Source organism: Triticum urartu, chromosome 7A, assembly GCF_056163025.1.
Source record: "Triticum urartu cultivar PI428250 chromosome 7A, HENAU_Tu73, whole genome shotgun sequence".
NCBI classification, from domain to species: Eukaryota; Viridiplantae; Streptophyta; class Magnoliopsida; order Poales; family Poaceae; genus Triticum; species Triticum urartu.
Genome location: NC_141879.1, coordinates 663,111,203 through 663,183,291, shown reverse-complemented (window position 1 = coordinate 663,183,291; position 72,089 = coordinate 663,111,203). Strand labels below are relative to the sequence as shown.

Here is a 72,089-nt window from a genome sequence, read left to right as displayed (position 1 = left end):
GAGAGAAGGGATCTCTCAAAAATGCTGAGGACATGGCGGATGTGCCAGGCCCCCAGCGGTACTACTGCTGTGGAGCCACAGCGGTACTACCGCTGCGAAGCGGTACTGCCGCTTGTGGCTTCTCAGCGGTACTACCGCTGGGTGCGCGGTACTGCCACTTAGACCCAGACAGAACAAGGAAGAGAGGAGAGATCTCTTCAATGGACAGGAAAAGCTCGGAGGGTGAGAAGCTGATGTGTACGTGATGATTCCACCCATGCAAAACCCCAGCGGACCCCCTCTTGATAGTACGGTGCCCTCTACGCAACTAGTCCATCGAGAAAGAAATGAAAGAGCTACACCGTCTTGAAATACACTCTGAGGGGAAGAAAGCGTCTCGTGCCAGGGGAGAATCTGTGAATAATTCAACGCATAAGATTAGTCCGCAAACATGTTGTCATCAATCACCAAAACTACCATGAGAGAGATATGTCGTAACATTGATGATGATGATGGCGACGAATTCCCCTCTCCGGAGCCCCGAATGGACTCCAGATCAGCCTTCCTGAGAGAGATTAGGGCTTGCCAGCGGCTCCGTATCATAAAACGTGATGAATCCTTCTCTCTGATTTTTTTCTCCCCGAACATGAATATATAGAGTTGGAGTTGAGGTCGGTGGAGCCTCAGGAGGCCCACGAGACAGGGGGGCGCACCCTAGGGCGTGGGCGCGTCCCCCACCCTCGTCGATAGGGTGTGGGCCCCTTGGTGTTGATTCTTTCACTAGTATTTTTTATAAATCCAAAAATATTCTCTGTGAAGTTTCAGGTCATTCCGAGAACTTCTATTTTTGCACAAAAATAACACCATGGCAATTTTGCTGAAAACAGTGTCAGTCCGGGTTAGTTCCATTCAAATCATGCAAGTTAGAGTCCAAAACAAGGTCAAAAGTGTTTGGGAAAAGTAGATACGATGGAGACGTATCACTCGTTACAAATTATCATGCTATCAAACTACTCTGCTACTTACAATTTCAGCACTTGCACACATTACCTTACTGGAAACTACTTATCATTTCCTTCTGTTCCTCGTTGGGTTCGACACTCTTACTTATCGAAAAGAGCTACAATTGATCCCCTATACTTGTGGGTAATCAAGGCTACTTTCTGGCGCCGTTGCCGGGGAGTAGGGGTGGAATTCGAGCCGAGTCGAGCCAGCTTGACTCGACTCGCTAAGCCTCGTTTCATTAACGAGCTAGCTCAATTCGACTCATTACAATAACAAGCTCAAATCCAAGATTGGCTCGACTCATATAACTCGCGAGCTGGCTCGTTTAGCTTGTTAAGCTCGTTAAAGATATGAACATAAAACCAAACAAATAAGATAAGAAGATTAATTAGAAATTTAACATGTACATATATGGTCATGTACGTGTCAGTCTCCTAGGGTGAGCGGCTGGGCCTTGTGTTGGGACGCAAGGTGCTTAGTGGCTGTTTTTTACTACCTCTAAAAAATATTGATTTTTGTACCGAGCCTAATGAGTTACACGAGTACTTGTGATCTTGGCTTGTTTAACTCGGTCTGTAAATGATCTTAAACTAAAGCTCGGCTCGACTCGTTATTGTTCGAGTTCGAGTCGATTCGAGCCGAGTCACGAGCTACTCGTTTAGCTCGCGAGCTTCAAGCTTTTTTTCCAGCCCTACCGAGGAGTGAAGCGCCTTTGGTAAGTGGAATTTGGTAAGGAAACATTTATATAGTGTGCTAAAATTTATTGTGACTTGTTACTATGGAAAACAATCCTTTGAGGGGTTTGTTCAGGGTATCTTCACCTCGTCTGAAACCACAACTAGATACCCCTCAATCTACTACACCTACTGAAAATATTGAATATGAAATTGCTTCGGGTATGATAGAACAACTGCTAGCTAATACTTATGCAGGAGATGGAACCAAACATCCTGATATGCACTTGATATATGTAGAACAAATTTGTGGATTGTTTAAGCTTGCAAGTTTACCTGGAGATAAAGTTACGAAGAAGGTTTTCCCTTTATCTTTGAAGGGAAAAGCATTGGCATGGTATAGGCTATGCGATGATATTGGATCATGGAATTTGAATCGTTTGAAATTGGAGTTCCACCAAAAAAATTATCCTATGCATCTAGTTCATCGTGATTGGAATTATATATATAATTTTTGGCCTCGTGAAGGAGAAAGTATCGCTCTAGCTTGGGGGAGGCTTAAGTCAATGTTATATTCATGCCCCAATCATGAGCTCTCAAGAGAAATTATTATCCAGAATTTTTATGCTCGGCTTTCTCGTAATGATCAAACCATGCTTGATACTTCTTGTGCTGGTTCTTTTATAAAGAAGACTATTGAATTCCAGTGGGATCTTTTGGAAAGAATTAAATGCAACTCTGAAGATTGGGAACTCGACAAAGGTAAAGAGAAAGGTATTAAACTTGAGTATGATTGTGTTAAATCTTTTATGGATACCGATGCTTTACAAAAGTTTAGCACTAAATATGGACTTGACTCTAAGATAGTAGCCTCCTTTTGTGAATCATTTGCTACTCATGTTGAACTCCCTAAAGAGAAGTGGTTTAAATATCACTCACCTATTAAAGAAGAAATTAAAGAACCGGTACCAGTTAAAGAAGAAACTATACTTTATAATGTTGATCCAGTTGTTCCTTCTACTTATATTGAGAAACTACCTTTCCCTGTTAGGATAAAGGAACATGCTAAAGTTTCAACTGTGGTTGACAAAAGCTATATTAGACCACCTAAACCTGATGAACAAATTAAAGTTGAACCTAGTATTGCTATGGTTAAAGATCTCTTAGAAGAAAATATGGATGGGCATGTTATTTACTTCTCTGAAGAATCTGCTAGAATTGCCAAACCTGATAAGAAAGATAAACATAGACCCATAGTTGGCATGCCTGTCATCTCAGTTAAAATAGGAGATCACTGTTATGATGGTTTATGTGATATGGGTGTTAGTGTGAGTGCTATTCCTTACACCTTATATCAAGAAGTTATGAAAGACATAGCACCTGCAGAGTTAGAAGACATAGATGCTACTATTAAACTGGCTAACAGAGACACCATATCACCATTTGGGATTGATAGAGATGTTGAAGTCTTGTGTGGGAAAATAAAATACCCTACTGATTTTCTTGCTCTTGGTTCCCCATAAGATGACTTTTTCCCTATTATATTTGATAGACCTTTCCTGAATATAGTTAATGTGAAGATAGACTGTAAGAAACAAACTGTGTGTGATAGCTTTGGTGATGAGTCTCATGAGTTTAATTTTTCCAATTTTAGTAGAAATCTTCATGAAAAAGAATTGCCTAGTAAGGATGAATTAATTGGTCTTGCTTCTATTGTTGTACCACCTACTGATACTTTGGAACAATATTTGCTAGACCATGAGAACGATTTTCATATGCATGAAAGAAATGAAATAGACAAAAAAATTCTATGAACAACATCCTCTACTTAAACACAATTTGCCTATTGAAACTCTGGGAGGTCCTCCTCCACCTAAAGGTGATCCTGTGTTTGAATTAAAACAATTGCCAAACACTTTGAAATATGCTTATCTTGATGAAAAGAAGATATATCCTGTTATTATTAGAGCTAACCGTTCGGAACATGAAGAAGAGAGATTATTGAAAGTTCTAAGGAAGCACCGAGCTGCTATTGGATATACTCTTGATGATTTAAAGGGCATTAGTCCCACTCTGTGTCAGCACAAAATTAATATGGAACCTGATGCTAAACCCGTTGTTGATCACCAACGTTGGTTAAATCCCAAGATGAAAGAAGTGATAAGAACTGAAATATTAAAGCTTCTGGAAGCAGGTATAATCTATCCTATAGTAGATAGTAGATGGGTAAGTCCTGTTTATTATGTTCCTAAGAAAGGAGGTATAACTGTTGTTCCTAATGATAGGAATGAACTTATTCCACAAAGAATTGTCACAGGCTATAGAATGGTAATTGATTTTAGAAAATTAAACAAAGCAACTAGAAAAGATCATTACCCTTTGCCTTTTATTGGTCAAATGATTGAAAGATTATCTAAGCACACACACTTTTGCTTCCTTGATGGATATTCTGGCTTTTCACAAATACCTGTTTCTCAACCTGATCAAGAAAAGACCACTTTTACTTATCCCTTTGGAACCTATGCTTATAGACGTATGCCTTTTGGTTTATGTAATGCACCTGCTACATTTCAAAGATGTATGACTGCTATATTCTCTGACTTTTGTGAAAAGGTTGTTGAGGTTTTCATGGATGAATTTTCTGTTTATGGTAAGTCTTTGGATGATTGTTTAAGCAATCTTAATCGAGTTTTGCAGAGATGTTAACAAACAAATCTTGTCTTGAATTGGGAGAAGTGCCACTTTATGGTTAATGAAGGCATTGTCTTGGGTCATAAAATTTCTGAAAGAGGTATTGAAGTGGACAAAGCTATGGTTGATGCAATTGAGAAAATGCCATGTCCTAAAGATATAAAAGGTATTCGTAGTTTCTTAGGTCATGCTGGTTTCTATAGGAGATTTATCAAAGACTTTTCAAAAATTTCTAGGCCTCTTACTAGTCTCTTGCAGAAGGACATTCCTTTTGGTTTTGATGATGATTGTTTAGAAGCCTTTAAAACACTTAAGAAGGCCTTAATTTCTGCACCTATTGTTCAACCACCTGATTGGAACTTGCCTTTTGAAATTATGTGTGATGCTAGTGATTATGCTGTTGGTGTTGTTCTAGGACAAAGAGTTGATAAGAAACTCAATGTTATTCATTATGCTAGTAAAACTCTAGACAGTGCTCAAAGAAATTATGCTACTACTAAAAAGGAATTCTTAGCAGCTGTGTTTGCTTGTGATAAATTTAGACCTTATATTGTTGATTCCAAAGTAACTGTTCACATAGACCATGCTGCTATTAAATACCTTATGGAAAAGAAAGATGCTAAACCTAGACTTATTCGATGGGTTCTCTTGTTACAAGAATTTGATTTACATGTCATTGATAGAAAAGGAGCTCAGAACCCAGTTGCTGATAATTTGTCTAGGCTTGAAAATGTGCTTGATGACCTACTACCTATTGATGATAGTTTAGAACCCAGTTGCTGATAATTTTGTCTAGGCTTGAAAATGTGCTTGATTACCCACTACCTATTGATGATAGTTTTCTTGATGCACATTTAGCTGCAATAAATGTTTCTCATAGTACTCCTTGGTATGCTGATTATGCTAATTACATTGTTGCTAAATATTTACCACCTAACTTTACATACCAACAAAAGAAAAAAATCTTCTATGATTTAAGACACTACTTTTGGGATGACTCACATCTTTATAAAAAAGGAGTAGATGGTATTATTAGACGTTGTGTACCTGAGCATGAATAGGGACAAATACTACGGAAATGTCACTCCGATGCTTATGGAGGGCATCATGCTGGAGATAGAACTGCTCACAAGGTATTGCAATCTGGATTTTATTGGCCTACTCTCTTCAAGGATGCCCGTAAGTTCGTCTTATCTTGTGATGAATGTCAAAGAATAGGTAATATCAGTAAGCGTCAAGAAATGCCTACGAATTATTCACTTGCTGTTGAACCATTTGATGTTTGGGGATTTGATTACATCGGACCTTTTCCTTCCTCTAATGGGTATACACATAATTTGGTTGCTGTTAATTATGTTACTAAATGGGTAGAAGCTATTCCAACTAGTAGTGTTGATCACAATACCTCTATTAAAATGCTTAAGGAAGTTATTTTCCCAAGGTTTGGAGTCCCTACATATTTAATGACTGATGGTGGTTCACACTTTATTCATGGTGCTTTCCGTAAAATGCTTGCCAAGTATGATGTTAACCATAGAATTGCATCACCTTATCATCCTCAGTCTAGTGGTCAAGTTGAACATAGCAATAGAGAAATAAAATTAATTTTACAAAAGACTGTCAATAGGTCCAGGAAGAATTGGTCTAAGAAATTAGATGATGCACTTTGGGCTTTTAGAACAGCTTTTAAAAATCTTATGGGTATGTCTCCTTATAAAATGGTTTATGGAAAAGCATGTCATTTGCCTCTTGAGTTAGAACATAAAGCATATTGGGCAATCAAAGAACTCAATTATGATTTCAAACTTGCTGATGAAAAGAGGTTATTTGATATTAGCTCATTAGATGAATGGAGAACCCAAGCTTATGAAAATGCAAAATTATTTAAAGAAAAAGTAAAAATATGGCATGACAAAAGAATTCAAAAGCGTGAGTTTAAAGTCGGAGAATGTGTTCTTTTGTACTACTCTCATTTCAGATTCTTTGCAGGAAAACTCCTCTCAAAATGGGAAGGCCCATGCGTCATCGAGGAGGTTTACCGGTCTGGAGCCATCAAAATAAATAATTCCAAAGGTACTAACCCGAAGGTTGTCAATGGGCAACGAATAAAGCATTATATCTCATGTACGCCTATTAATATTGAAAGTAATATTATCCAAACCATGACACCGGAAGAACACATAAAAGAGTCCTTCCGGAACACTCCAGAATCGTGAAAATAAGGAGGTATGTGATACGGTAAGTAAACGAACTCCCAAAAATCCGCAAAAATATTTTTTATCAGTTTTGGAATATTTTAGAATTTTGGGAATAAAGAAACTTCCAGGAAGCGTCCCCTGGTGGACACAAGACACCAGGGTGCGGCGCGCCCAGGTGGGTTGTGCCCACCTGGGACACCTCCCGTACTCCGTTTTTCTACCGTATACTTGTCCTCCAAGATAAAAGATCTATATATACTTCCCAAACCCGTTGATCACCGTATCGCGAAGAAATCTTCTGTTCTCTTTTCTTGCTGTTTCCTGCACAGTTTTGAAAATATGCCTTCCCAAGACTCTGAGGGTGAGAGCTACGTTGCTGATCTCATCGCGAACCCCAAGGCCTATGGGGATGAGGGGCATTATAGCTGGACCTCCGAAGAAGAAGAAGATGAATCGGTTCCTCCCCAGTTCAAAAATGAGATGGAGGCGTTATGCAAGAGGATAATAAAAATCAAGATAGATAATTGCGAGTTGATGATGGAAAATTTTATTCTCCACCAGAAGCTGGAGGAAGCGAAGGGAAAACCTTCTACCTTCTCACCACCACCATCATCTTCTTCACCACCAAAGGAGAATTGAGTATCGGGTATGGGCACTCTCCTTGGCTTCCGCCAAGCTTGGGGGAGGTGCCCCGGTATCGTATCATCCCACTATATTTTTACTTTCACTTATTTTAGTTCGATCCTTTTGCTTTAGATGAATAAAAGTTTAGTTCGATCTTTTCTTCTTTGAGAGTTTGCTTAGTGATCTATCCTTCTAATCGTGTGCGAGTTATATATACAATAAAGTTTAGTACGAGTTTTGCTTTCTTTACTTTCATGTTGCAAATAAAGAAAAGAAATAAAGAAAGGAAAAGAGAAAGGAAATAAATAAAGAAAAGATTATATACTAATCCTATGGTAGGTGATGGCACCATATAAGGAAAAGTATAAGTAGAAAATTTTATTAGAGATTGACAAACATAGCATTAGTCAATGATGCAACTCATGAAAGAATTAATAAGGGAAGAGAAGATTCACATATAAATATACTATCCTATAAATCTTTTGCGATTGTGAGACCTCATCAAAATATTATATGCCAAAATTGTTGACATTGGACAGGGAAGACAACCTAATGATTTATGTTTGTTCATATTCACATAGAAGTCATATTGTCATAGATCCTTTAACATGTGGTGCTTACCCCCTATCTTTGCTAGCCAAAAATTCTGCACTAAGTAGAGATAATACTTGTGCATCCAAAAACCCTTAAACCCAAATCTTATTTTTCAAGTGTCCACCATACCTACCAAGGGATTGAGCATGATCCCTCAAGTAAGTTGTCATCGATGCAAAAATGCAATAAAAATTGCTTCTAAAAGTGTGAGATCATTTAGTGTAAGAGAAAATTGAGCATTTCACGAACTTGTGATGGTGAAGAATAAAAGCGACAGACTGCATAATAAAGGTCGCTATCACAAGGGGCAATATAACATGACATTCTTTTGCACTAAGGGATTGAGCATACAAACGAATAAGCGCATGACAACCTCTAATTCCCTCTATGAAGGGTCTATCTTTTACTTTTATGCAAAGAGTCAAAAGTTTTTCTCTCCATTCCTTTTATTTTTCTCTTTTGGCAAGCATCATGTGGTGAGGAAAGATCTAGGCACATATGTCCAGTTGAATATGAGTGGCATGAGTTATTATTGTTGACATCACCCTTGAGGTGAGTATGTTGGGAGGCAAAATCATAAGCCTATGTCTTTCTATGTGTCCGGTTGAAACGTTTTGCTCATGGGTATGAGGTGAGTGTTAACAATCATAGAAGACTATATGATGGTTGAGTATGTGGACTTGCCTAAAGGCTCCGACACGTGACTCTTCCTGAAAAGATGATGAATTGTAGTTGCAAAGTTGACTGAGAGCATAGTTTGTTGTTTTCTAATAGAGTTTTTCCTTTATACTTCGATTGTGTGATGAACTATTACTTATTCATGAGAAGTATATGATAAAAGTCATATGTTTAATTTTATTGCTGTTATAATAATCAACATGATGCTTCTATGTCTATATTTTGTTTTCATCGACACCTCTCTCTCAAAGCATGTGGACATGTGTTTTGATTTTGGTTTTCGCTTGAGGACAAGCAAGGTCTAAGCTTGGGGGAGTTGATACGTCCATTTTGCATCATGTTTTCTTACTATTATTTATAATGTTTTTATCCATAATAATTCTTTTTGGAGTAATTATAATGCCTTTCTCTCATAATTTGTAAGGTACACACCAAGAGGGAGAATTCCGGCGGCTGGAAATTTGGACCTGAAAAAGCTACGTCAGGCTACCTATTCTGCACAACTCCAAACAAGCTGAAACTTCACGGGGAATTTTTATGGAATATATAAGAATTATTGGAGCAAATAACTACCAGAGGGGGGCCACCAGCTGGGCACAACCCACCTGGGCGCGCCCTGGGGGTTGTGGCCTCCTCGGCCCACCTCCGGTGCCCATCTTTTTGTATATAAGTCATTTTGACCTAGAAAAAAAATAAGAGGAGGACTTTCGGGACGAAGCTCCGCCGCCTAGAGGCGGAACTTGGGCAGGAGAACTTTTGCCCTCCGGCGGAGCGATTCCACCGGGGGAACTTCCCTCCCGGAGGGGGAAATCATCGTCATCATCATCACCAACAACTCTCCCATCTTGGGGAGGGAAATCTCCATCAACATCTCCAACAGCACCATCTCCTGTCAAACCCTAGTTCATCTCTTGTGTTCAATCCTTTTACCGGAACTATAGATTGGTACTTGTGGGTGACTAGTAGTGTTGATTACATCTTGTAGTTGATTACTATATGGTTTATTTGGTGGAATATTATATGTTCAGATCCAATATGCTATTTAATACCCCTTTGATCTTGAGCATGATTATTATTTGTGAGTAGTTACCTTTGTTCTTGAGGTCACGAGAGAAATCATGTTGCAAGTAATCATGTGAATTTGATATGTGTTCGATATTTTGATAGTATGTATGTTGTGATTCCCTTAGTGGTGTCATGTGAACGTTGACTACATGACACTTCACCATATTTGGGACTAAGGGAATGCATTGTGGAGTAGCAATTATATGATGGGTTGCGAGAGTGACAGAAGCTTAAACCCCAGTTTATGCGCTATTCCGTAAGGGACCGAATGGATCCAAAAGTTTAATTCTATGGTTAGAATTCATTCTTAATAATTTTCTCATAGTTGCGGATGCTTGCGGGAGGGTTAATCATAAGTCGGAGGTTTGTTCAAGTAAGAACAGCACCTAAGCACCGGTCCACCCACATATCAAATTATCAAAGTAGCGAACACGAATTAAACCAACATGATGAAAGTGACTAGATGAAATTCCCGTGTACCCTCAAGAACGCTTTGCTTATCAGAAGAGACCATTTTGGCCTGTCCTTTGCCTCAAAAGGATTGGGCTCCCTTGCTGCACTTTTGTTACTACTATCGTTACTTGCTCGTTACAAATTATCTTGCTATCAAACTACTCTACTACTTACAATTTCAACACTTGCAGACATTACCTTACTGAAAACTACTTGTCATTTCCTTCTGCTCCTCGTTGGGTTTGACACTCTTACTTATCGAAAAGAGCTACAATTGATCCCCTATACTTGTGGGTCATCATGTCATCGAGCTGAATGTGTACTGAACACGGAGGTGTCGTGCGTTCGGTACTTGGATCGGTTGGATCATGAAGACGTTCGACTACATTAACCGCATTAACCTAACACTTCCGCTTTCGGTCTACGAGGGTACGTGGACACACTCTCCCCATTTCGTTGCTATACATCTCCTAGATAGATCTTGCGTGATTGTAGGATTTTTTTTTTGAAATTGCATGCTACGTTCCCCAACACTGGCATCCAAGCTAGGTCTATGCTTAGATGATATGCACGAGTAGAACACAAAGAGTTGTGGACATTAATAGTCATACTGCTTACCACCAACGTCTTACTTTGACTCGGCGGTATTGTTGGATGAAGCGGCCCGGACCGACATTACATGACCGCGTTCATGAGGCTGGTTCTACCGACGTGCTTCGCACATAGGTGGCTAGCGGGTGTCTGTTTCTCCAACTTTAGTTGAATCGAGTTTGACTACGGCCGGTCCTTGTTGAAGGTTAAAACAACACACTTGACAAAAAATCGTTGTGGTTTTGATGCGTAGGTAAGAACGGTTCTTGCTAGAAGCCCGTAGCAGCCACGTAAAACTTGCAACAACAAAGTAGAGGACGTCTAACTTGTTTTTGCAGGGCATGTTATGATGTGATATGGTCAAGACGTGATGAGATATAAATTGTTGTATGAGATGATCATGTTTTGTAAAAGTTATCGGCAACTGGCAGGAGCCTAGCTTATGGTTGTCGCTTTATTGTATGAAATGCAATCGCCATGTAATTGCTTTACTTTATCACTAAGCAATAGCGATAGTCGTAGAAGCAATAGTTGGCGAGACGACAACGACGCTGCGATGAAGATCAAGGTGTCAAGTCGGTGACGATGGAGATCATGATGGTGCTTTGGAGATGGAGATCAAAGGCACAAAATGATGATGACCATATCATGTCACATATTTTCATTGCATGTGATGTTTATCCTTTATGCATCTTATTTTTCTTAGTACATCAGTAGCATTATAAGATGATCCCTCACTAAATTTCAAGGTATAAGTGTTCTCCCTGAGTATGCACAATTGCTACAATTCGTCGTGCCGAGACACCACGTGATGATCGGGTGTGATAAGCTCTACGTTCACATACAACGGGTGCAAGCCAGTTTTGCACGTGCAGAATACTCGGGTTAAACTTGACGAGCCTAGAATATGCAGATATGGCCTCGGAACACTAAGACCGAAAGGTCGAACGTGAATCATATAGTAGATATGATCAACATAGTGATGTTCACCATTGAAAACTACTCCATCTCACGTGATGATCGGACATGGTTTAGTTGATCTGGATCACGTGATCATTTAGCTGACTAGAGGGATGTCTATCTAAGTGGGAGTTCTTAAGTAATATGATTAATTGAACTTTAATTTATCATGAACTTAGTACCTGATAGTTTTTTGCATATCTATGTTGTTGTAGATCAATGGCCCGTGCTACCGTTCCCTTAAATTTTAATGCATTCCTAGAGAAAGCTAAGTTGAAAGATGATGGTAGCAACTACATGGACTGGGTCCGTAACTTGAGGATTATCCTCATTGCTGCATAGAAGAATTACTTCCTGGAAGCACCTCTAGGTGCAAGACCCGCTGCAGGAGCAACTCTGGATGTCATGAACGTCTGGCAGAGCAAAGTTGATGACTACTTGATAGTTCAGTGTGACATGCTTTACAGCTTAGAATCGGGACTTCAAAGACGTTTTGAACATAATGGAGCATATGAGATGTTCCAGGAGTTGAAGTTAATATTTCAAGCAAATGCTAGTTGAGAGATATGAAGTCTCCAACAAGTTCTATAGCTGCAAGATGGAGGAGAATAGTTCTGTCAATGAACACATACTCAAAATGTCTGGGTACCATAACCACTTGACTCAACTGGGAGTTACTCTTCTTGATGATAGTGTCATTGACAGAGTTCTTCAATCACTGCCACCAAGCTATAAAGGCTCAATGATGAACTATAATATGCAAGGGATGGAAAAGAGAATCCATGAGCTCTTCGCAATGCTAAAGGCTGCGGAGGTAGAAATCAAGAAGGAGCATCGAGTGTTGATGGTGAACAAGACCACTAGTTTCAAGAAAAAGGGAAAAGGGAAGAAGGGGAACTTCAAGAAGAACATCATGCCAGTTGCTGCTCAAGGGAAGAAGGCCAAGTCTAGACCTAAGCCTGAAACTGAGTGCTTCTATTGCAAAGGGACTGGTCACTGGAAGCGGAACTGCCCAAAGTATTTGGCGGATAAGAAGGATGGCAAAGTGGAAGGTATATTTGATATACATGTTATTGATGTGTACCTTACTAATGCTCGTAGTAGCGCCTGGGTATTTGATACTGGTTCTGTTGCTCATATTTGCAACTCGAAACAGGGGCTACGGATTAAACGAAGATTGGCTAAGGACGAGGTGACGATGCGCGTGGGAAATGGTTCCAAAGTCGATGTGATTGCCGTCGGATACATCTACCGTCGGGATTAGTTTTATACCTCAATAATTGTTATTTGGTGCCAGCGTTGAGCATGAACATTATATCTGGATCTTGTTGATGCGAGACGGTTATTCATTTAAATCAGAGAATAATGGTTGTTCTATTTATATGAGTAATATCTTTTATGGTCATGCACCCATGATGAGTGGTCTATTCTTGTTGAATCTCGATTATAGTGATACACATATTCATAATATTGAAGCCAAAAGATGCAAAGTTAATAATGATAGTGCAACTTATTTGTGGCACTGTCGTTTAGGTCATATTGATGTAAAGCGCATGAAGAAACTCCATGCTGATGGACTTTTGGAATCACTTGATTATTTATCACTTTATTATGAATCACTTGATGCTTGCGAACCATGCCCCATGGGCAAGATGACTAAGACTCAGTTCTCCGAAACAATGGAGCGAGCCACTGACTTATTGGAAATAATACATACTAATATATGCGGTTCGATGAGTGTTGAGGCTCGTGGCAGGTATCGTTATTTTCTAACCTTCATAGATGATTTGAGAAGATATGGGTATATCTACTTAATGAAACATAAGTCTAAAACATTTGAAAAGTCCAAAGAATTTCAGAGTGAAGTGAAAAATCATCGTAACAAGAAAATAAAGTTTCTACGATCTGATCATGGAGGTGAATATTTGAGTTATGAGTTTGGTCTTCATTTGAAACAATGTGGAATAGTTTCGCAACTCACGCCACCTAGAACACCACAGCGTAATGGTGTGTCCGAATGTCATAACCGTACTTTATTGGATATGGTGTGATCTATGATGTCTCTTACCGATTTACCGCTATCATTTTGGGGGTATGCTTTAGATACGACTGCATTCACGTTAAATAGGGCACCATCTAAATCCGTTGAGATGACACCATATGAACTGTGGTTTAGCAAGAAACCTAAGCTGTCGTTTCTTAAAGTTTGGGGCTGTGATGCTTATGTGAAAAAGCTTCAACCTGATAAGCTCGGACCCAAATCGGAGAAATGTGTCTTCATAGGATACCCAAAGGAGACTGTTGGGTACACCTTCTATCACAGATCCGAAGGCAAGATATTCGTTGCTAAGAACGGATCCTTTCTAGAGAAGGAGTTTCTCTCGAAAGAAGTGAGTGGGAGGAAAGTCGAACTTGATGAGGTAATTGTACCTTCTCCCGAATTGGAAAGTATTTCATCACAGAAATCAGTTCCAGTGATTCCTACACCAATTAGTGAGGAAACTAATGATGATCATGAAACTTCAGATCAAGTTACTACCGAACCTCGTAGGTCAAGCAGAGTATGGTCCGCACCAGAGTGGTACGGTAATCCTGTAGTAGAGGTCATGTTACTTGACCATGACGAACCTACGAACTATGAGGAAGCGATGATGAGCCCAGATTCCACGAAATGGCTTGAGGCCATGAAATCTGAGATGGGATCCATGTATGAGAACAAAGTGTGGACTTTGGTTGACTTGCCCGATGATCGGCAAGCCATAGAAAATAAATGGATCTTCAAGAAGAAGACTGACGCTGACGGTAATGTTAATGTCTACAAAGCTCGACTTGTCGCGGAAGGTTTTCGACAAGTTCAAGGAGTTAACTACAATGAGACCTTCTCACCCGTAGCGATGCTTAAGTCTGTCCGAATCATGTTAGCAATTAACGCATTTTATGATTATGAAATTTGGCAAATGGATGTCAAAACTGCATTCCTTAATGGATATCTTAATGAAGAATTGTATATGATGCAACCAGAAGGTTTTGTCGATCCTAAAGGTGCTAACAAAGTGTGCAAGCTCCAGTGATCCATTTATGGATTGGTGCAAGCCTCTCGGATTTGGAATATATGCTTTGATAGTGTGATCAAAGCATATGGTTCTATACAGACTTTAGGAGAAGCCTGTATTTACAAGAAAGTGAGTGGGAGCTCTGTAGCATTTCTAATATTATATGTGGATGACATATTGTTGATTGGAAATAATACAAAATTTATGGATAGCATAAAAGGATACTTGAATAAGATTTTTTCAATGAAAGACCTCGGTGAAGCTACTTATATGTTGGGCATCAAGATCTATAGAGATAGATCAAGACACTTAATTGGACTTTCACAAAGCACATACCTTGATAAAGTTTTGAAGAAGTTCCAAATGGATCAGTCAAAGAAAGGTTCTTGCCTGTGTTACAAGGTGTGAAGTTGAGTCAGACTCAATGCCCGACCACTGCAGAAGATAGAGAGAAAATGAAAGTCATTCCCTATGCCTCAGCCATAGGTTATATCATGTATGCAATGCTGTGTACCAGACCTAATGTGTGCCTTGAAAAAAGTTTAGCAGGGAGGTACCAAAGTAATCCAGGAGTGGATCACTATACAGCAGTCAAGAACATCCTGAAATACTTGAAAAGGACCAAGGATATGTTTCTCATTTATGGAGGTGACAAAGAGCTTGTCATAAATGGTTACGTCGATGCAAGCTTTGACACTGATCCGGATGACTCTAAGTCACAAACTGAATACATATTTATATTGAATGGTGGAGCTGTCAGTTGGTGCAGTTCTAAGCAAAGCGTCGTGGCGGGATCTACGTGTGAAGCGGAGTACATAGCTGCTTCGGAAGCAGCAAATGAAGGAGTCTAGATGAAGGAGTTCATATCTGATCTAGGTGTAATACCTAGTGCATCGGGTCCAATGAAAATCTTTTGTGACAATACTGGAGCAATTTCCTTGGCGAAGGAATCCAGATTTCACAAGAGAATCAAACACATCAAGAGATGCTTCAATTCCATCCACGATCAAGTCAAGGAGGGAGACATAGAGATTTGCAAGATACATACGGATCTGAATGTTGCAGACCCGTTGACTAAGGCTCTCTCTAGAGCAAAACATGATCGGCACAAAGACTCCATGGGTGTTAGAATCATTACTATGTAATCTAGATTATTGACTCTAGTGCAAGTGGGAGACTGCTACGTCTTGAGCTTGCGTTGGTTTTCCCCGAAGAGGAAGGGATGATGCAGCAGAGTAGCATAAGTATTTCCCTCAGTTTTTGAGAACCAAGGTATCAATCCAATAGGAGGCCACACGCAAGTCCCTCGTACCTACACAACACAAAGAGCTCAACGCAACCAACGCAATTAGGGGTTGTCAATCCCTTCACGGTCACTTACGGAAGTGAGATCCGATAGATAATATTTTTGGTATTTTTGATATAAAGATGCAAAGTGAAAAGTAAAAGGCAAAGTAAAAACAAAACAAGATCAAAGTGATGGAGATTGATATGATGAGAATAGACCCGGGGGCCATAGGTTTCACCAGTGGCTTCTCTCTAGAGCATAAGTTTTCTACGGTGGGTGAACAAATTACTGTTGAGCAATTGTCAGAATTGAGCATAGTATGAGAATATCTAGGCATGATCATGTATATAGGCATCATGTCCGTGACAAGTAGATCGAAACGATTCTGCATCTACTACTATTACTCCACTCATCGACCGCTATCCAGCATGCATCTAGAGTATTAAGTTAAAAAACTGAGTAACGCTTTAAGCAAGATGACATGATGTAGAGAGATAAATTCATGCAATATGAAATAAACCCCATCTTGTTATCCTCGATGGCAACGATACAATACGTGTCTTGCTGCCCCTTCTGTCACTGGGAAAGAACACCACAAGATCGAACCCAAAGCTAAGCACTTCTCCCATGGCAAGAACTACCAATCTAGTTGGCCAAACCAAATGGATAATTTGAAGAGACTTGCAAAGATAACTAATCATACATAAAAGAATTCAGAGAAGATTCAAATATTGTTCATAGATAGACTTGATCATAAACCCACAATTCATCGGTCTCAACAAACACACCGCAAAAGAAGAAGATTACATCGAATAGATCTCCACAAGAGAGGGGGAGAACATTGTATTGAGATCCAAAAAGAGAGAAGAAGCCATCTAGCCACTAACTATGGACCCGAAGGTCTGAGGTAAACTACTCACACTTCATCGGAGGGGCTATGATGATGTAGAAGCCCTTCGTGATGACGGCCCTCTCTAGCGGAGCTCCGGAACAGGCCCCAAGATGGGATCTCGTGGATACAGAAAGTTGCGGCGGTGGAATTAGGTTTTTGGCTCCTCTTTTGATCGTTGGGGGTACGTGGGTATATATAGGAGGAAGGAGTACGTCGGTGGAGCACCGAGGGGCCCACGAGGCAGGGGGCGCGCCCTGTAGGGGGGGCACGCCCCCTACCCTCGTGACCGCCTCTGGTACTTCTTGGATTAGGGTGCAAGTCTCCTGGGTCTTATCCGAGAAGAAAATCACGCTCCAAAAAGGATTTTTCTGTTTGGACTCCGTTTGATATTCTGTTTCTTCGAAACACTGAAATAGGCAAAAAAACAGCAATTCTGGGCTGGGCCTCCGGTTAATAGGTTAGTCCCAAAAATAATATAAAAGTGGAAAATAAAGCCCAATATAGTCCAAAATAGTAGATAATATAGCATGGAGCAATCAAAAATTATAGATACGTTGGAGACGTATCAGGCATCCCCAAGCTTAATTCCTACTCGTCCTCGAGTAGGTAAATGATAAAAAGAGAATTTTTGATGCGGAGTGCTACTTGGCATAGTTTCAATGCAAAATTTCTTAATTGTGGTATGGATATTCAGATTAGAAAGATTCAAGACAAAAGTTCATATTGACATAAAGAATAATAACACTTCAAGCATACTAATAAAGTAATTATGTCTTCTCAAAATAACGTGGCCAAAGAAAGTTATCCCTACAAAATCATATAGTCTGGCTATGCTCTATCTTCACCACACAAAGTATTTAAATCATGCACAACCCCGATGACAAGCCAAGAAATTGTTTCATACTCTAACTTTTTCAAAACTTTTTCAATCTTCACGCAATACATGAGCGTGAGCCATGGACATAGCACTATGTGGAATAGAAGGGTGGTTGTGGAGAAGACAAAAAGAGGGGAAGATAGTCTCACATCAACTAGGCGTATCAACGGGCTATGGAGATGCCCACCAATAGATATAGTAGGGATTGCCATGCAACGGATGCACTAGAGCTATAAGTATATGAAAGCTCATCAAAAGAAACTAAGTGGGTGTGCATCCAACTCGCTTGCTCACGAAGACCTAGGGCAATTTGAGGAAGCTCATCATTGGAATATACAAGCCAAGTTCTATAATGAAAAATTCCCACTAGTATATGAAAGTGACATAACGAGAGACTCTCTATCATGAAGATCATGGTGCTACTTTGAAGCACAAGTGTGGTAAAAGGATAGTAACATTGTCCCTTCTCTCTTTTTCTCTCATTTTTTTATTTGAGCATTTTCTCTTTTTTATGGCCTCTTTTTTTACGTCCGGAGTCTCATCCCGACTTATGGGGGAATCATAGTCTCCATCATCCTTTCCTCACTTGGGACAATGCTCTAGAAAATGATGATCATCACACTTTTATTTTTCTTACAACTCAACAATTACAACTCGATACTTAGAACAAATATGACTCTATATGAATGCCTCCGGCGGTGTACCGGGATATGCAATGAATCAAGAGTGACATGTATGAAAGAATTATGAATGGTGGCTTTGCCACAAATACGATGTCAACTACATGATCATGCTAGCAATATGACAATGATGGAGCGTGTCATAATAAACGGAACGGTGGAAAGTTGCATGGCAATATATCTCGGAATGGCTATGGAAATGCCATGATAGGTAGGTATGGTGGCTGTTTTGAGGAAGGTATATGGTGGGTGTATGATACCGGCGAAAGGTGCGTGGTATTAGAGAGGCTAGCAATGGTGGAAGGATGGGAAAAAGTGCATATAATCCATGGACTCAACATTAGTCATAAAGAACTCATATACTTATTGCAAAAATCTAGAAGTTATCAAAGCAAAGTATTACGTGCATGCTCCTAGGGGGATAGATTGGTAGGAAAAGACCATCGCTCGTCCCCGACCGCCACTCATAAGGAAGACAATCAATAAATAAATTATGCTCCGACTTCATCACATAACGATTCACCATACGTGCATGCTACGGGAATCACAAACTTTAACACAAGTATTCTTTAAATTCACAACTACTAAACTAGCATAACTCTAATATTATCACCTCCATATCTCAAAACAATTATCATGCTTCAATCTTCTCTTAGTATTCAACGCACTCAAAAGAAAATTTCGCATATCTTGAACACCAAGCCTATTTATATTAAGCAAATTACCATGCTATTAAGACTCTCAAAATAATTTAAGTGAAGCATGAGAGATCAATAGTTTCTTTAAAACAAACCACCACCATGCTCTAAAAGATCTAAGTGAAGAACATAGAGCAAAATTATAACGCTCAAAAGATATAAGTGAAGTGCATAGAGCAAAACTACATAGCTCAAAAGATTTAAGTGAAGCACATAGAGTATTCTATCAAATTTCAATTCAAGTATGGCTCTCTCAAAAGGTGTGTACAGCAAGGATGATTGTAGCATACTAACAAACAAAGACACAAAAAATACAAGACGCTCCAAGCAAAACACATATCATGTTGGTGAATAAAAATATAGCTCCAAGTAAATTACCGATGGAAGTGGACGAAAGAGGGGATGCCTTCCGGGGCATCCCCAAGCTTTGACTTTTTGGTGTCCTTGGATTATCTTGGGGGTGCCATGGGCATCCCCAAACTTAGGCTCTTGCCACTCCTTGTTCCATAATCCATCAAAAGAACTCACCCAAAACTTGAAAACTTCACAACACAAAACTCAATAGAAATCTCGTGAGCTCCGTTAGAGAAAGAAAACATAAAACCACTTAAAGGTACTGTAATGAACTCATTATTTATTTATTTTGGTGTTAAACCTACTGTATTCCAACTTCTCTATGGATTATAAACTATTTTACTAACCATAGATTCATCAAAATAAGCAAACAACACACGAAAAACAGAATCTGTCAAAAACAGAACAGTCTGTAGTAATCTGTAACTAACGCAAACTTCTGGAACTCAAAAAAATCTACCAAAATTAGAAGACCTAGATAATTTGTTTATTGATTAGCATCAATTGGAATCAGTATTTTATCACGTTCTTATGATTTTTAGTAATTCGGGCACTGAACGCAAAGTTTCTGGAAATTACAGCAAGATCAAATAACTATCATCCAAGAAGATCCAATAGGTCTAGCTTGGCACAAACACTAATTAAAACAAAAAACCACATCCAAACAGAGGGTAGATGGGTTATTTATTCCCTAACAGAAGAAAAACACAAAAAACAAAAAATAAAATTGGGTTGCCTCCCAACAAGCGCTATCGTTTAACGCCCCTAGCTAGGCATAAAAGCGAGGATAGATCTAGGTATTGCCATCTTTGGAAGGCAATCCATAAGTGGCTCTCATGATGGTTTCATATGGAAATTTTATTTTCTTTCTTGGAAAGTGTTCCATGCCCTTTTTTAATGGAAATTGGAATCTAATATTCCCTTCCTTCATATCAATAATCGCACCAACCGTTCTAAGGAAAGGTCTACCAAGAATAATAGGGCAAGAAGGATTGCAATCTATATCAAGAACAATGAAATCTACGGGCACATAATTCCTATTTGCAACAATAAGAACATCATTAATTCTTCCCATAGGTTTCTTAATAGTGGAATCCGCAAGATGCAAGTTTAGAGAGCAATCATCAAGATCGCGGAAATCTAGCAAATCACACAAAGTTTTGGGGATAGTGGAGACACTAGCACCCAAATCACACAAAGCATAAAACTCATGATCTTTAATTTTAATTTTGATAGTTGGTTCCCACTCATCATGGAGTTTTCTAGGGATAGAGACTTTCAACTCAAGTTTTTCTTCATAAGATTGCATCAAGGCATCAACAATATGTTCGGTGAACGCTTTCTTTTGACCATAAGCATGCGGAGAATTTAGCACAGATTGCAACAAAGAAATACAATCAATCAAAGAGCAACTTTCATAATTAAATTCCTTTAAATCCAATATAGTGGGTTTAGCAACATCTAAATTTTTATTTCTTTCAATCCCACTTTCGTCAATTTCATCACAAAGATCTAAATACTCCGAATTTTTGGAACGCCTTCTAGGTAAAGGAAGATCATATTCAGTTTCATCAAGATTCATATTGCAAAACAAAGATTTGATAGGGGACACATCAATAACTTTTAGATCTTCATCTTGATTTTCATAAGAATTAGAAGAACACGCTTTAATAAAGGCATCTTTGGAAGCACGCATCCTAGCGGTTCTTTCTTTACACTCATCAATTGAAATTCTCATGGCTTTTAGAGACTCATTAATATCATGCTTAGGTGGAATAGATCTAAGTTTCAAAGCATCAACACCAAGAGCAATTCTATCAACGTTCCTAGCCAAATCATCAATCTTAAGCAATTTTTCTTCAATCATAGCATTAAAATTCTTTTGCGAAGAAATAAATTCTTTAATATTAGATTCAAAATCAGAGGGCATCTTATTATAATTTCCATAAGAGTTGTTGTAGGAATTCCCATAATTATTAGAAGGATTACTAGGATAAGGCCTAGGATTAAAATTCCCTCTATAAGCGTTGTTACCAAAATTATTCCTACCAACAAAATTCACATCCATAGATTCATTGTTATTCTCAATCAAGGTAGACAAAGGCATATCATTAGGATCAGAAGAAACACTCTTAGTAGCAAGTAATTTCATAAGTTCATCCATCTTTCCACTCAAAACATTGATTTCTTCTATCGCATGCACTTTTTTATTAGAAAATCTTTCAGTATGCCATTGAGAATAATTAACCATAATATTATCTAGGAGTTTAGTAGCATATCCTAAAGTGATTTCCATAAAAGTGCCTCCCGCGGCCGAATCTAAAAGATTTCTAGAAGCAAAATTCAATCCGGCATACAAATTTTGTAAAATCATCCACAAATTTAAACCATGATTAGGGCAATTACGTATCATTAATTTCATTCTCTCCCAAGCTTGTGCAACATGTTCATGATCAAGTTGCTTAAAATTCATAATATCGTTTCTAAGAGAGATGATCTTAGCGGGAGGAAAATACTTAGAGATAAAAGCATCTTTGCACTTGTTCCAAGAATCAATACTATTTTTAGGCAAAGACGAAAACCAAGCTTTAGCACGATCTCTAAGCGAAAAAGGAAATAGCTTCAATTTAACGACATCATTATCAACATCTTTTTTATTTTGCATATCACATAAATCAATGAAGCTATTCAGATGAGTAGCGGCATCTTCACTAGGAAGGCCGGCGAATTGATCTTTCATAACAAGATTCAACAAAGCAGTATTGATTTCACAAGATTCAGTATTGGCAAGAGGGGCAATCGGAGTGCTAAGAAAATCATTATTGTTGGTATTGGTGAAGTCACACAATTTGGTAGTATCTTGAGCCATCGCGACAAACAAGCAATCCAACACACGAGCAAACAAAAGCAAATGGGCAAAAAGAGGAAAATAGAGAGGGAGGATAGGGAGAGAGAGGGCGAATAAAATGGCAAGGGTGAATTGGGGGGAGAGGAAAACGAGAGGCAAATGGCAAATAATGTAATGCGGGAGATAGGGATTGTGATGGGTACTTGGTATGTTGACTTTTTGCATAGACTCCCCGGCAACGGCGCCAGAAATTCTTCTTGCTACGCCTTGAGCTTGCGTTGGTTTTCCCTGAAGAGGAAGGGATGATGCAGCAGAGTAGCGTAAGTATTTCCCTCAGTTTTTGAGATCCAAGGTATCAATCTAGTAGGAGGCCACGCGCAAGTCCCTCGTACCTACACAACACAAAGAGCTCAACGCAACCAACGCGATTAGGGGTTGTCAATCCCTCCACGGTCACTTACGGAAGTGAGATCCGATAGATAATATTTTTGGTATTTTTGATATAAAGATGCAAAGTGAAAAGTAAAAGGCAAAGTAAAAACAAAACAAGATTAAAGTGATGGAGATTGATATGATGAGAATAGACTCGGGGGCCATAGGTTTCACTAGTGGCTTCTCTCGAGAGCATAAGTTTTCTATGGTGGGTGAACAAATTACTGTTGAGCAATTGACAGAATTGAGCATAGTTATGAGAATATCTAGGCATGATCATGTATATAGGCATCACGTCGGTGACAAGTAGATCGAAACGATTCTGCATCTACTACTATTACTCCACTCATCGACCGCTATCCAGCATGCATCTAGAGTATTAAGTTAAAAACTGAGTAACGCTTTAAGCAAGATGACATGATGTAGAGAGATAAATTCATGCAATATGAAATAAACCCCATCTTGTTATCCTCGATGGCAACGATACAATACGTGTCTTGCTGCCCCTTCTGTCACTGGGAAAGAATACCGCAAGATCGAACCCAAAGCTAAGCACTTCTCCCATGGCAAGAACTACCAATCTAGTTGGCCAAACCAAACAGATAATTCGAAGAGACTTGCAAAGATAACTAATCATACATAAAAGAATTCAGAGAAGATTCAAATATTGTTCATAGATAGACTTGATCATAAACCCACAATTCATCGGTCTCAACAAACACACCGCAAAAGAAGAAGATTACATCGAATAGATCTCCACAAGAGAGGGGGAGAACATTGTATTGAGATCCAAAAAGAGAGAAGAAGCCATCTAGCTACTAACTATGGACCCGAAGGTCTGAGGTAAACTACTCACACTTCATCGGAGGGGCTATGATGATGTAGAAGCCCTCCGTGATGACGACCCTCTCCGGCAGAGCTTCGGAACAGGCCCCAAGATGGGATCTCGTGGATACAGAAAGTTGCGGCGGTGGAATTAGGTTTTTGGCTCCTCTTCTGATCGTTTGGGGGTACGTGGGTATATATAGGAGGAAGGAGTACATCGGTGGAGCACCGAGGGGCCCACGAGGCAGGGAGCGCGCCCTGTAGGGGGGGCGCGCCCCCTACCCTCGTGACCACCTCCGGTACTTCTTGGAGTAGGGTCCAAGTCTCCTGGGTCTTATCCGAGAAGAAAATCACGTTCCAAAAATGATTTTTCTATTTGGACTCTGTTTGATATTCTGTTTCTTCGAAACACTGAAATAGGCAAAAAAACAGCAATTCTGGGCTGGGCCTCCAGTTAATAGGTTAGTCCCAAAAATAATATAAAAGTGGAAAATAAAGCCCAATATAGTCCAAAACAGTAGATAATATAGTATGGAGCAATCAAAAATTATAGATACGTTGGAGACGTATCAGAGACTGAACGAAATATGCCCTAGAGGCAATAATAAAGTTGTTATTTATATTTCCTTATATCATGATAAATATTTATCATTCATGCTAGAATTGTATTAACCGGAAACTTAGTACATGTGTGAATACATAAACATACAGAGTGTCCCTAGTATGCCTCTACTTGACTAGCTCGTTAATCAAAGATGGTTAAGTTTCCTGACCATAGATGTGTTGTCATTTGATCAACAGGATCACATCATTAGAGAATGATGTGATGGACAAGACCCATCCGTTAGCTTAGCATTATGATCATTTAGTTTTATTGCTATTGCTTTCTTCATGACTTGTACATATTCCTCTGACTATGAGATTATGCAGCTCCCGAATATTGGAGGAACACTTTGTGTGCTATCAAACGTCACAATGTAACTGGGTGATTATAAAGATTCTCTACAGGTGTCTCCGATGGTGTTTGTTGAGTTGGCATAGATCGAGATTAGGATTTGTCACTCCGAGTATCGGAGAGGTATGTCTGGGCCCTCTCGGTAATGCACATCACTATAAGCCTTGCAAGCAATGTGACTAATGAGTTAGTTGTGGGATGATGCATTACGGAATGAGTAAAGAGACTTGCTGGTAAGGAGATTGAACTAGGTATGATGATACCGACGATCAAATCTCGGGCAAGTAACATACCGATAACAAAGGGAATGTATGTTGTTATGTGGTTTGACCGATAAAGATCTTTGTAGAATATGTAGGAGCCAATATGAGCATCCAGGTTCCGCTATTGGTTGTTGACCAGAGATGTGTCTCGGTCATGTCAACATAGTTCTCGAACCCGTAGGGTCCGCACGCTTAACGTTCGATGATGATTTGTATTATGAGTTATGTGTTTTGGTGACCGAAGTTTGTTCGGAGTCCCAGATGAGATCACGGACATGACGAGGAGTCTTGAAATGGTCGAGAGGTAAATATTGATATATTGGAAGGTTATATACGGACACCGGAATGGTTCCGATAAGGTTCGGGGGTTTTTCGGAGTACTGGGAGGCTACCGGACCCCCCCCCCCCCCCCGCCGCGGGAAAGTTAATGGGCCTATTGGGCCATAGTGGAGAGAGGGAGGCTGCCATAGGAGGTGGCGCCCCCCCAAGCCCAATCCAAATTGGACAAGGGGTGGGGGGGCCCTTTCCTTCTCCCTCTCCCTCCTTTCCCCTTTCCCCTTTCCGTTGATTGGAAGGAGGGGGCCGAATCCTACTTGGACTAGGAGTCCAAGTAGGACTCCCCCTTGGCGCGCCCCCCTTGGGCCGGCCACCTCCTCCTCCCCCTTTATATACGGGGGCGGGGGGCACCCCAAAGGCACACCAAGATTTCTCTTAGCCGTGTGCGGTGCCCCCCTCCATAGTTTACTCCTCCGGTCATATTGTCGTAGTGCTTAGGCGAAGCCCTGCGGGGATCACATCACCATCACCGTCACCACGCCATCGTGCTGTCGGAACTCTCCCTCGACCCTCTACTGGATCAAGAGCTCGAGGGACATCATCGAGCTGAACGTGTGCTGAACACGGAGGTGCCGTACGTTCGGTACTTGGATCGATTGGATCATGAAGACGTTCGACTACATCAACCGCGTTAACCTAATTCTTCCACTTTCGGTCTACGAGGGTACGTGGACACACTCTCCCCGTTTCGTTGCTATGCATCTCCTAGATAGATCTTGCGTGATCGTAGGAATCTTTTTTAAAATTGCATGCTACGTTCCCCAACAACCCCCTGCTTATATAGCATACTGGGGGTCCTAGGGTTAAAAATCCTAGTCGGCTACGTCGGTGAAGGTAGAGTTCTCCACGACTCCGGTATCTTCGGCTTGTACATCAAGTCTTCCGGAGTCTTCGTATAACGCACCATGGACCGACCAACGTGGCATAGGACGAAACCGACCTAGAGGTCCATAACCCAACCCACCAGGTCGGGAACTGGCGTGCTGAGAGACCCCTGCGTTGTGATACCGTCTTTGTGATGTTGAAATGTAGAAAGTTCGCATCTCGCACCCCAAGGTACGTACAGTTGCATGTCACTATATGCCAAACCTCACATCTCTCCTTAAATAATAAATCTATATTTGTCAGTTAGTTTACGTTTAGCATCTTACGTTAGACCGTATGTGTATGTTTGCTAGTTATTTGTCATTAGCATCCCGCTTCAATGGCTGCTATATAATTGTCAATTAGTCTACGTTAGCATCTCGCTTTGCTAGTTATTGTCACTAGCATCTCGCTTTATTGGCTGCTATATATTTGTCAATTAGTCTAAGTTAGCATCTCACTTTGCTAGTTATTTGTCACTATCATCTCGCTTTATTGGCTGCTATATATTAGTCTATCTTATTACCTTCATAATGGATAGTAGTATATGTGTGGTATCACAAGATTTCATTTATTCAGATGTAGGCTCATTTTATCTTGGAGTGCGTTATATTACAATGACATATTGTGTCACCACAAACATTTCTCTAATCATTAACTATTTTTCAAATAAGAAAATTTGTGTGTTATGGTATTAGCTAAGTTACTCCATTAGCTGTAGGAGCAAAGCTTTAAATAGCTGGTCATAGCCTTGCTATAGAGTGGTTTGAGTAGGATGTTGCTAAATGATATCTATGTATAGTTGTATATTAAAATTACAGAATAGCATAGTAAAGCTACACAATTACAAAATATCCAAGTACAATTATATATAGTAAAATTACAAAATTAGGGAAATGTTATTGTGCTGACTGACGTTCTCTGCTACGGTACTTGTTAAAGAAATTTGTCATCCTCTGACAATATAAATTGTCATGAGGAACGTTCAATTTACCATGCTCTTCATTTGTTGTTATGGTTAGAGCAAGTACAATAAAACTGAGTCAGCGGGTTATAAAGAATAAACTAGTATATTTCTGTTTAGTTGGAGGAAAGAAAAGAGGAGAGGAAAGGTAAGCGGGCTCTTCGTGAAGAGCCAGCTTTATCACATGCTCCTAGGCACTTTGTAAGAATGAAAGGTGAGCCACATCTATATCTATACCAATATAAAAAAGACCAAAGAGGCAGATCCAATTAATCTCGGCCATCAAATCATGTCAATCCAACGATCTAGATTGCTTCAATGTTGAGCGCTCAACACGTTTAGCGTGCAGTTAATTTCATGCCAAATATAGTGCTAATCACATAATAACACGCAAAAATATCCTACTTAATATCTGCATGCACTTAGGGCCTCTTTGATTCACAGGATTGCAAAAACACTGGAATAGAAAGAATACAGGAAATCTATAGGGTTGCAGTTGTAAAACAGAGGATTGAAAAACAGTGAAAAGTATAGGAATATGAAACAAATGGAACGTTTGAAATGCAGGAACTGAAATTAAAGGAATGCATTATTTAGTACAGAAACCATGCGCTGGTATGCAACTTTATCCCTCTTGACTCGGTCTTTGTGTAAAAAAGAGGTCTGACTCAATGTTTTACTTCATGCGAAATCACAGGAAACCAACAGTGTTTCTCTGGATTGCAACAGTATTCCTCCATACTTGTTCCTGCAAATCAAACATCGCTACAGTAGTAAATCCTATGAAATGAGAATTCCTGCGTTTTTTTTATGAAAAATCATTTAAATTAAAGGAGGCCTTAATATATTTCCAAATTAACGTGCATTGCACGTATACATTGACTAATAATAAAAAAGTAGTACATTTTTTTAATCTATTATTATACATATTGATTATAAAATGGGCTGTAGATGACATGACATTGGCTAGTCTTTTTTAATATCTGGACCATCATAGGTGGAGCTAATTATGATTGGCCGAATAGCCTGGCTCGCTCCATTTTGCTGGTTTGCTCTCCCGTGTTCCCCCGTCGATGGTGAGCGCCGGCGGAGGTTGCGCTCGAGCGCCACCGCCACCGCCCGGCGGCGCCGGGAGTTTTCGCCGCTGATGTAGCTCCCGTCCCACCCTGTATTCCCTCTTGGGTGGATAGAATTGCCTCTCTTACTAAATACTCTGCATCTGTTTCCATGAAGTAATGCTCGCTCTTTGTTTTGGTTTTGGCAAGAGGGCGCGAATGGAGCTGAGCCCAGTTAGTTCGTCGCTGGGCGCCATGGGCTCCCTCTCACGGAAGCTCGACGAGCTCCTGGCGACCGGGCACTGGGCTCTGCGGGGGGCTGCGATGGATGGGATCGGGCACCTGGCCGCCGACCTCCACGAGCTGCAGAGCCTCCTGCTGAGCCTCTCGAACGCGCAGGACCCTCCCGTAGCGGCGGGGTGCTGGATGAAGGAGGTGCGCGAGCTGTCCTACGACGTGGAGGACTGCGCCGACCAATTCGTCAACGCCGCGGAGACCCGCAGGCGACCTGCTCGGCGTAATGCCAGTGTCGCCCGGCTGAAGATCAATCGCCTTCCGAGGAGGCGGAGGTGGCTCCCATGGATCAACAGCAGGGTCCTAGAGTTCAGGACCCGAGCGCAGGAGGCGAGCGAGAGGTACTGGAGGTACCAGTTTGATGATTGTGCCTCCGGTCCTGAATACTCTCCTGCTACTGGCCGCACTGTGTGCGCGGAGCCTGGTGATCATGTAGGCATGGAAGGCCCTGTGGGTGAGCTCCACCGGTCTCTGACTGATGGACAGGAGCAGCTCAAGGTGGTAGCAATCGTCGGTGTTGCAGGGATCGGTAAAACCACGCTTGCCCTGAAATTGTTGGGTAAGCTCCAGGGACAGTTCGAGTGTGTCGCCTTTGCGCGGACAGCACAAAAGCCCAATATGAGGGGCATCATCAGCAGTATACTCTCACAAGTTCGTCCGCACCAACTGCCAGACCCTGCCGACATGCACCACCTCATCCGTGATCTCAAAGAACATCTACAAGATAAGAGGTCAGAGTCCATATATCTGCTTCATTTATTGGCAGATTCACTTCATCTATTCAGGAATTTACAGTATGAGAAACATCGTCCAATTAAATTGCACTTTTAGTGCCGCGACGTTCGTGGAATTACTTCTTCAGAATGTAAATCCATAGAGAAAAATTGATTTTGACTATTTCAATTCACTACACCCACTTTGGTAATTTGAGAGAGGCTTTAGGCTTACAGCTGCTGCAAGGGCTTAGAAATAAGCGTTTCTTTTTGGCAAAGGGTGAATTTTATTGGCTCAAAATGGAAGATGCATAACACAATGAGCACACACCCGACTTCTTCATAGCTAAGCTCTGCTTCCCTTGTTACGTCAGAAGCAAAACAAGCGAATACCTGGTTCATAGCTTTGCTTTCTTTCCAAGTTGAGCCCTGTTTGTTTGGACTTCAGCTTAACTTGTCCTCCTAGAGCTATTCATGGGCAATCGTACCTTGGGTTAATATACTTCTTAATGGGTGCCATCAAAATTGTGGTTCATGAAAAGTCGTTCTATCAAGCAAGTTTGCTGTCACCATATTGAAATCGCGGTGGTTGTGCATTCTCTACTGTAACTCCCTGAATTCCTTTGTATCCCAAAGAAACTAATGATCTAATAAACTTAAATTCCGTTTTATGTTGTATTTTCATTTTGGCTGACAAATCATTTTTATTATGCATAAATTATTTGCCAGGTACTTCATTGTAATTGATGACTTGTGGGCTACATCAGTGTGGGATGTTCTTAGTCGTGCTTTTCCAGAGGGTAGTTCATGCAGTAGAATAGTAGCTACGACAGAAATTATGGAAGTAGCTCAGGCATGCTGCAGTTTTCACCCTGTCCATATTTTTCAGATGGAATTTCTAAGCGACAATGACTCACAAAAATTATTGCTCCAAAGAATTCTCTCAGAAAATCAAAGTCCTCAACATTTCGATCACGTTTTACCTCATATTTTGAGAAAATGTGGTGGTTTGCCGCTAGCAATTATCATGGTAGCCAGCCTTTTAGCAAGCCGACCTGAGAAACTAGATCAACTGGGCTTTGTGCAGAGTTCTCTTGGTTCAAATATGCGGCTGCAGGCACATCCTACCATGGAAAGGTTTATGGAACAATTATTGAACATTAGGTTTGATAGTCTTCCACATTATTTGAAGACATGTCTGCTTTATCTTAGTACATGTCCAGAGGGCTACATATTCTTGAAGGATGATTTGGTGAAGCAATGGCTAGCTGAGGATCTTATATGTGCACAGTTAGGGAAAGACATGGAGGAAGTTGCAATAAGCTATTTTGATGAGCTTGTCAGTATGGGCCTGATCCAAGTTATGGATATCAACTACAGTTATGATCTATTGTCTTATTCAGTCCATCATATGGTTCTTGATTTTATTACATACAAGTCTATTGAAGAGAACTTCATCACTGTAGTGGATTATTCTCAAACAGCAATGCTACTTCCTGATAAAGTTCGCCGATTGTCGCTCCACTTTGGCAGTGCAACATATGCAACTACACCAGCTAGTACCAGATTATCACAAGTTCGATCACTCTTCTTTTTTGGACTGTTTAACTGCATGCCTTCATTGATGGTGTTTAAGTTTCTTCGAGTTCTAAACCTTCGTCTTTGGGTCGATCTTGGAAATATGAGTTTGGACCTTACAAGAATTAGTGAACTGTTTCGACTGAGATATTTGCATGTCACATGTAGTGCCATTGTGAAGTTACCAGATCAGATTGAAGCTATGAAACATTTGGAAACACTGGAAATAAATTCAAGAGTATGCGCCATTCCACCAGACATTGTTCGCCTTCCGAGCTTGTTGCATCTCTGTCTTCGAGGTGGAACAAATCTACCTGACGGGATTGGCCATATAAGATCTCTACGTACACTAAAGTATTTTGACCTTGGTAATAACTCTGAAGACAATTTATGGAGCCTTGGCGAGCTGACAAACCTGCGGGATCTACATTTCACATATTCTAGATTACCATCTAGTGAACATTTGAAGAGAAATCTGATAGCTCTGGCCTCTTCACTTGGGAAACTCTGTAACCTCAAATCTGTCACTCTGGCTCCTGGTACTGCAGGCATGGTTGTTCTCGTTGATGGCTCGAGCAGCATGTCCTCTGCTCCAGTCTTCCTTGAGAGGCTTGAGCTGTTGCCGCCCATATGCATCTTTTCCAGACTTCCCAAGTGGATTGGACAACTCCGCAAAATCCGCATTGTGAAAGTTGCTGTTAAAGAACTGCTGACGAATGATATTGATATCCTCACAGGATTACCCTCCCTCGCAGTCCTCTCATTGTGGGTCCAGACAGCCCCTGAGGGAGGAATCATCTTCAACGAAGGGGCACTCCCAGTTCTCAAGTATTTCGAGTTTAGGTGTGGCGTACTTTGTCTGGCTTTCATGGCAGGAGCAATGCCCAATCTTCGGAGGATCAAGCTAGCTTTCAATACTGATATCAGGGAGAAGTACAGCAATATGCTTGCCGGAATCGAGCACCTTTTAAACCTCCAGGATGTCACTGGACAAATTGGGGTAGTTACTGAATCTGACAGAGGGGCTGCTGAATCAGCATTCAAGGAAGCCATTAGCAAGCATCCAATGTCCTCTAGATCTAGCATACAATGGGTGGATCCAGTTGAGAAAGTATTCTGTCCTTCAGAGAAACAGTATTTGAGGCGAGGAAGAGGTTCATCAGATGAAACGCATGGGGGTCTAGAGAAAGCCGAAGATGCGATCAAACATGCTAAGAGAGGGTATGAATCTTCCTGACTCTAGCAGCAATTCTTCGCAACCTGGCCCTTTTCATTCATTTCTACTCCTCCGGTATTACCATTATCTTTCAAATAAAGAGATTACCACCCGAAAATCTGAGTGCTATAGCAAATATTTATTGGCCATTTTCCTGCACTGTAATACATTGCAAATAAAGTCGCGCCAAATCATAGCTTAACACAATATATTACTCCCTCCGATTCATATTAGTTGTCGCTGATTTAGTAGTACTAAATCAGCAACAATTAATATGGATCAAAGGGAATCAAGTTTCTCTTCTCTCGTACTGCTCTAACAATAAATAAATTTGCTATCATCAGTAAAACTTCTTCCGCTGGGCTGGATCTGGACCACGATATCAAGGCCTACAGAACCTCTTGTTCAAGCGCTTTTTTCCCTCAAAAGCGCGTCAGAACACACTTCTTTTGCATTAGAAGAAAGGCCACCAAAATGGGGCAAAGCTACACAACCACCAAGGGTGGCACTGACCGAACTGAAAACAAGAAAGAGCAGCAAAAACTACAGACCCCGCTAAATTATGTACAAAGGAAAAACCAACAGCAAAGCTCTCATTCAAGTGCTTCGGTTGGGAATAAGACAGAGGACGCAAAATTGTTCAGTACCACTCCTTCATCATCAAATTTGCAAAGCATTGAACGTGAAGAGCAGATGTTGCTGGACTCCATGGAACAAGAGTGCCTGGATAGCAGCCAGCCTGGGGAGCAAATTGCTGCTGAGACTGTTGTGCAATCTCAGGTCTCTTCTCCCTCATCGCGTTCTCCCTCATCAGCAAGGTATCTCTATGGCTTAACGCCACTTAAAATTTCCCATCATTGTGTGAATCTTTTTCCTGAAGAACTGTCATAAAAAAAATGATCCTTTCCTTTCAGGCACCACGAAGAAGAGCATGCTTCTGGGCTCAACTTAGCTGGAGAAGGCATGAAGATGAGCTCAAACATCATCTTGAAGCAGGTATATAAAATTTGGTTTGGCCTATCTGGCACATATGTGATCTAATGTCCTGATGAAGATAGTTCCTTCCACAGGATATTCTTGCTAAGGTTAAAGAACATGAAGAACAAATTGCTAGTTTAAGAATGCATCTTGTTGACTATTCAGTGAAGGTGGTTATGCATTCAAATAATCGTTACCTTTTTTTCCTTTCACTTCCTCTGTTTTTGGTATATGATCTGATATCCTACGTTTCTTGATAGGAATCCCACATACTTAATGAGAAGCTTGTTTTGGAAAAACGTATTGCATATATGCGAAGGGCAAGTATCTTTATCCTATCAGGTTAAATTACTATCTCGGTGTACACCAGACTATTCTATAACACACTTTTTTCAGGAATTTGATCAGCACCAACAAGATTCCCTTGATGCCGCATCAAAAGCTTTGTCTTACAGACAAGACATTATTGAGGAAAATCTCCATCTGGCATACTCACTACAGGTAACTTTCTTCATTGTTATACTTTCTGTTAAAATTCAGATAGCTAACTAACATTTTCGATGGTGAACTGATGTGATTGATTTAACCTTTGTACACTTGGAGCTATTTGAGTGAATTTTGTTTGGAATAGAACTCTAATTCTTATGTGAACTGAAATATTTACGAGAGTGAATTTCCTTTCTGCTCCACCGGAGATAGGAGAAGTTGCCAATTCAAAAGAAATAGGGTGCTTTAATACCATCATATAACAATATTGATTCATAAGCCAAAAGCCCCTATAGGAGCTTTTTTGGCTTTTAAGCCAAAGTGAAAAGGCTGCAAAAGCAGGAGCATAAGCCAAACAAACAGGACCTTTGTTATTTCTTCTAGAAGCTTATTGTATACGGTTCAATGTGTTTCCTTATCTTCTTGCGCTGTTTTTTTATCTAGTTTCATGACGTAACACTGAATTTAACCTTTGGTACTACATAGGCAGCACGTCGAAGCAGATCAAATTTTGTACTTTCTTTGACGCCTCTTCTGTCAGCACATAACCTGCAGCCTTCTATTCCGGATGCTCAATCAATTGTTAGCAATCTGAAGGTATGTACAGCCTTTTTGTTACGGTAGGTAGCATGTGTTCTGCCTTTTCAGTAAGTGAAAAACAAATACGAGGCAAGGCCAAACAAACAAAACACAGAAGAATAGGAAAAGTCCGAATATGCAAAAGAGCAATTTGGCTGTACATGAAGCATGTTGAAATACATTGCCGCCTCTCTCCTTTAGTTTGGACTCTTGAATGAACTCTTTGGAACATGAATTTAATATGGTATATCAGAGCCAAGAGGTCTCAAGTTCAAGACCCGGTCTACACCATTAAATAAAAAAAGTTGCAGCCTACATTGATCCCACGTCTAAGGCCTGGAGCAGCGTAGACGTGAGGGGTTGCGTTGAAATATTGAATTCATGCTCTAGCCAATCCATTCAAAAGTCCATACTGAAGAGAGGCAGACAATTATTTCAATTACCCCCCCCCCCCCCCCCCCCCCCAACACAAAAAAAACGTTTATGCTGCTCTAGGGCTTAGAACATGGGGTCGACGTAGGGTGCAAATATTTTATTTAGTACTGCGTTGGCCAGGTCTTGAACTTGAGGCATCTTGGCTCTGATTTCACATTAGAGGAGCAACTTATCTGTATTGCATAGCCCAAGGAGCAAATATATATTACAAGAGACTTGGAGTACAAGCAAGGAAATCTAGACTAATATGACTACATATGGAGACCTAGACCAATATTAATACCACTAATACTCCTTAACGAAGCACTCCTGCCTGCCTCCAAAATGAGGCTGAAATCATCACAGGCAAGCTCAGAATCATTGTTGCCCATTGCATTTTCCCCCTCAAAGACTCATCTGTATCTTTCTTTTGAAAACTGCCAAGCTTTACAAGCAGCAGCAGAGATCTCGTTTATTTTTGTCATCCTTCTTCCCAAGGCACACTCTGCTCCGCCATTTTGGGCACTGAGAATTAGAGACAGCATCCGAGATTCTCGGCTGCTAGACATTTCCCTTGAACCACAACACTTTGGAGAAGGAACAGGGAAGGGTAAGGTTGGCAGCCGATTCCATATGTACAACTTTTCATGCTTGTTTGGACTAAGCTACAAGTTTTTACCAAATAAACTTTTACAATGTGGACTAGGAAGTCTCTTGTGATATTTGAGGTTTACTAAGGAGATAAACTACCTTCTCGAAGGGGATTCTATGTGATGTGATGGGGCTTTTTGGATATCACATATAAGTGATTTAGCAGACCACAAACACCTATGATTTTAGTATGGAGGTTTATGACTTGGTTTAGAGCTGCTTCAACCAGACCGCTTTTCCTTTATGTTTTCCTTTGTTTATTGTCGTACAATAATATTTATGTATTTTTGGTCATTGTGTCATTTTATTAGAACATCATTGGAAAGAAACATAAGTAGCTTAACTTACGAAAACAATTTCTATAGCTCCTTTTATTCCTTGCTTCGTTGAAGCTGAGCCTATATTGTACAATTCTATATTGAGACTACATTTTTTTGTAGGTTTTGTTTACGCATTTGCAAGAGAAACTCGCTATTACTGAGGTGAGTCACATTGAGCTTAGGTTGGAGTTCATTCCTGATAAAGTAGCCCTTGTTATGCTTCACAGCTTAGTGCTGGTACTTTCTCACTGAACTTTGAATTTGCCTTTTGTGCAACTTGGATGATGCAGGAGAAACAGAAGGAATTACAGTACCAGATTGCTCGGCGTGCTGAATCTTCAAATATTACGGCACAGACACCTTCTCATCCTCCTGGAAATGCATTGGTTGCTTCTGTACGACGCTATCCTATTTTGTCCTTTATTCTCTGCTTACTCTAACTTCCTACATTTCCAGAGCCAAACCGACCTTGACATTGTGCCCCAGCAAGCATATCCTCATGTACAGCGTCCAATTCCTTATCCCGTTCGAGCTAGACGGGATAGGGGTTTATTGGCAAATGAGAACCGTCAGATCCTCCCAACCAAGGCTGCTCTGACAGACACTGAGCACGACAATGTTGGAAGGACCTCTCCTCCAAGAAGGTTATTATTGTAGTACTAGCTAATTGTGTGTTGCAACGGGGACATACATATTTGAGTGGTTCACATCAATTGTGTCACACGTATACCTTCCATCCACTATCTTTGCTTCCTCAATCCAATCTTACCACCTATGTCAATGGCTCATCTTACCACACACACTTTCTTGTAAGTGGACCTGAAGATACGGTAGAAATCATACTGAGAAGAAAGTGTGCCTCTTGAACAACTCACGATGAATAACAGTATTAAGCAAATTGGTTGTTGAATGCTCAGGCAAATAATTTCCTTGAGTATATTTTATCAAGGTTTACATTTCACAACATCCTTCTTAAACGCTAGCCTTTGCATAGAACATTCGCCTTCTCACAACATTGATGGATCGCTAGGGCTTGGCAGCACTCGTAAAAAGATTTAGTACTATCAAAAAGTATTTCTCTACTTTGATGCAATGAAACAGGGAGTGATGCTCCTATTTTTCTTTAAAAATTATCATGTTTACCTGAAATTACATATGGTCCTCTCAAGCATTGACAACTGAAGAAGTGAAAGCAGAGTATCTGCATTATTGCTTAAGCTCATCTATTTGCAAATAATGGAGAACTTTATATCCTTGAAACACCAGTTTAGCCATGGCTGCAATGCACCAACGTAAGGCATGCCATTCTTTTCAATTTATGGTGTTTTTTTGTACAGTTTAACTTGTGCAGGGAACTTTTAGCAAAATGATTTTGTTAGTGAACAATTTCGATTATACGGATAGACAAACTTGGTTGTCTTATTGGGTCTGTCTTCTCTTGTTTATGCAGCAACCAATTTACCAAGTATGGTGTAGCAAAAGAAACTGAGCGTGATTCTCGTGCTGGACGATCCCGTGCTGTACGATTTAACTTTGAATCCAAGGATCAAAACCCATCATTCAAGGCCCCTGTTGGGGGTGATGTAACAAAAAATCTAGAAGGAGCTGAAACCCAAACTTCACGGGAACCTCCTGCGGAGTGGAGTCCTCAAGGCCCACCTAATTTGGTATCTGGCCTTGAGGGTGGGAACCTGTCTTACCCTTATCTTCCTACTGTCCTTGAGGAGCCTAGTTCTTCTTTCTTTGAAGGTGTTGGATATTTTGATTTATGCAATTTCCTTCTCCTTATTTCTTCAGTTCTGATGGTAAACACCATTTTTCATGAATATGCAGCTGCAGAGGATGACCCACTACCAGCCATAGATGGGCTAAGAATCACAGGTGAAGCTTTTCCTGGAAGTGAACTTCAAGCAAGTGGGTATTCCAGCAATGGGACCACAAGTTGTTATTTTGAGGTGCAATTTGTAGTTATGATTCAACACGTTCTGATGTTCTATCAAACTCCTGTCATTTTAATTTCTTCCTAGTCCACTACAACTTAAATGTTTGCAAAAAAAATGTGCACACAGTGGGTACGCCATTTGGAAGATGGATCGGTAAACTACATAGAAGGTATTTTCTACATGCTGCTAGAAGACTTTTATTTTATTTTTATGTCATTTTATTTGGCGTACCATGAGGGAATTAAAATTAACATTGCCATTGCCTGATGTAGGTGCAAAGCAACCCACATATTTAGTTACTGCTGATGATCTGGACTCTTTACTAGCCATAGAGGTCCAGCCTCTAGATGACCGAAAAAGAAAGGTAATCCTCTGTCTGACCATTCTTAACTGGAACTTTGTATTTTTTGTACATTCGAACCGATAGCTTTGTTTGGTTTTGTTTACAGAGCAGATTCTATAGGTTGGGAATAATATACTGTATGCATTTGGTTAGGATTTATCTCTGTATCCATGAATAAGGCGCCTAGACATGGTTGTTTGTTTGAAAACTATAAATGCGTTGATCATGCTAACTTTCAGTAGAGCACTCATAATGTTTGTTGTGGGAATAGTAAATCTTACCCGGCAGTCTCACCTTTTTCTACATGCCAAACTATCAAACACAATTCAAGTCAACAAAAGTCCAAGCACCTAGCCATGGTCAGCCAGTCAAAAGAGGAGAATAGATATAAAGATGTCACCATGAAGGCCCGAGTGAAAGAAGCTCAAGATGGTGAGACTGTTAGGAATTATGCAACTTGTATTTCTTGGGGCCATAGGCCAGTATATATACATGTACAGGTGCAGGAAGTATGCAGAAAACCCCTTATACAATGGCATAAACACAAAGGGCTACATGGCTATATATAAAATACTCTAACACCCCTCTTCAAACTCATGGTGGATCAATGAGTTTGGAGAGATAAAAATCCATACTCAGGGTCAGCGCCAGTGATGATCATGTCATCAACATATAGAAGAAGAGTCCAACCTCGAGCAGAAAGGTGGACAAACAACACCGGATCATGAGCACTCGCTAGAAAACCAGCGGCAGTCAGCACAGAGGCAAAACACTCAAACCAGGCGCGAGGGGCTTGCTTAAGGCCATATAAAGAGCGACAAAATGATAAACCATGCCGTCGGGAACAAAATACCCAGGTGGTGGCTACATGTAAACCTCCTCACGCAGCTCACCATTAAGAAAGACATTCTTAACATCAAGCTGAGACACAGACCAGCGGCGAACAGAGGCCACGACAAATGTGCGAGCAGTGGCCATATGGGCCATGGGAGCAAAAGTCTCATCATAATTGCAACCATGCTCCTGCTGAAAGCCACGAGCCACAAGACGAGCTTTTTAATGCTCAAGGGAACCATCATAGCGGGTCTTAACCTTGTAGATCCACTTACAAGTGATGGGACGAACATGAGGAGAAGAGAACAAAATCCCACGTGCCGGTGCACTCACTCAAGAGCAGAAATCTCCTCTGCCATCACAAACTGTCATTCAGGATGAACAACAGCATCACGATAAGAAGTCGGCTCAAGGACAACAGCGCCAGTGCTTGGAAAACCAAGGTGATCAATGAGCGGAAGCGAATGAGGACGCAAACCATAAGTGGGCTGAGACGAGGAAGATGGCACATCAGTAGACGCATCCACAACACGCGGACGACGAGTATAATACTGAGGAAAAGATGGAAGAACACGAGGAGGAATTACCGGGATACGCAAAGGTGACGGAGAAGACACCGGTGATGAAGGTGTAGAACCCTGTTACAAGCGACATGAGGAAACCATGGGAGATGGCGGCGGCGGATCTGCAACCGCCGGAGAAGTAGGGGTAGTAGGACGAGCGAACAAGGGCTCAACAGGAGTGATAGGGGTGTCAGAAAAAGTGAGGAAAGATAGATCCTCCACGGAAAAGGTCAAGGAAGATGGACGCGGGTAGAGGGGACAAAACTCATCAAAGTCACATCCTGAGAAAAACGCATCCGACGACTAACAGGATCCCAACAACAATAGCCCTTATGTTCATCGCTATAGCCTAAGAAGACACACTCAACAGACTGAGCGGCCAGTTTGGTGTGTTCACAAGGGGCAAGAAGGACATAGCAAACACAATCAAACAAACGAAGCGCTAAATAATCAGGAGAACAATCAAAGAGGCGTTCAAAAGAAACGTCACCCTATAGAGCGGCAGATGGCTAAAGGTTGATGAGATAGGTGGCATTGGAGACAGCCTCAGCCCAAAAGTGAGGCGGAAGAGAGGAGGCATCAACACACGAGCCATCTCAAGAAGGTGACGATGCTTGCACTCGGCCACACCATTCTGAGCATGAGCTCCAGGACAAGAGAACTGAGCAAGAGTCCCCTGCTCTGATACCATGTTAACCTTCAGCACTGGCCAACACAACCAAAAGTATGAACTGATGAAAAGGGTTAGGCAATCCACATACACTTCAACACACGCTCAAGTGTGACACGGAAAATCAACACGTGAATAGACTCAGAGGTATGGCTCAAGAGGCTTATACATGGACAAAGGGGGGCAACAGATTTTTTTTGACAAATTGTGAAAGTCGGGACTTGAACTCAATGTTATGAAAGCAACTTATCTCTATTGAAGGCCCAAGGGGCATATATATGTTACACAAGACTTGAGGTGCAAGGAAAGTAAACATAGACTAATAAGGACTCCTAAACGAATACTAATACTTCCTCCCACCTACCACCACATGGCTAGGCTGGTCATGTCTCAAGGAACACTAGCCTATAAATAGGTCCCTATGGTCAATGTGCCCTCATTCACTCTCACTTGAATCAACTCAAGGGGAGAGGGCTAGAGCTTCAAGACCCGGTCGGGGAGCTCTAGTCTTGGATCCAAGGATTCCAGGGCGACTCAGACCGTCGTTGAGGAAGCGAAGTTTGGAGGCGATATTGGGAAGTCCCATACTTAAGTCGTCGATCAAGTCTCCCTCGGGTCTTCTCCTAATATAGGACTAAGACGCGCTCTGTCGAGGCGACCAAACCTATTTAAGAAACATCAATGTGGTAACCTTATCGGTGTACACTGCCTTTGCTATAAGGTCGTCGTACAACCCCGTCTCCCTCTGGTCTTCTCCTAATATAGGACTAAGAGGCGACCATCATACCCCCCCCCCCCCCCCACACACACACACACACAAAGAAAAAAAAGCCCAGCATTGTGTCGTGACCACTAAACTCAAAATACCCCCTTATCTCCTGTTGCCTCGATGAGGACAAAATTATTTTACTTTATCTAAAGCATTTGCTTTTTTTCATTTTGTAGGGGGAGATCGTGAAGGTTTATGCTAATGAGCAGAGAAAAATTACTTGCGGTGAGTTTGTTGAGAAGATTTTTTTATCTTTGGTGGATAGCATAAACTTTTGCATGCCTTTTGTGTTTGAATTGATTAAGTACCTGAGGTCCGTCCCTAGGGGAGTAGGGGTGCAGCGCAGCGTCCCACATAGGCCCACAAAAGTGATATGTCAATACAAATTAAACTAACTCCACTACCACTCAATTAGAAGTAATTTCTCTAATTTTAAATATGAAGCGGGGCGGTCGGGCACAGCTCATCACTATCCATCCCCCCTCCCCTAAGGGTTTATAAAATAATGCTAGTTCTGTGCTGGCTGTTAAGTACAACAACAGAGGATTCTTATCTGTGCAGATCCTGAAATGAAGGAGCTCATCGAGAAAATTCTTTCAATTGGGCATGTGTCTTATGAAGTTCTGCTACCTGTATGTGGTCTATACTTCTCTCTAGTGGCCTGCCAAAGGCTCAAAGCATTCTTGCTGCACCTTTTCTATTTCATATAACCATTGAAAAGTTAATTTTGCAGGTTAAATTTATAAATATGTGGGATCCTGCCTTATTGGCAATAAACAGGGAAGGTTACAGCATTAAGTGTAATGGACAGCGTGGTGTTGTTATGACAGAGAAATTCCAGCAAGCTACGACTGTATGGTTCTGAAAATCATTTTCCTTAACATTACTCTGTCCTTGCTGCTATTATACTCCTCGTAGTCTAAAAAAATTGTGATACCTGTGATAAAATATTTTGAAATGTCGTTATCAGTATCCTTGTAAATAACTAAGTATTAGTTGGCTGCATGGAGTTTATGTTAGCATATTTTCATAAATTTTACTTTCCTGATGGTATAATTCAATTCTGGACATTTAATAGCTTTTGCAAATCTTATAAAATGACGGGTTGAATTCTGCAGGCCGCAACAGTAAATGTAATTCCTGTTGTGATCAGGGCAGTAGTTTGTTTGCTACTTTTGCTTCTATGGATTTTGTAAAAAAAAAATCTCAAACAATGGACCGAATTTTCCATTGCATCGCTTGTTCAGCATGTATCAGTTTACAGGTGACAGCTATAATCTCGTACTATGTTTACAGATCAATATTCCATATGGGCGTCCCACTGAATTTTCAATCCAGTCTGCTAAGGGTGCTGAGTACAATCTCAAGCCTGCAAAAAGTTCCCCGTGAGTTAAATTTCTAGCATATTTGCATTGCAGTCCATTGAGTCACATGTAGTAGCTAGCTGCACATCGTGTGATGAACACGAAACCTTGGCATCAGAAGAATACCAGTGTCGGTCAGTTGTCGTTGTTATTGTCTCTGTCTTTGTGGTGTTTTTTGAAGAATAACGAATCAAGAGCCCAAGACGTTGAAACCGTGTCGAGCTTGTAGGTACTAAACGAAGGGTCTCTGAATTGTTTTGCAGATCACGAGATGCCATCGTTCTAATACTGAGGCTGTACAGAATGAAGGTTCGGGCATTCTCTCTTTTTTTAGTGAGGCATTTTGTCTCGTCACGTGCTTTAATTTGTGTCTGCTATGCCGAGTCAGGGTCACTAGAACATGTTTTCACAGGATTTATCTATGTATATTTTCTCTATCCCAAAATAAGTGTCGTTGATTTAGTACAAAGTTTAATGGAGGGAGTAGTTTGGAGTACTAAGCTCGTGTTTGCTGTTTTGTGGTACATGATGGAAATGTGGGACTGAAAAGGAAGATGTGTGTGTGCGCGCGCGTGTGTTTTCTGCAGGCTCTTGAGAAGCGTAAAGGAAGGAAAAGGGGGATCTTCTTCATGTAGAGTAGAGTAGAGTGCGGTGGGACGCTGTACTGTTTTTCCGGTAGAAAAGAAGTCGTGGCGTATTCCCCCGCGGTGTCAGACCCTAAGCTGTAGATCAAACAATCGGAGCATGAGAATTCAGGAAAATTGCTCAATTGGGGAGGAATTTTTATATCCTCTTTGTATAGACCAAGAGTGTATGTGTTGTATGTACATTACATACTAAAATAGCACTGAGATGAATAAACATGGGATCGGCTACAGTCCAGCCTCTTATAGGCGTCACAGGTGAAAGATGTAATAGGCGGTAAAGTAAGTAGACAATTGCTCAATGGTAAATAGTATCTGGATGAGCGACAGGGTTTTGCCTGGAGCGATATGGGCCATTGGATAACTGAAGAATTGAACGCTTCTTCTGACCATGTTCGACACTTTGCCGGTAAGCAGCGGCTAGGGTCTGAGAATGCCCCCTCCTAAGAAGTGATATCTCGGGGCACCAGATTAGGAGCGCTGTGGAGCGGAAGAAGTTCGGAGTAGACCGAGAGTGTGATGTTTTCCCGAAACATCTGTTGAGCAAACTCAGGACCCCACTGCCGCTGGATACCAGGCTGGGAGAATTTAGAAGCATGGACAATGTGGTTTCCTGAATGCTTCCCAGGATGCAGATCATGGTGGATAGGAGTCACTGGACTATCTACGTCTACATCCTTCGGAAGATGACGCCGTTCATGTGAACCGAGGCTGAGGGACGTTTCTCAAGTCATAGACATCGTCCAGAGGTCAATGCTTGGTTGAAGTGTATAATGACAAGAGGCGATGGTGCTCCCCTGGTGACTACAATTCAGACATGACGGCGGTGAAACCCTCTAACAAGATTGATGGTAATGGATTTCATGTGAAGACAAGACAAACCTCTACTCTGACGCTGGTGTCACATGTATTTACGACAGTTGCACTACATTGTGTTTGGTGACGATGTATTACTTATTCGCAATCGGTGATATTACTTATTTGCAAATGCTGATGGTCAGTTCAAGATGATTTTGTTTCCAAGAAAAGATTATCTTGCATAGAAACATGATAAGAGCTTATGAAAAAACATGTTACCCCTATGTTCTACTCTCTTTTTTCTGTCTTTTTTCCCTATTTGATTTTCCTTTATTATTTCCTTTTTCTTGACTTTAGTCCTGCAAAATACTAGAGGTGTCTTATATGAATGTGTACTATGTTTCTTCACAAGTTTGCTGTTTGTTTTGGGGTTTTTTTGGATTCTTTGAGAAATGAAATAAGTGCAACCAAGTTGTGCTCAAGTTCGAAACAATCCTTGGTCAAATCGCATGATGTGGTCACCGGGGATGGTCAATCTGGTGCAAAATATTATAAGCGCATCAAGGTCAAGGAACACTACCATCAAAATGCAGTCACTCAAGTCACTCACAAACCGTTGGAGTGTGATCCTTGAGTGTTGCAATCGGTGGGTTGGTTACTTGGAGCAAGTGAAGAACACGCCTCCTAGTGGTGCCATAGTTGATGAATATGTGAGTGCTTTTGTCATCTTTGTGCACTGCATGTTTAGAATATTTTTCAATCATATTTGCTCATGAAACCACCTTCTGGTTGTATATGTTGTAGGACAAGTTCACTCAAGAGAGATACAAGCAAAAACCAAAGTCAAGAGGTCATTGTTGGGCATTTCTCCAAAACAATGGGAAGTGGAGGAAGAGGAATGATGAGGCTTCATAGAAGAGACCGAGGTCAAGCACCTCTTCCTCTCTAAATCTTGAAAGTGACGATGAAGATAAAAGGAAACTAGGAATGCTTCTTTGGAGTCTATCAAGGGGCGGCCCGATGGGAGGAAGAGGGCAAAGAAGAAGCTCAAAAGAGATGGAAAGGTTGTGGCAATGAAAGACAAGATTGATGAATTCGCCTAATGCAAAGGAGATGTCGGCTCAAGCTATGCAAAAAAAGTTAGAGTTGGCGGAGAAGAAGCAACAACAGAATATGACGATGTGGCAAAGAGACAAAAGAGAATGAGAAGCACAAGGACGACATGGGTAGGTTTAGGTTTCTTGACAAGAACCAGTTGAGGCAAGAGATGGGGCCGAGGAGAATCGTGCTCATGGAAGATAATCAAATGAGATATGAAAAGGTGAGATCCTTTTGAGAGATGATGCGGGCAGAGATCTTGGCATTCTAATATTTTATCTGCTCAACCAAACACCAAGATGGAACCATTCCATTCCATCTCGTTATCTCTACCAAACACAAGAACATAACCGTTTCATTCCAGTGGAATGTAACCATTACATTCCATTCCACTTGGTTCCTCAACCAAACACACCCCTAGTGTCCATTGGAGCAGCGCACAATTTGAAGGAGTGGTACCGACATGTAATGATTTTTGTGTTGAAGATATGAGCATGATGTTGTTTTTGGTTAAACTCCGCTTCTGGATGACGGTTATCTTGTTTTATCCGTGCATTTCCATCCCAATGGATCCAAAAGACATGAGCAAGATGCAGTGTACAGGCTCGCGACATCAATACAAGCGTGGCAACTATTGCAATCTACTGTTGGATAGCCAACTGGTAATTTACTTAGTTCCAATTTCTCATAATAGCTTTTGCCAGCGACCAGAAGAAACCGCACAGAATGAAACCGAAGACAAGCCTCGGCAATCCTATTTATACAGAATGCAAACATGTGGGTATTAGCTTGGTGAGCTGTGACCTACAGGTCCCTGTTAATAGAGGATGGCCATGATAGCCTCCTCTGGTTGACACTGTCGAGTCCATCACTTTCAGGGTTTACGTCGTCCACTTGGTTCCAGCTATTGAGCATCGAGCCCTCTCTCCACTGAGGTGGCGTCAAGAACTTTGAATCATCACTGGAGCCACCTGGGGTCATTGACAGAGAAGGACCAACACGTAGTGTTTGAAGAGTAGAAAAGGATTCCCTCATCGCAGACATGGCCTCGAAGAACCGGGTGCAGGATGCAAGCGCAGCAGGTATCGGTCGTAGCATTTCCTTCACGGAGATAAAAGATAGCGATTAAGCCTATGTTGACATGGTATAATGCGTAGACAAGAAATAGTTGCCATAAGACAATGCAATCAGAATGCGCAAAGTCATTCTACACTAACATGATAAATCATTTGTCATCTCTGGATTTGACAATGGTAGCATTAATATTTGCGTCTGTAGTGGAAGGTGTTTTGCGGAGGATAAATTCACTATGGCTACTAATTTAATTACCAGAAGGAGTATTTTTAACTTACACCCCATACAGCAGGCGACTCTCTGAAGTTTTGACTCCACTGGAAATCTCCAACTGATGCTGTCAATGCCCCATAGTCACTTGCCGCTTTCAGAAGCAGCTCCGAGAATTGTTTCTGAGGAGAAGCAAGTACAGTGAGTAGCAAATATTACAACACGTTCGCCCAAGAAACCACACATTCCTTTGTACAGAAATCACCCAAGCAGATGCAGCTAAGATTCTCCTCCATAAATCAATACATTGTAAAGAAGGCCAAGAATCGGAAAACTGGTTGTGGGTTTCTACTAGATACACCATTTTTAGTTTGCATGAATGAGTTAATGATATATTTTCTATAAAAAACTGAAATCAAAAGGATCAAGAACCCGACCTGGTATTCAGCTTCAACAGGAATGCAATCAAGCGAATAAGGTTGCTGCAGACGGGCAATAATGCGGTCCTGACAGAAAAGGGTTGTTATTTTGATATCCAGATCTTGTAATTGGTCAATTTATATGGTATATGGAGCAGTCAACAGCACAGGCAGAACTTTGTTCATACAATAACCTGAGTAACAGGTAGTCCCAAGAAAGAAAGGAATCAAGTAAAATAAAACTAGTGATTTCTGACTTCCAGTACCTTGTTTTGAATAACATCTTTCAAAATAGCAGTAATTCTGGCCAACGATTCACACTTCTTTTCCATTTCACTAACATGAGTCAAATGAGCAATGTTTTTATCATCCTGCGATAATCAAAAGTTCATCAGTATGATCAACGAAGATAACTGACACAAATCAAAAGCCCAGAAAACTGAATACACCATCATTTGGAGACGATATATAACGAAGTTTACAGGTGAAATACAAATTGGGCGCTTGCTATTTTGCTTGTAATAACATTTAATGGGGCGTAAACAGTTTAAAGTTTTATACGTCACCAGTTAAAAGCTTTAACCTTGCACATTTAGAGCGGAGACCTGGGCGTTGCAATTCATTTTTCAAACATCAAAGCCTAGGTACAGCAAGTGTGAGCAGCAATCAGATTCATAGACAGATATAAAATTATTATTTTCACTTAAGAAGAAAAAACTGATCCATGTTATTAATATACTTTCGCCACCATTGTAACAGAATGAAAAGGATATTCACTAAAGCGAAAGAAATTGATGAAATCTAAAAGCGTTGATCAAAAGCCCAAGTAATATGTGTAGTAAGGGATCTGAAAAGTTAACCAACAAGCATTGGCATCGCACAGAATTGTTGTAAACATACAAACAGCAGCAACTGGTCGTCAACCCATTACCTTTCTGCCTTGTAGCTCGACTTGCAAATTGGCAATGTTCCGCTGCACGACCGTCAGCTCCCTTAATACCCTCACCAGGTCATCACTTTTGTCGGTGTTCTGATCTTCCTGCAATGGTAAGTGACAAAAAAAGTGTAAAGACTTAAGAAGCATACATGACCATATCCTGCGAAATAAAAAGAATGGTCATTTCATCACCATCACTTTTAGTGATACGGAGCACTGTAAATTTCATGGAGCTAGAAAGCGCAACAAAACAGAGGGATATATAGCAATCTTACAGCTAACAGTTTTAGATGGATTAAAACTAACTCCAAGATAGGTTTCATTAGATAAAGAACCCTACAGGTTATAGTCACCAAACTTAAGAGGGGATAATTCCCCATAGATGTTCCTCTCAGGGCTAGCAAAGCGTACTGGACTCCCCTGAACCTACCCGCTTAGCCTGTTCAAACCATGCAGAAATTGCAGTGATAGGGTCTAATTCAGGTGCGGCACTCTGTTCCAAACCTGCATTTCACAATCCCCGGGCACGATTTACCAGGAACAGAACCCTACAAATTACCTGAAAGGAACAAGAATTCGACCGGGAGATTCGGATCTCGCGAAATGGCGGCGGAAGAGACGAATTGACAGGAGACGCAGCCAAGGGGTGGGGGTAACCTGCGCGGGAGGGGCCGGGAAGCCGAGGTCCCCGGCGATGGCGAGCGCCTCCGCCATGCCACCGAGCCGCTTCGCCGGCTTCTGCGCCGCCGCCATGGCCTCGACCGGTTGTTGGGTGAGCTGGTGCGCGTTGCGATTTCGCCTCGCCGGCCGGTTGAGCGTTTGCTGTAAGTCGAGTACGGAGTACTACCGTTTTTGAACCGAAATGCCTCCAAATGTCAAAATGCTGCTGAGCTTCCCTATGCTCGCTCTTCGGTCTTCATCGCAATAAAAAAAATTAGAGCATGGTTAATACTAGTAGCACTAGTATGGTGTATCATTAATACTAGAGTGTGACACGCGCGTTGGTGCGCCCTTCTTCGGTCACGAGTTAAGTCTATTTTTCTAATTTTAGGTGCGGTCTATTACTGTCGGTGGATAATTATCCACTGCCGACCATGTTTAATCATCTCCACAAAAATATTACAAAGGGTGTTGAATGTAAACTCCATCTAGTATAATTGGGCTCAATTCTTGCACATTGCTTACATGATGGAACATGAATAGTAAATCTAGAGTAATAGCAGGAGTAATTAGCTCTATGCATGATGATTCACACATTTTACCACGCAATGAAATGCATCGACGATTCAACTTGTATGAGCCATCGGCCTCTTCATGCAATTCAAAAGCGAGAGCCTTTAAATTACACAGTAGGTAGTACACCTCTAGCTATGTAGCTAGTTCGTCCTTTCTCAGTGGGACCGATTGCATATTTTGGTGAGACCGAAATAATTACAATAGGCAATAGAGAGTTTGCAAGGCTATCTCGCTGAGACTGAAATTCGTATCGGTGTGACCGAACTATCTAGGGTTTCTGGCAGTGGCTAGGTCAAATAAACTCGGTGGCGCCGGATAGATCAAATCGGTGGGGCCGAGTTTGACTTTGAGTTTTGGACAAATGTGAAAATGAGAAAGTGTCTGAGGGTTTTGGAGCAATATCACTAAGCACTTGAGCAAGTAGACCATTAAGCAACACCTCATCCCCTTTTAATATATTGGCTTTCCTATGGACTCAATGTGATCTTGGATCACTAAAATAGAAATGAAGAGTCTTGAGCTTTTGCCAATCTTTATCCTTAGCATATTGAAGGGGTTTCACATCATCTTGTCCTTGCCATGTCATTGTTGAACTGATCTGAAATACACTAGGTGAAAGGTATTAGTCCAACAAAAAATATGTTGACATTAATTGCCAAAATCACCCAGGGAGCACTTGTGCTTTTAGGAGGAGCACTGGTAGCACGTCCCAGGGATGTAGCTATGTTGCTGAACCTCGCTAACAAATCTCGTTGTCGTGCTTATGTTTGTGTGATTGCTTGTCCTCGATGGATAGATAGTGGCCTTAGATTAATTCTAACAACGCAAAGCCGTCCCTCCTATTTTTGGGGGACAAACATTTTTCACCAAGACATTTAGTGCATCCTCCTCTGGTTGTCCTCATCTCCCAAAAATGTGACATTATGTCAATAATTCCTTTGCATTTCTTCAGGAATTTTAAAGATAGACATAGCATAGTTAGGACTAGCTTGAACAATAGACTTGAGAAGAACGGATAAGTATTTTTCTTTCCATCCACTAATTGTCATAATAATACCATGAATCAAATATTGAAAACATGTAGTCTAATCGAAACCACATTGTGTAGCAACAAATCCATTTTTTTGTCATTGAGAGCCTCGGTCATGATATTCAGGTTGGAGCAAATTTGTTCTGTGGTTTTCACTCTTGTATTAAGACTAAATAAGATGCTAGATTTATCAATGCTCACCATTTTCCCTGAATGACACAATCTGAATCAAGATTTGATTTCAAAGCCTCGACATTGTGAAGATTAGCTTTCATGAGGATAAACGAGTCATCAACAAAGAGAAGATTTGTAATAGAGGGCATCTCTACAAACCTTCACTCCAAAAATATTTTTATTTTCCTCTACATGCGCCAATAGAGAAGTCACAAGCTCTGTTCATATCAATAATAGATAAGGAGATAAAGGATATCCCTGTCTTAATCCTCTTGTAGCCTTAAAGCTATCACTTTCTTCTGCATTAATGTGAACCCGATATTCGAAAGTGGAGACACATTGGATAATAAAAAACCCAAGTCCCTTGGAATCCAAGTTTCAACATAATGCGCTTCAAGAAAGTCCACTCAACCCGGTCATAAACTTTGTGCATGTCAAGTTTGATAGCGCACAAAACCTCTTTGTGTTCGTCTTATTATTTGTAGTATGAAAACACTCATAAGCCACTAAAACATTGTCCGTGATCATTCTTGCAGGCACAAATGTACTTTCAGCCAGGCTAATAATTTCTGGCAGAAAAACCTTCAACCGAGCAACAACCATTTTTGAGATAATCTTGTACAACACGATACATAAATTGATCGGTCTAAATTGGGTTACCTTCTCATGAGAATAAACCTTAGGCATCATCACACTCACAGTATCATTCCATCAAGACGGAATAGTGCAACACGACCTGTAGAACCTCATCCCCTAACATAGATCAAAATATCTTATAAAAAATAGCATGGAGTCTATCTGGTCCTGGAGCTTTTAAATCACCAATATCAAAAAGAGCCTTTCAAACATTTTCAGCGTGATAAGGGGCGAGAAGGGCATTATTCATCTTCATAGTCACTCTTCTTCAAATAAGAGATAAAACTTAATGATTCGGTTGTAAAACTTCTAAGGTGAAAAGATTATAAAATAACTCGTGAGATGATCCTTCAATTATGTACTTTGCCGCCAAACACGTGTGTCATCAAGAACTTTCTTAATATTGTTGCATTTTTATGGCGCCTGCTGCATTATGGAAAAATGAACTAGTGTGATCCCCATGCATCAACCAATCCGCTCGACCTCCATGTGACCAAGAAAATTCTTCTTGATCCATAAGATTTTCAATGAGGACTAAAATTTCCTTTTTCCATGAACAGGGCTCGACATTTATTGGACCAATCATCAGCTTTTCGAGTTCTTTGTTTGATTTGTTGATTCTCCCTTTTGGTCCCAGAGTATCGCGACCCCAAGAATTCAAATCAGCGTGCACTCAGGGATGATGTTACCTATACATGAATGCCCTTGTTTGTTTCTGGTGATTGTATTACATTGTGACACACTAGTGTGCTATTTCTTTGAAATATGTTTATGCGAAAGATAACATTAATGGCCGCCTTGGGATCGCTAGCGAGCGCCCACCCAAAAAGGAAACCACCTGGTCCCCCCGAACCGAAAAAGGAACCCACCCACCCGCCCGCGCAAAACGGTCGCTATCAATCAGAAAAGCTCCCGAAACCGCTCGCGGGGACAGCCGGCCGCGGGATCACGTGCACCCGCGATCGAACCCACCCTCCCCACCCCTTTCGTGTGTTGGATCAAGGCCAACTGGCCCCAAGCTACTTCTTCCCCACGAAAGAAGGATCTTCCCAGGGGTGAAATCCTTCATCGCCAGGAGGAAGAACATGGCGGCCCCAGGAACAAAGAAAGAGAAGAGAAGAGGGCTTAGAGATCAGAAGGAAGACTAAGAAAAAACCAGATCAAAAGGAGGAAAAATGTACCTGGAGGAAGAGAGAGGGAATCCAGAGGTGAGCATCTTGATTCCTCTTGTAGACTTGCCCTTGTACTGATTTCGTTGCACACATCTTTGATTCATGTATTTGATCTAAACAATCAAACAAATCCTGCATAGTGTGGTTGAAGAGAAGCTGTGCAATCAGTAGGTTGCTTCTGTGCAACTAAGCCAGATAAAGTAGCCAACTGAAGTAGTGATGTGTGCCAGCTCAGTAGATTATGCAACTCTAAACCTATTTTGTGCAACTAACTCAGTTGTGGCATCCAACTATACGCACAAACTATGCAAACGGAAAAAAAATAAAAAAGGCATGAATAAAAAACTTGGCAGGAACTTGACAAATATGGAAGAAAATAGCCAATATACGATGACGCACGATATACGATATGTTCTGATACAATCTGCAAATATAGGTCTTAAGAAAAAATAGGTTCACACACTGCCATCACAACCTGAAACACACTTCCATCAAACCGTTGTTCTAACTATGCAAATCTAACTAAATAGCCATAGACAAATATAGTTGAAATCTGATTTTGGTTCTATCTTTGATGTTGCTGTACCAGACCTTGCTTGATATGTTCACTTGCATTAATCTGCAGAAAATCATGCCATCCCCTTCTTGTCAGACCTGCACATTGTAGATAGATAAACAAAAAGAAATGGTCAATAAAATGTAGCTACTGCCTGAATGTTCTAATATTGTGCAACTACTATGATGCTTGTTGCGACTTTGATACTACTTGTGTGCAACTCGTATGCTACATTTTTATCCAGCTTGTATGCTAAATTTTGTCAAACTTGTGTTTTGTGTGAGTGGAATGCTCACAATTTGTCCAACTGGTATGGAAAGTTTGTGCAATTCTATGACACTTTTGTGCAAATGTTGTGCTGCCTTTGTGCAACTACTGTCAAAAAGTTGTATCCGGAGAAAAAAACACATAACTATAGTTGCTAGTTATTGCTAGAATGTGCAAGCTTGAAAAGTTGGAGAAACATAACAATGTGCAAAATCCTTGTTCCTCTATGTAAAAACTGACTACTTGTAGTTTTCGAAACAATAAAAATGAGTGCAACGTGATACGTCTCCAACTTATCTATAATTTTTTATTGTTCCATGCTATTTTATTATCTATTTTGGATGTTTTATATGCATTAATATGCTATTTTATATGGTTTTTGGGACTAACCTATTAACCTAGAGCCCAGTGCCAGTTTCTGTTTTTTCTTTGTTTAGAGTTTCATGGAAAAGGAATACCAAACGGAGTCCAAACGGAATAAAACTTTCGCGATGATCTTTCTTGGACCAGAAGACACCCAGGAGACTTGGAGTGCAAGTCGGAAGAGCCACGAGACGGCCACAAGGGTGGAGGGTGCGCCTAGGGGGGTGGGATGGGCCCCCAACCTTGTGGGCCCCTCGGTGGCCTCCTGACCTAGATCTTCCTCCTATATATATACTCTTATACCCTGAAAACTTCCAGGGGAGCCACGAAACCACTTTTCCACCACCGCAACCTTATGTACCCGTGAGATCCCATCTTGGGGCCTTTTTCCGGCATCCTGCCGGAGGGGGATTCGATCATGAAGGGCTTCTACATCAACACCATTGCCTCTCCGATGAAGCGTGAGTAGTTTACCACAGACCTACGGGTCCATAGCTAGTAGCTAGATGACTTTCTCTCTCTCTCTCTCTTTTATTCTCAATACCATGTTCTCCTCGATGTTCTTGGAGATCTATTCGATGTAATACTCTTTTGCGGTGTGTTTGCCGAGATCCGGTGAATTGTGGATTTATGATCAGCTTATCTATGCATATTATTTGAATCTCCTCTGAATTCTTATATGCATGATTTTATATCTTTGCAAGTCTCTTCGAACTATCGATTCGGTTTGGCCAACTAGATTGGTTTTTCTTGCAATGGGAGAAGTGCTTAGCTTTGGGTTCAATCTTGCGGTGCTCGATCCTAGTGACAGAAGGGGAACCGACACGTATTGTATTGTTGCCATCGAGGATAACAAGATGGGGTTTTCATCATATTGCTTGAGTTAATCCTTCTACATCATGTCATCTTACTTAATGCGTTACTATGTTCTTATGAACTTAATACTCTAGATGCTGGCAGGAGTCGGTCGATGTGTGGAGTAATAGTAGTAGATCCAGAATCGTTTCGGTCTACTTGACACGGACATGATCCCTATATTCATGATCATTGCCTTAGATATCGTCATAACTTTGCGCTTTTCTATCAATTGCTCAGCAGTAATTTGTTAACCCACCGTAATAATTCCTTTCTTGAGAGAAGCCTCTAGTGAAACCTATGGCCCCCGGGTCTATTTTCCATCAGATAAGTTTCCGATCTACAATTCTAGTTCCTATTTACTTTCTTTTGCAATCTTTTACTTTCTGTTCCATAAACCAAAAATATTACTTTACCGTTTATCCATCTCTATCAGATCTCACTTTGTGAATAACCGTGAAGGGATTGACGACCCCTTTGTCGTGTTAGTTGCAAGTTGGTGTTTGTTTGTGTAGGTATTCGGTGGCTTCTTGCATTGTCTCCTACTGGATTGATACCTTGGTTATCAAAACTGAGGGAAATACTTACACTAATTTTCTACATCACCCTTTCCTCTTCAAGGGAAAAACCAACGCAAGCTCAAGAGGTACTCCCTTCATTCCAAAATATAGTGCGCCCGCGCTTCCTGAGGTCCAACTTTGACTATAAATTTAACCAACGAGACCAACTGCAGCGGGAGAAAAATTTATATAATTGAAAACTTCTTTCGAATACGAATTCACTGATATAATTTTTGCTCCCGCCGCAATCGGTCTTGGTAGTTAAATTTACGGTCAAGGTTGAAGCACGGGGATAGAGGAAGCACTACATTGTGGAATGGAGGGAGTAGCAAGAAGGATTTCTGGCGCCGTTGCCGGGGAGATCTACGCCAAGCCAAGACATACCAAGTACCCATCATAAACTCTCATCCCTCGTGTCGGTGTCAAAACCGGCGGATCTCGGGTAGGGGGTCCCGAACTGTGCGTCTAAGGCAGATGGTAACAGGAGGCGGGGGACACGATGTTTACCGAGGTTCGGGCCCTCTTGATGGAGGTAATACCCTACGTCCTGCTTGATTGATCTTGATGATATGAGTATTACAAGAGTTGATCTACCACGAGATCGTAGAGGCTAAACCCTAAAAGCTAGCCTATGGTATGATTGTTGTTGTCCTACGGACTAAACCCTCCAGTTTATATAGACACCGGAGGGGGCTAGGGTTACACAGAGTCGGTTACAAGGGAGGAGATCTACATATCCGTATTGCCAAGCTTGCCTTCCACGCTAAGGAAAGTCCTATCCGGACACGGGACGAAGTCTTGAATCTTGTATCTTCATAGTCCAACAGTCCGGCCAAAGGATATAGTCCGGCTGTCCAGAGACCCCCCAATCCAGGACTCCCTCAGTAGCCCCTGAACCAGGCTTCAATGACGATGAGTCCGGCATGCAGATTTGTCTTTGGCATTGCAAGGCGGGTTCTTCCTCCGAATACTCCATAGAAGATTTTGAACACAAGGATAGTGTCTGGCTCTGCAAAACAAGTTCCACATACCATCGTAGAGAGAATAATATTTCCACAAATCTAATCTGCTGACACGTTTAGCAACATGACATCATGCCATGGCACGGTCATTATTCGAACCATTTTTCTCAACCAGCACTGCACATATCGCGAGGCGGTTTTCTCGACACGTCTTGTCGAAGCAGAGATCGTGTCCCCCTTATTATGGGATTCTCATCAATACGAACATGGGTAACCCAATCATGCCCGTTGGTATGACTCCTTGATTTTAGGCAAGTCCCAAACGGGCACAAGGAGGATGCTTGACATTCACCCTCTTTATAAAGAGGCCAAGGCATGCCCTTTTTTTCCCTCTCGTACTCAATCGAATCCTTCCTCCTGAAGGAAATATGCCCTAGAGGCAATAATAAAGTTATTATTTATTTCCTTATATCATGATAAAAGTTTATTATTCATGCTAGAATTGTATTAACCGGAAACATAATACATGTGTGAATACATAGACAAACAGAGTGTCACTAGTATGCCTCTACTTGACTAGCTCGTTAATCAAAGATGGTTATGTTTCCTAACCATGGACAAAGAGTTGTTATTTGATTAACGGGATCACATCATTAGTTGAATGATTTGATTGACATGACCCATTCCATTAGCTTAGCACCCGATCGTTTAGTATGTTGCTATTGCTTTCTTCATGACTTATACATGTTCCTATGACTATGAGATTATGCAACTCCCGTTTGCCGGAGGAACACTTTGTGTGCTACCAAACGTCACAACGTAACTGGGTGATTATAAAGGTGCTCTATAGGTGTCTCCAAAGGTACATGTTGGGTTGGCGTATTTCGAGATTAGGATTTGTCACTCCGATTGTCGGAGAGGTATCTCTGGGCCCTCTCGGTAATGCACATCACTGAAGCCTTGCAAGCATTGCAACTAATGAGTTAGTTGCGGGATGATGTATTACGGAACGAGTAAAGAGACTTGCCAGTAATGAGATTGAACTAGGTATGGGATACCGACGATCGAATCTCGGGCAAGCAACATACCGATGACAAAGGGAACAACGTATGTTGTTATGCGGTCTGACCGATAAAGATCTTCGTAGAATATGTAGGAGCCAATATGAGCATCCAGGTTCCTCTATTGGTTATTGACCGGAGACGTGTCTCGGTCATGTCTACATTGTTCTCGAACCCGTAGGGTCCGCACGCTTAAGGTTTCGATGACAGTTATATTATGAGTTTATGAGTTTTGATGTACCGAAGTTAGTTCGGAGTCCCGGATGTGATCACGGACATGACGAGGAGTCTCGAAATGGTCGAGACATAAAAATTGATATATTGGACGGCTATATTCGGACACCGGAAGTGTTCCGGGAAAGTTTCGGATAAAACCGGAGCACCGGGGGGTTACTGGAACCCCCTGGGGGGTTAATGGGCCTCATGGGCCTAAAGTGGAGAAGAGGAGGGGCTGCCAGGGCAGGCCGCGCGCTCCCTCTCCCCCTAGTCCGAATTGGACAAGGAGGGAGGGGCGGCGCCCCCCCTTTTCCTTCTCTCCTTCCCCCTCTCCTACTTGGACAAGGAAAGGGAGGGGAGTCCTACTCCCGGTAGGAGTAGGACTCCTCCTGCGCGCCTCCTACTAGGGCCGGCCACACCCCCCTTGGATCCTTTATATACGGAGGCAAGGGGCACCCCTAGACACAGAAGTTGATCCACGTGATCATATTCTTAGCCGTGTGCGGTGCCCCCTTCCACCATAGTCCTCGATAATATTGTAGTGGTGCTTAGGCGAAGCCCTGCGACGGTAGTACATCAAGATCATCACCACGCCGTCGTGATAACGGAACTCTTCCGCGACACTTTGCTGGATCGGAGTCCGGGGATCGTCATCGAGCTGAACGTGTGCTAGAACTCGGAGGTGCCGTAGTTTCGATGCTTGACCGGTCGGGCCGTGGAGACATATGACTACATCAACCAAGTTAACGCTTCCGTTGTCGATCTACAAGGGTACGTAGATCACACTCTTCCCCTCTCGTTGCTATGCATCATCATGATCTTGCGTGTGCGTAGGAATTTTTTTGAAATTACTACGTTCCCCAACAATGGCATCCGAGCCTAGGTTTTATATGTTGATGTTATATGCACGAGTAGAACACAAGTGAGTTGTGGGCGATATAAGTCATACTGCTTACCAGCATGTCATACTTTGGTTCGGCGGTATTGTTGGACGAAGCGGCCCGGACCGACATTACGCGTACGCTTACGCGAGACCGGTTCTCCCGACGTGCTTTGCACATAGGTGGCTTGCGGGTGACAGTTTCTCGAACTTTAGTTGAACCGAGTGTGGCTACGCCCGGTCCTTGCGAAGGTTAAAACAGCACCAACTTGACAAACTATTGTTGTGGTTTTGATGCGTAGGTAAGATTGGTTCTTGCTTAAGCCCGTAGCAGCCACGTAAAACTTGCAACAACAAAGTAGAGGACGTCTAACTTGTTTTTGCAGGGCATGTTGTGATGTGATATGGTCAAGACATGATGCTAAATTTTATTGTATGAGATGATCATGTTTTGTAACCGAGTTATCGGCAACTGGCAGGAGCCATATGGTTGTCGCTTTATTGTATGCAATGCAATCGCGCTATAATGCTTTACTTTATCACTAAGCGGTAGCGATAGTCATGGAAGCATAAGATTGGCGAGACGACAATGATGCTACGATGGAGATCATGGTGTCGCGCCGGTGACGATGGTGATCACGACGGTGCTTCGGAGATGGAGATCACAAGCACAAGATGATGATGGCCATATCATATCACTTATATTGATTGCATGTGATGTTTATCTTTTATGCATCTTATCTTGCTTTGATTGACGGTAGCATTATAAGATGATCTCTCACTAAATTATCAAGAAGTGTTCTCCCTGAGTATGCATCGTTGCGAAAGTTCTTCGTGCTGAGACACCACGTGATGATCGGGTGTGATAGGCTCTACGTTCAAATACAACGGGTGCAAAACAGTTGCACACGCGGAATACTCAGGTTATACTTGACGAGCCAAGCATATACAGATATGGCCTCAGAACACGGAGACCGAAAGGTCGAGCGTGAATCATATAGTAGATATGATCAACATAGCGATGTTCACCAATGAAACTACTCCATCTCACGTGATGATCGGACATGGTTTAGTTGATTTGGATCACGTAATCACTTAGAGGATTAGAGGGATGTCTATCTAAGTGGGAGTTCTTTAAGTAATATGATTAATTGAACCTAAATTTATCATGAACTTAGTACCTGATAGTATCTTGCTTGTTTATGTATGATTGTAGATAAATGGCCCGTGCTGTTGTTCCATTGAATTTTAATGCGTTCCTTGAGAAAGCAAAGTTGAAAGATGATGGTAGCAATTACACGGACTGGGTCCGTAACTTGAGGATTATCCTCATTGCTGCACAGAAGAATTACGTCCTGGAAGCACCGCTGGGTGCCAGGCCTGCTGCTGGAGTAACACCAGATGTTGTGAATGTCTGGCAGAGCAAAGCTGATGACTACTCGATAGTTCAGTGTGCCATGCTTTACGGCATAGAACCAGGACTTCAACGACGTTTTGAACGTCATGGAGCATCTGAGATGTTCCAGGAGTTGAAGTTAATATTTCAAGCAAATGCCCGGATTGAGAGATATGAAGTCTCCAATAAGTTCTATAGCTGCAAGATGGAGGAGAACAGTTCTGTCAGTGAGCATATACTCAAAATGTCTGGGTATAATAATCACTTGATTCAAATGGGAGTTAATCTTCCAGATGATTGCGTCATTGACAGAATTCTCCAATCACTTCCACCAAGCTACAAGAGCTTCGTGATGAACTATAATATGCAAGGGATGAATAAGACTATTCCCGAGCTCTTTGCAATGCTGAAAGCTGCGGAGGTAGAAATCAAAAAGGAGCATCAAGTGTTGATGGTCAACAAGACCACTAGTTTCAAGAAAAAGGGCAAAGGGAAGAAGAAGGGGAACTTCAAGAAGAACAGCAAGCAAGTTGCTGCTCAAGAGAAGAAGCCCAAGTCTGGACCTAAGCCTGAAACTGAGTGCTTCTACTGCAAGCAGACTGGTCACCGGAAGCGAAACTGCCCCAAGTATTTGGCAGATAAGAAGGATGGCAAGGTGAACAAAGGTATATGTGATATACATGTTATTGATGTGTACCTTACTAATGCTCGTAGTAGCACCTAGGTATTTGATACTGGTTCTGTTGCTAATATTTGCAACTCGAAACAGGGACTACGAATTAAGCGAAGATTGGCTAAGGGCGAGGTGACGATGCGCATGGGAAACGGTTCCAAAGTCGATGTGATCGCAGTCGGCACGCTACCTCTACATCTACCTTCGGGATTAATATTAGACCTAAATAATTGTTATTTGGTGCCAGCGTTAAGCATGAACATTATATCTGGATCTTGTTTGATGCGAGACGGTTATTCATTTAAATCAGAGAATAATGGTTGTTCTATTTATATGATTAATATCTTTTATGGTCATGCACCCTTGAAGAGTGGTCTATTCTTATTGAATCTCGATAGTAGTAACACACATATTCATAATGTTGAAGCCAAAAGATGCAGAGTTGATAATGATAGTGCAACTTATTTGTGGCACCGCCGTTTAGGTCATATCGGTGTAAAGCGCATGAAGAAACTCCATACTGATGGACTTTTGGAACCACTTGATTATGAATCACTTGGTACTTGCGAACCGTGCCTCATGGGCAAGATGACTAAAACGCCATTCTCTGGTACTATGGAGAGAGCAACAGATTTGTTGGAAATCATACATACAGATGTATGTGGTCCGATGAATATTGAGGCTCGTGGCGGATATCGTTATTTCTCACCTTCACAGATGACTTAAGCAGATATGGGTATATCTACTTAATGAAACATAAGTCTGAAACGTTTGAAAAGTTCAAAGAATTTTAGAGTGAAGTTGAAAATCATCGTAACAAGAAAATAAAGTTTCTACGATCTGATCGTGGAGGAGAATATTTGAGTTACGAGTTTGGTGTACATTTGAAACAATGCGGAATAGTTTCGCAACTCACGCCACCCGGAACACCACAGCGTAATGGTGTGTCCGAACGTCGTAATCATACTTTACTAGATATGGTGCAATCTATGATGTCTCTTACTGATTTACCGCTATCGTTTTGGGGTTATGCTTTGGAGACGGACGCATTCACGTTAAATAGGGCACGAGCAAAATCCGTAGAGACGACGCCTTATGAACTATGGTTTGGCAAGAAACCAAAGTTGTCATTTCTGAAAGTTTGGGGCTGCGATGCTTATGTGAAAAAGCTTCAACCTGATAAGCTCGAACCCAAATCGGAGAAATGTGTCTTCATAGGATACCCAAAGGAGACGGTTGGGTACACCTTCTATCACAGATCCGAAGGCAAGACATTCGTTGCTAAGAATGGATCCTTTCTAGAGAAGGAGATTCTCTCGAAAGAAGTGAGTGGGAGGAAAGTAGAACTTGACGAGGTAACTGTACCTGCTCCCTTATTGGAAAATAGTGCATCACAGAAAACTGTTTCTGTGACACCTACACCAATTAGTGAGGAAGCTAATGATAATGATCATGAAACTTCAGAACAAGATACTACTAAACCTCGTAGATCAACCAGAGTGAGATCCGCACCAGAGTGGTACGGTAATCCTGTTCTGGAAGTCATGCTACTAGATCATGATGAACCTACAAACTATGAAGAAGTGATGGTGAGCCCAGATTCCGCAAAATGGCTTGAAGCCATGAAATCTGAGATGGGATCCATGTATAAGAACAAAGTGTGGACTTTGGTTGACTTGCCCAATGATCGGCAAGCAATTGAGAATAAATGGATCTTCAAGAAGAAGACTGACGCCGATGATAATATTACTGTCTACAAAGCTCGACTTGTCGCAAAAGGGTTTTGGCAAGTTCAAGGGGTTGACTACGATGAGACCTTCTCACCCGTAGCGATGCTTAAGTCTGTCCGAATCATGTTAGCAATTGCCGCATTTTATGATTATGAAATTTGGCAGATGGATGTCAAAACTGCATTCCTGAATGGATTTCTGGAAGAAGAGTTGTATATGATGCAACCGGAAGGTTTTGTCGATCCAAAGGGAGCTAACAAAGTGTGCAAGCTCCAACGATCCATTTATGGACTGGTGCAAGCCTCTCAGAGTTGGAATAAACGCTTTGATAGTGTGATCAAAGCATTTGGTTTTATACAGACTTTTGGAGAAGCCTGTATTTACAAGAAAGTGAGTGGGAGCTCTGTAGCATTTCTGATATTATATGTGGATGACATATTACTGATCGGAAATGATATAGAATTTCTAGATAGCATAAAGGGATACTTGAATAAGAGTTTTTCAATGAAAGGCCTCGGTGAAGCTGCTTACATATTAGGCATAAAGATCTATAGAGATAGATCAAGACGTTTAATTGGACTTTCACAAAGCACATACCTTGACAAGATTTTGAAGAAGTTCAAAATGGATCAAGCAAAGAAAGGGTTCTTGCCTGTGTTACAAGGTGTGAAGTTGAGTCAGACTCAATGCCCGACCACTGCAGAAGATAGAGAGAAAATGAAAGATGTTCCCTATGCTTCAGCCATAGGCTCTATCATGTATGCAATGCTGTGTACCAGACCTGATGTGTGCCTTGCTATAAGTCTAGCAGGGAGGTACCAAAGTAATCCAGGAGTGGATCACTGGACAGCGGTCAAGAACATCCTGAAGTACCTGAAAAGGACTAAGGATATGTTTCTCGTATATGGAGGTGACAAAGAGCTCATCGTAAACGGTTACGTTCATGCAAGCTTTGACACTGATCCGGACGATTCTAAATTGCAAACCGGATACGTATTTACATTAAACGGTGGAGCTATCAATTGGTGCAGTTCTAAACAAAGCGTCGTGGCGGGATCTACGTGTGAAGCGGAATACATAGCTGCTTCGGAAGCAGCAAATGAAGGAGTCTGGATGAAGGAGTTCATATCCGATCTAGGTGTCATACCTAGTGCATCGGGTCCAATGAAAATCTTTTGTGACAATACTGGTGCAATTGCCTTGGCGAAGGAATCCAGATTTCACAAGAGAACCAAGCACATCAAGAGACGCTTCAATTCCATCCGGGATCTAGTCTAGGTGGGAGACATAGAGATTTGCAAGATACATACGGATCTGAATGTTGCAGACCCGTTGACTAAGCCTCTTCCACGAGCAAAACGTGATCAGCACCAAGGCTCCATGGGTGTTAGAATCATTACTGTGTAATCTAGATTATTGACTCTAGTGCAAGTGGGAGACTGAAGGAAATATGCCCTAGAGGCAATAATAAAGTTATTATTTATTTCCTTATATCATGATAAAAGTTTATTATTCGTGCTAGAATTGTATTAACCGGAAACATAATACATGTGTGAATACATAGACAAACAGAGTGTCACTAGTATGCCTCTACTTGACTAGCTCGTTAATCAAAGATGGTTATGTTTCCTAACCATGGACAAAGAGTTGTTATTTGATTAACGGGATAACATCATTAGTTGAATGATTTGATTGACATGACCCATTCCATTAGCTTAGCACCCGATCGTTTAGTATGTTGCTATTGCTTTCTTCATGACTTATACATGTTCCTATGACTATGAGATTATGCAACTCCCGTTTGCCGGAGGAACACTTTGTGTGCTACCAAACGTCACAACGTAACTGGGTGATTATAAAGGTGCTCTATAGGTGTCTCCAAAGGTACATGTTGGGTTGGCGTATTTCGAGATTAGGATTTGTCACTCCGATTGTCGGAGAGGTATCTCTGGGCCCTCTCGGTAATGCACATCACTGAAGCCTTGCAAGCATTGCAACTAATGAGTTAGTTGCGGGATGATGTATTACGGAATGAGTAAAGAGACTTGCCGGTAACGAGATTGAACTAGGTATGGGATACCGACGATCGAATCTCGGGCAAGTAACATACCGATGACAAAGGGAACAACGTATGTTGTTATGCGGTCTGACCGATAAAGATCTTCGTAGAATATGTAGGAGCCAATATGAGCATCCAGGTTCCGCTATTGGTTATTGACCAGAGACGTGTCTCGGTCATGTTTACATTGTTCTCGAACCCGTAGGGTCCGCACGCTGAAGGTTTCGATGGCAGTTATATTATGAGTTTATGAGTTTTGATGTACCGAAGTTAGTTCGGAGTCCCGGATGTGATCACGGACATGACGAGGAGTCTCGAAATGGTCGATACATAAAGATTGATATATTGTACGGCTATATTCGGACACCGGAAGTGTTCCGGGGAAGTTTCGGATAAAACCGGAGCACCGGGGGGTTACCGGAACCCCCGGGGGGTTAATGGGCCTCATGGGCCTAAAGTGGAGAAGAGGAGGGGCTGCCAGGGCAGGCCGCGCGCCCCCTCTCCCCCTAGTCCGAATTGGACAAGGAGGGAGGGGCGGCGCCCCCCCTTTTCCTTCTCTCCTTCCCCCTCTCCTACTTGGACAAGGAAAGGGAGGGGAGTCCTACTCCCGGTAGGAGTAGGACTCCTCCTGCGCGCCTCCTACTAGGGCCGGCCGCACCCCCCTTGGATCCTTTATATACGGAGGCAAGGGGCACCCCTAGACATAGAAGTTGATCCACGTGATCATATTCTTAGCCGTGTGCGGTGCCCCCTTCCACCATAGTCCTCGATAATATTGTAGCGGTGCTTAGGCGAAGCCCTGCGACGGTAGTACATCAAGATCGTCACCACGCCGTCGTGCTAACGGAACTCTTCCCCGAAACTTTGCTGGAGCGGAGTCCGGGGATCATCATCGAGCTGAACGTGTGCTAGAACTCAGAGGTGCCGTAGTTTCAGTGCTTGATCGGTCGGGCCGTGGAGACGTACGACTACATCAACCAAGTTAACGCTTCCGTTGTCGATCTACAAGGGTACGTAGATCACACTCTTCCCCTCTCGTTGCTATGCATCATCATGATCTTGCGTGTGCGTAGGAATTTTTTTGAAATTACTACGTTCCCCAACACCCCCACCTCGAGTTCCAACACCCAAGGCTCGCGTCAGGCACTTCGGACCTTCAACCATGTCCGGATCCAACCTTCAAGGTCGGTGGATGCCTTCCTCCGTCACAGAGGAAGACATCAAGAAGCTACGAGAGGCCAGGTATTTGACCCTCGAAATCTCGCACAGGCTGCCTGCTCGAGGGCAGGTCATCCCCACTCCCAAACCCGGCGAGAGCGTTGTATTCATCTCTCACTTCCTCCGAGGGCTAGGCCTCCCTCTGGATCCCTTTGTTAGGGGGCTCATGTTCTATTATGGGCTGGATTTCTATGACCTGGCCCCGGATTCCATCCTTCACATCTTGTCGTTCATTGTTGTGTGTGAGGCCTTCCTCCGCATTACCCCACACTTCGGCCTATGGCTCAAAAGTTTCAATGTGAAGCCGAAGGTGGTTGGGGGGCGACACGCAGAGTGCGGAGGTGCCGTAATAAGCAAAGGCGCTGATGTTCCATGGCCAAAAGGTTCCTTCCCGTAGGTGTCCAATTTATGGCAACGGGAGTGGTTTTATATCATAGCTCCCCGGAGTACCAAGTGGGTGGCCGCCCCTGCCTTTCGCTCGGACCCCCCACCACAACTGACGTCATGGATCAACAAGGGGCTGGACTGGGGGCCAGTAAATGATGTGCCGATATTGCAGAGTCGCATCTGAGATCTCCTTGAGAGAGATGTCAGCCTGGTCACGGTAATGCAAGTCATGCTAGTTCGTCGAGTCCCGCCTTGCAAACGTCGACCCCTCTGTATGTGGGAGTTCAACCCGGAAGGACCGCGAACTATTCAACACTTCCTCGGAATGACGCTCGAAGAGATGTACAAATTGTTCTTTGGACCACAAGTAAAGTGTCCGGACACCACCGAGGATGCGGGTCTGAGCTGTAATCGCCCAGATACCCAAGTAAGTAATCCCGTGGCTGAACACACTATCTTTTTATTTATCATTCTAAAAAGTCGCTCTTTGACCAGGACTGGGTAACAAAGGCGAAGATGATCAGGTGTTCGGCCCCCCTTCCTGAAGGCTTAGCAAATCCAGTACTAGCCAGAATGCTCGAGCCGGCGCCTTATCAGGCGCCCTCAGGGGAAGATAAAGGGGGGAATAAAGAGGGTGAAAGCAAGCCTCACTCGTTATTCATCCAAACCAGGGGAATTAGCGCCTCCGCGAAGGAGGATAACTAGGAAGAAGAATCTGAAATTCCCTCTCCCCAAGGAAGGAAGAGGACCACCTCTGAAGACCCGGAAACAAAGGTTTCCAAACGGGGGAAGAAATCTTCGCCAGAGGGTCCTGCCTCGGAGGGTACTCTTGCCAGACAATGCCCGCAAGGGGATCAGCCCTCTACTGAGCTGTAAGTAAACAAAAAGTACTTAATAGTAAAAATATCCTACATTACTTCTAAAGACAGTAACCGAAGCATATATCTTTGTAGTTCGGATCGTAGCCCTTCTCGACAGAGTTCGTCTTTGGGGGATCTTCTTCCGGAGATGATGGAGAGCGAAACACCTCCCCATGACACCCCACCTCATGAGGCGGGCGACCCTGAAGTGTCGTCGCGGAGGGTTTCTGCTGATCCGCCCAGGCCAGAGGGTAATCCTTCGGCCACCCGAAGTCCTCAGTATTCGGCTCCTAAAGAGAGCAACAGAAAGAGTCCGGAACCGTCCCGTGTGTGATCGAACGAACTGAAGGATCTTCTGGAGCAAGCGGCCATCTCAGAAGCGCATCGTACGCTAATGGGTACGGTGATTGAGAGGATTTTATCCGCCGAATGCGGGTTGCACGAAGCTTTTATGAGTCTACTGAAAGGCTTTGAGGTACGTGAAATAGTGTATGTTTTTGATAGTACCGCACATGTTAGGTGTGCCCTGTGCAGATAGTAGCCCCTAAGACTCTGGTTGCCGTCGAGAACGGAGGCAAACAGAGGATCATAGTCCCAGGTAATAATCAGGCCGCCGTCATGTGCAGGTGGCTGAAGGTCTGGTGGCTAGCCGGACTGATGAGCTTGCCGAGCTGAAGCGGCAATTTGATGCGGCAGATGCCGACATCGTGCTTGTCAACAAGCGGCTCGACGAGGCCCAGGGTATGTGATTTCTCTAGTGATCAACACAAGTAAGAGGAGCATGATGCCAGTATCTTTAATATGTTGTGACTGCAGATGGGGCTGCCGTCGTGGAGACCCTTCGGGTGGAACTTGCCCGAGCCAATGAACAAGCCAGGGATAGTGATGCGGCCGCTCTAAAGGCGGTCAAAGAGCTGAGGGCCGAACGGGTTGCGCATTGCCAAAGCAAGGAAAAAATAGCCAAGATGGCCGTTGAGTTGAAAGATGCCGCCGACCGTTACCAGCTTCTTGAAAAAGAAAGCCAAGCGAAGGCGGCGGACCTGGATAAGGCCATGGTAGCAGCCAAGGAAGCCCGCTTCAAAATCAGAGCGGTGAAGGAGGAGCTGCGTCAAGCTGGAGATATCGCGGCTGGGAAGCCCTTTTTGTTGCGGACGAAGTTTGGAGATCCGAAGTATGCCCCTCTTGATCAACTATGGAGTTCTGCAGACGCATACGTGGATTTGGCAGCAAGTGCTGCTAACGCGGCCGAGTACTTCAAGGATCAAAAAGATCATGAAGTGGAAAAGCTGTTCTGGTCACAGTTCAATGTTCCAGTGCGTCCGCTGCTGTTGAATGAGCGAATGTCCGAGTGGGCCAAGCTCCATAGGTTGTCCGGACTTGCCATGAGGTCTGTTGTGGATCATCTGTGGCCGGAAGGGCCAAGGCCGAATAGTTATTTTAGTTTAGTGCAACAATTCCTTGGTGCTGTGTCGCACATCGACGCTATGAAGAGGTCGGCATGCATAGAGGGTGCGCGGATGGCACTTGCCCGTGTCAAGACATACTAGGCAGAGATGGAGGCCACCACTATTGCAACCCAGAGTTCGGCCATGGGCCGAGTATCTGCGGAGCACTACTTTGAAGAAGTCCTTGAAGGCGCTCGTTCAATAGAGGCTCAGTGCTCGAAGAATATTATGTTCTAGTGAGATGTATTCCCATTGTAAAAAACAATGTTCTATTGAATTGTAAAGGTTGTGTTTATACTTTTGCCTGAAAGTATTATGATGCCTCCTAAGCGGCCGTTTATGTATATAACCTGAAAGTTTGCAGTCGTCGGCTTCAGCCCCCACGCATGTAATGTGGGGGTGTTCGCAAAAAACGCGTATTCACACTAGATCCAACGTCTTGGTCCATTAAGGAGGTGGTAGCGCAGCGAACGAGGCAATCAGACTATATTGCTTTAACACTTTCACTTAGCCATAGGAGTTTGACGGTGGGACTACTATATAGCCACTGGTACTTCCGCGCTTGTCCGAATACGGTGCGCGTATGTACATGACCGGGAAACGGCCCTTCGTTAATGCAGAGGAATCCTGAAGATTCTGCTAAGTCATCGAGTGGTTGACCAGTCTCGCGCTTTATCATGACAGTCAGTTTTTGGCCTTCTCTACTGAGGTGCTCATCCGGATGAACCAGGGCACAATCGCAGTAGTTCTCCCGGTGCCGCCTTAGCCGATAGAGCGGAACGTAAGGTAGCAAAACATGGGAGCTGGGCAAACCCAACATTTGACCAAAGACATGATTCGGAGCTGATGCATATAAGGCCAAACTCGCGACGCCGAACACTCCCTAAGGTATTCGGTCTTTTTAACATATATGTCGGGCTGAACAATGCCCTTAATAATAAACCCCGAGTGTCTAGGTACGTGCAATATTCTGACGTGGCGAAATGCCAATAATGCCAGCATCCTTCTCGGTTGTACTGAGTATCCGAGGGATGTGAACAACAAGAGACAGTAAAAAAGGTTTACACAGGGTCTTAATCTAAAAAGAAACCTTTGAGCGGGTCCCTGCTGCACGTCTGCGCCTGTGTCTCCGTTGTGCCGTGTCCTGGTCGGGTGTAGCATGATTGTCATCTGTAAAGAGAAGAACTTAGGTGAAAGTTGTCATGCCAAAAATTGGTTATTCTCGATAAACCATTAAAATTCAAGATAAGTCAAGTTGAGCCGAACTAGCCCTGATTACACGCGGGAAGCCCCTGGTACCGTCTATGAGGGTTTAACCATCAAACCAATCTCAGGTATATCTAGTGATGCGCCGGACTCGTCTAACCGTGTCCGCGGTCTTGACGACCTGTCATTTATTCTGGTTGGTGAGGCCGTCTAGTGCTCGGCTGTTAAAGCCGCTGCACGTTCTTCCGTGCATAGAGAACGCTCAATATTTCCACCAACTGTGATGGTGCCACGTGGACCAGGCATCTTAAGCTTAAGAGAAGCGTAATGTGGTACCGGATTAAAACGAGCAAAAGCTGTTCTTCCGAGTAGTGCTTGATAGCCGCTTCGGAATGGAGCAATGTCGAAGTCTAACTTCTCACTTCGGTAGTTGTCGGGTGAACCGAATACAACCTCTAGTATTAGAGAGCCCGTGGAGCGGGCCTTTGGGCCTGGTATTACTCCCTTGAAGGTAGTATTACCGTGGCTGATTTTTGTCGGGTCTATCCCCATTTTGCGGACTGTGTCCGGATATATCAGATTTAGACCACTACAGCCGTCCATAAGGACTCGTGTGAGATGGTATCCGTTTATTATTGGGTCTAACACCAAGGCAGCTAATCCTTCATGCCAGATGCTTGTCGGGTGACCCCTGCGATCAAAAGTGATCGGGCAGGCCAACCAGGGGTTGAACTTAGGGGTGACGGGCTCTACGGCGCGTATGTTTCGGAGTGCGTGTTTGCTTCTCCTCTTCGTCATGTGGATCATGTTTACTGTTTTAACCTCTACTGGGAATTTTTTCTGTCCTCCAGTGCTTTGCTGGCGAGGTTCGTCCTTGTCTTCGCTTGGTGTCTCCCTCCCCTTGTGTTCGACATTTAGCTTACCGGCCTGCTTGAAGACCCAGCATTCTCTGTGGGTGTGATTTGCAGGTTTATCGGGGGTGCCATGAATCTGACATAGTTTGTCTAGAATCTTGTTTAGGCTAGACGGTCCATCTCTGCTGCCTTTGAAAGGCTTTTTCCGCTGACCTGGTCGAGAGCCCCTGAATCCGGTGTTTACCGCCGTATTATCTAGGCTGTCTTCTTTATTTCGACGCTTGCTTTTACTGCATCATGGTTTTCCATTGCCATCCCTGACTTCGGATGTGCTTGGGTCGCTGGTGCTACTGCAGGCTAACCAGCTATCTACGCCCGCACAAAAGCAGGTCATGAGGCTTGTCAAGGCTGCCATTGTTCTCGGTTTTTCTTGGCCGAGGTGTCTGGCGAGCCATTCGTCTCGGATGCTGTGCTTGAAAGCTGCTAAGGCTTCGGCGTCCGGGCAGTCGATGATTTGGTTCTTCTTAGTGAGAAACCTGTTCCAAAGCTTTCGGGCTGACTCTCCGGGCTGTTGAATTATATGACTTAAATCGTCTGCATCCGGAGGTCGGACATAGGTCCCTTGAAAAATAGCAGGAAAAGCATCCTCGAGCTCCTCCCAACTTCCAATTGAGTTTTTGGGGAGGCTTTTCAACCAGTGCCGAGCTGGTCCTTTAATCTTGAGGGGAAAGTACTTGATGGCGTGGAGATCGTCTCCGCGAGCCATATGGATATGGAGGATAAAGTCCTCAATCCAGACCCCAGGATCTGTGATCCCATCGTACGCCTCTATGTTCACTGGTTTGAATCCTTCTGGAAATTCGTGGTCTAGCACCTCATCGGTGAAACATAGGGGGTGTGCGGCACCCCTGTATTTGGATGTATCATGGCGTTCAGATGGTTGTAGTATTCGGTTTTGGTTTTGTGTTGGAGCGTGCTTCCTAGATCCATAGATGGATCTGGTCATACTAGATTTTTGGCACAAGTCCTCACGTAGATCGTGTGTTGACTTATGTGCGGCCTTGTTAGCCGCTCTATCGCGGTCACAAGGTGGTTGGTCCGGCCGGTTGGCCGTTTTATTTTTCGGTTGTGTGGGCTCTAAGGCCTCATCGTCGAATTCAAGTAATAGCTTGCGCTTTGGACAGCTCTTTGTGTGGTAACTTCCACCATACTTTTCTTCATTGTCGAGCACTTTGTTCCACCTGCTGTTGAGCGTATTTTGTGTGGCCTTAAGCCTTTGCTTCTGCTTCTTCAGACTCCTCGATGTGGCAATAAGCCTTCTGCGGAGGTTCTCTTGCTCCAAGTGCGTTTCCGGGATGATGTGTGCATCTTCATCCGGACTGTTTTCCTCCCCAGAGGGGGTTTGATGAGGTTTATCCTCGGCGTCGCCGTGTTCGGACATCGGATCCGTACTATGTTCGCTGTTTGCAGTTTCATCGTGCTCTGCCGCTGGGTCAATGTAGTCGTCGTTTCCTCTAGAGTCGACTGGAGTGTTATTTTCTCTTGCGCTGTTATCGCTATTTTTGCCGAGGCGGGATTTTCAGCGGCGCCTACGCCAACGCTTTGATTGCTTCTCGAGGGAGCTATTCTTCGCTGCATCCTGCCGTTCTTCGTCATTGTTTTCTTTGGGTGTATCCACCATGTATATGTCATGTGGTGAAGTGGTTGTCCAGCGCCCTGTGGGCACTAGTTCTTGTTCCTCTCCTGCATCATCATCCATGCCGTCGATGTCTTCGGAGTTGAAATCGAGCATGTCGGTTAAATCGTCAATAGAGGCTACTAAGTGGGTGGTGGGTGGGCAGCGAATTTCTTCGCTGTCCGCATCCCATTCTAGCCGGGCATAGTTCGGCCAAGGATCTCCTGACAAGGAGAGAGACCTTAATGAATTTAGCACGTCGCCGAAAGGTGAGTGCTAAAAGATATCCGCGGAGGTGAACTCCATGATCGGCGCCCAATCGGATTTGATAGGCACGGACGCAGGCGGCTCGGAGTCCGTGGCCGGAGACGAATCCAGTGGTTCGGCAACACGGCTCTCTCAAGGGGTGAACTCAGTATCCGGCTCCATCGCCACTGAGAATACAGCCTCCATGGTGGGGTCTATCCCTCCATCCTCGGATGGCGCAATTTGCTCCAGATTGAGGGCCAGAGTAGTTGCAGGTGTGATCTCCCGAACACTATCCAATGGCAGAGTTACGTCATGCTTGTCGTGATTGTGCGGCGCACCTGACATAGGCTCGAATCCGTCGAAGATCAAGTCTCCGCGGATGTCGGCAGTGTAGTTTAAGTTTCTGAACCTGACCTGATGGCCATGGGCGTAGCTCTTGATCTGCTCCAGATGGCCAAGCGAGCTGGCCCACAGGGCGAAGCCGCCGAATACGAAGATCTGTCTGGGGAGGAAAACCTCACCCTGGACCGCATCGTTACCGATGATCGAAGGAGCCATCAATCCTTACGGTGACGACATAGTGGAACTCTCAATGAAAGCACCAATGTCGGTGTCAAAACCGGCGGATCTCGGGTAGGGGGTCCCGAACTGTGCGTCTAAGGCGGATGGTAACAGGAGGCGGGGGACACGATGTTTACCCAGGTTCGGGCCCTCTTGATGGAGGTAATACCCTACGTCCTGCTTGATTGATCTTGATGATATGAGTATTACAAGAGTTGATCTACCACGAGATCATAGAGGCTAAACCCTAAAAGCTAGCCTATGGTATGATTGTTGTTGTCCTACGGACTAAACCCTCCGGTTTATATAAACACCGGAGGGGGCTAGGGTTACACAGAGTCGGTTACAAGGGAGGAGATCTACATATCCGTATTGCCAAGCTTGCCTTCCACGCCAAGGAAAGTCCCATCCGGACACGGGACGAAGTCTTGAATCTTGTATCTTCATAGTTCAACAGTCTGGCCAAAGGATATAGTCCGACTGTCGGGAGACCCCCCAATCCAGGACTCCCTCACCTCGCATTACATTATTTGCCATTCGCCTCTCGTTTTCCTCTCCCCCACTTCTAAAACGGTTTTCGAAAAGATTCGCCTTTTTCTTCGCCCCTCTTCCGTTCGTCTTCTTCGTTTGCTCGTTTACCGCCACCATGTCCAAAACTAGGGATGCTATCGCTGAAAAATCTTGAGGAGAATCTTGAAACTTGCTCTTTGTATCCCGGAGCTGAAAAGCCTCCTAATTACAAAACTAAAATCTTTCATATAGGAGACGGTAATATTACAAGAATTCTTTGACTGTACGGGATCCTTGCCTATTAATAAAAGAACTATTCTTCTTGAGACAAATTGTTATGCTGATGCTATTGTGATGCTTGTTGAAAAATTAGAAAGAAAATTTGTGCATCTTCATCCTGCTTTACAAATGGTGTTTTATGAACTTCCTAAAATCAATCGTCCTACAGCTAAAAAGATTGCCACTATTATTCTTATGCGTGAATTTGATTTTATTATCCAAGAAGCT

At 42.6% G+C, this 72,089-nt stretch overlaps 2 protein-coding genes across 7 annotated transcripts; one reads left to right on the top strand and one right to left on the bottom strand.

Annotated features, from left to right (window-relative positions):
* The first annotated feature begins 27,840 nt into the window (after nucleotides 1-27,840).
* On the top strand, nucleotides 27,841-43,263 carry LOC125521007 (disease resistance protein RGA5). 6 transcript variants are annotated; one of them, XM_048686051.2, is made up of 22 exons: nucleotides 27,842-28,009; nucleotides 28,107-28,921; nucleotides 29,633-31,702; nucleotides 32,042-32,515; nucleotides 32,612-32,693; nucleotides 32,768-32,845; nucleotides 32,936-32,995; nucleotides 33,072-33,176; nucleotides 33,648-33,758; nucleotides 35,246-35,287; nucleotides 35,416-35,520; nucleotides 35,582-35,769; nucleotides 36,576-36,874; nucleotides 36,959-37,080; nucleotides 37,195-37,237; nucleotides 37,341-37,432; nucleotides 40,424-40,472; nucleotides 40,809-40,879; nucleotides 40,981-41,100; nucleotides 41,544-41,632; nucleotides 41,875-41,920; nucleotides 42,199-43,263. In XM_048686051.2, exons 2-22 carry the CDS (start codon nucleotides 28,116-28,118, stop codon nucleotides 42,244-42,246), a joined length of 5,100 nt encoding a protein of 1,699 aa, XP_048542008.2. In that variant the 5' UTR covers nucleotides 27,842-28,009; nucleotides 28,107-28,115; the 3' UTR covers nucleotides 42,247-43,263. The 6 variants fall into 6 exon arrangements, 5 of the variants coding, with proteins under 5 accessions (XP_048542006.2, XP_048542009.2, XP_048542008.2 ...); XM_048686049.2 differs by having other exon boundaries at nucleotides 27,841-27,990; nucleotides 41,875-43,263; XM_048686050.2 differs by having other exon boundaries at nucleotides 35,416-35,511; nucleotides 41,875-43,263.
* A 1,520-nt stretch (nucleotides 43,264-44,783) lies between these two features.
* LOC125521008 (AUGMIN subunit 2) lies at nucleotides 44,784-47,722 on the bottom strand. The gene is made up of 6 exons (XM_048686054.2): nucleotides 47,449-47,722; nucleotides 46,786-46,893; nucleotides 46,121-46,225; nucleotides 45,873-45,941; nucleotides 45,504-45,617; nucleotides 44,784-45,252 (listed from the first exon to the last, which is right to left on the bottom strand). The coding sequence occupies exons 1-6, from the start codon at nucleotides 47,542-47,544 to the stop codon at nucleotides 44,956-44,958; spliced, it is 789 nt and encodes a 262-aa protein (XP_048542011.1). The 5' UTR covers nucleotides 47,545-47,722; the 3' UTR covers nucleotides 44,784-44,955.
* Between the last annotated feature and the right edge of the window lie 24,367 nt (nucleotides 47,723-72,089).

Excerpts from the sequence above, each read along its gene's own strand:
- LOC125521007 (XM_048686049.2), top strand. The coding sequence starts at position 28,116 with ATGGAGCTGAGCCCAGTTAGTTCGTCGCTGGGCGCCATGGGCTCCCTC. Across the intron at positions 33,177-33,647 it reads ATCTGGCATACTCACTACAG|GCAGCACGTCGAAGCAGATC; the intron begins GTAACTTTCTTC and ends GGTACTACATAG. Across the intron at positions 37,081-37,194 it reads CCACAAGTTGTTATTTTGAG|TGGGTACGCCATTTGGAAGA; the intron begins GTGCAATTTGTA and ends ATGTGCACACAG.
- LOC125521008 (XM_048686054.2), bottom strand. The coding sequence starts at position 47,544 with ATGGCGGCGGCGCAGAAGCCGGCGAAGCGGCTCGGTGGCATGGCGGAG. Across the intron at positions 46,894-47,448 it reads TCCCGGCCCCTCCCGCGCAG|GAAGATCAGAACACCGACAA; the intron begins GTTACCCCCACC and ends TTACCATTGCAG. Across the intron at positions 45,942-46,120 it reads AAGATGTTATTCAAAACAAG|GACCGCATTATTGCCCGTCT; the intron begins GTACTGGAAGTC and ends CTTTTCTGTCAG.